Here is a 72,089-nt window from a genome sequence, read left to right on the forward strand (position 1 = left end):
GGGGTTTTCAACTTACTGCATCACTGTAAGGAGTTCTCAACCTACTGCATCACTGTAAGGGGTTTTCAACTTACTGCATCACTGTAAGGAGTTTTCAACTTACTGCATCACCGTAAGGAGTTCTCAACCTACTGCATCACTGTAAGGGGTTTTCAACTTACTGCATCACCGTAAGGAGTTCTCAACCTACTGCATCACTGTAAGGGGTTCTCAACCTACTGCATCACTGTAAGAAGTTCTCAACCTACTGCATCACTGTAAGAAGTTCTCAACCTACTGCATCACTGTAAGGAGTTCTCAACCTACTGCATCACTGTAAGGGATTTTCAACCTACTGCATCACTGTAAGGGGTTTTCAACCTACTGCATCACTGTAAGGAGTTCTCAACCTACTGCATCACTGTAAGGAGTTCTCAACCTACTGCATCACTGTAAGGGGGTTTTCAACCTACTGCATCACTGTAAGGAGTTCTCAACCTACTGCATCACTGGAAGGGGTTTTCAACCTACTGCATCACTGTAAGGGGTTGTCAACCTACTGCATCACTGGAAGGGGTTTTCAACCTCTGCATCACTGGAAGGAGTTGTCAACCTACTGCATCACTGCAAGGCGTTTCAACCTACTGCATCACTGTAAGGAGTTCTCAACCCTATGCTTCACTGGATTGGCCCTGTTCTCAACCTACTGAGTCACTGCAAGGGCCCTGTTCTCAACCTACTGCGTCACTGTAAGGGCCCTGTTCTAAGCCTACTGCTTCACTGTAAAGGCCCTGTTCTCAGCCTACTGCTTCACTGTAAAGGCCCTGTTCTCAGCCTACTGCGTCACTGTAAGGGCCCTGTTCTCAGCCTACTGCTTCACTGTAAAGGCCCTGTTCTCAGCCTACTGCTTCACTGTAAGGGCCCTGTTCTCAGCCTACTGCGTCACTGTAAGGGCCCTGCTCTCAACCTACTGCGTCACTGTAAGGGCCCTGTTCTAAGCCTACTGCTTCACTGTAAAGGCCCTGTTCTCAGCCTACTGCTTCACTGTAAAGGGCCTGTTCTCAGCCTACTGCGTCACTGTAACGGCCCTGTTCTCACCCTACTGCTTCACTGTAAAGGCCCTGTTCTCAGCCTACTGCTTCACTGTAAGGGCCCTGTTCTCAGCCTACTGCTTCACTGTAAGGGCCATGTTCTCAGCCTACTGCTTCACTGTAAGGGCCCTGTTCTCAGCCTACTGCTTCACTGTAAGGGCCCTGCTCTCAACCTACTGCTTCACTGTAAGGGCCCTGCTCTCAACCTACTGTGTCACTGTAAAGGCCCTGCTCTCAACTTACTGCGTCACTGTAAGGGCCCTGCTCTCAGCCTACTGTGTCACTGTAAGGGCCCTGTTCTCAACCTACTGCGTCACTGTAAGGCCCCTGTTCTCAACCTACTGCTTCACTGTAAGGGCCCTGTTCTCAACTTACTGCGTCACTGTAAGGGCCCTGCTCTCAACCTACTGCTTCACTGTAAGGGCCCTGCTCTCAACCTACTGCGTCACTGTAAGGGCCCTGCTCTCAACCTACTGCGTCACTGTAAGGGCCCTGCTCTCAGCCTACTGCTTCACTGTAAGGGCCCTGTTCTCAACCTACTGCGTCACTGTAAGGGCCCTGCTCTCAACCTACTGTGTCACTGACGATGCACACAGTATTCCGGATAGTAGCTCATATCCCTCTTAAGGTCTTATTCAGGATAGGCTGTTTACATGCACCTTTGATATCCCACTCATGAGTATCCCTGTAACCATGAATAAACAGACTTTTCCTCATTTAAATTCATATGGGTTAAATGGAATAGTAACTGAAATTTGGACACTGAGTGTAGGCCTATATCCTCTCACATGTAAAGTAATATAATATAATATAAGTCTTGTAGAATTTTGCATTTCTTTCAGTAAAATTATACAACAAATGGAGTGGAGAAATATAATTTCTTGAGAAAATGTGAATGTGCGTGTAATGTGTTATCTTTGACACTGTTAAGCAAGCGGGCAGTATTTCAACCACATAAAATAATACATCCAAGACTAGCTGACGTCTTATCAGAAATGTGTTTCGACGTTTTCATAGATTTTCATTTACTTAAAACCCGGTCAAACTGATGACATTTTGCACATCACCAATCTTTCCACTGTTTTGGAGTTTAATGAGTGTTTTCCCCCGGTCCCTAAAGGAAACAGACAACTTTACCCGTGTTAACTAGATTACTAACGCATTCTTTCTAACACTGTAAGACACTATTCTGGGGAGCACTACTTTATTTAGTCTTATGGGTCAACAAGTTACGGGCAGAAGAGAAGCTGCAGAGACAGCAAGGGTGGTTCGTTGCTCCAGTGCATTTCCGTTCACCTTCAGTCTCCTGGGCCAGACTACACTCAATAATTGGACCTACTGAAGTGATGAGTCTTCAATAAAGACTTAAAGGTTGAGACCGAGTCTGCGTCTCTCACATGGGTCGGCAGACCATTCCATAAAAATGGAGCTCTACAGGAGAAAGCCCTGCCTCCAGCTGTTTGCTTAGAAATTCTAGGGACAGTAAGGAGGCATGCGTCTTGTGACCGTAGCGTACGTGTAGGTATGTACGGCAGGTCTATTTACTAGATCAAGGTTTGGCTTTTTCAAGAGAGGCTTTATTGCTGCCACTTTTAGTGAGTTTGGTACACATCCACTTTTAGTGAGTTTGGTTCACATCCACTTTTAGTGAGTTTGGTTCACATCCACTTTTAGTGAGTTTGGTACACATCCACTTTTAGTGAGTTTGATACACATCCGGTGGATAGAGATCCATTTATTATGTTCAACATAGGAGGGCCAAGCACATGAAGCAGCTCTTTCAGTAGTTTAGTTGGAATAGGGTCCAGTATGCAGCTTGAAGGTTTAGAGGCCAAGAATATTTTCATAAATGTGTCAAGAGATATAATACTAAAAAACTTGAGTGTCTCCCTTGATCCTAGGTCCTGGCAGAGTTGTGCAGACTCAGGACAACTGAGCTTTGGAGGAATACGCAGATTTAAAGAGGAGTCCGTAATTTGCTTTCTAATGATCATGATCTTTTCCTCAAAGAAGTTCATGAATTTATCACTGCTGAAGTGAAAGCCATCCACTCTTGGGGAATGTTGCATTTTAGTTAGCAAAAATACATTTGGGATTGTTCTTATTTTCCTACAATTAAGTTGAAAAAATAGGATGATCGAGCAGCAGTGAGGGCTCTTCGATACTGCACGGTACTGTCTTTCCAAGCTAGTCGGAAGACTTCCAGTTTGGTGTGGTGCCATTTCCATTCCAATTTTCTGGAAGCTTGCTTCAGAGCTCGGGTATTTTCTGTATACCAGGGAGCAAGTTTCTTATGACAAATGTTTTTTGTTTTTAGGGGTGCGACTGCATCTAGGGTATTGCGCAAGGTTAAATTGAGTTCCTCAGTTAGGTGGTAAACTGATTTTTGTACTCTGACGTCCTTGGGTAGGTGGAGGGAGTCTGGAAGGGCATCTAGGAATCTCTGGGTTGTCTGAGAATTTATAGCACGACTTTTGATGATCCTTGGTTTGGATCTGAGCAGATTATTTGTTGCGATTGCAAACGTAATAAAATGGTGGTCCGATAGTCCAGGATTATGAGGAAAAACATTAAGATCCACAACATTTATTCCACGGGACAAAACTAGGTCCAGAGTATGACTGTGGCAGTGAGTAGGTCCAGAGACATGTTGGACCAAACCCACTGAGTCGATGATGGCTCCGAAAGCCATTTGGACTGGGTCTGTGGACTTTTCCATGTAAATATTAAAGTCACCAAAAATTAGAATATCATCTGCCATGACTACAAGGTCCGATAGGAATTCAGGGAACTAAGTGAGGAACGCTGTATATGGCCCAGGAGGCCTGTAAACAGTAGCTATAAAAAGTAATTGAGTAGGTTGCATAGATTTCATGACTAGAAGTTCAAATGACGAAAATGTCGGGGGTTTTTGGAAATTGAAATTTGCTATCGTAAATGTTAGCAACACCTCCACCTTTGCGGGACGCGCGGGGGATATGGTCACTCGTGTAACCAGGAAGTAAGGCCTCATTTAACACAGTAAATTCATCAGGCTTAAGCCATGTTTCAGTCAGGCCAATCACATCAAGATTATGATCAGTGATTGATTATTTAATTGCCTATAACTGCCTTGGAAGTGAGGGATCTAACATTAAGGAGCCCTATTTTGAGATGTGAGGTATCACAATCTCTTTCAATAAGGGCAGGAATGGAAGAGGTCTTTATTCCAGTGAGATTGCTAAGGCGAACACCGCCATGTTTAGTTTTACCCAACCTAGGTCGAGGCACAGACACGGTCTCAATGGGGATAGCTGAGCTGACTAAACTGACTGTGCTAGTGGCAGACTCCACTAAGCTGGCAGCCTGGCTAACAGCCTGCTGCTTGGCCTGTACCCTATCTCATTGTGGAGCTAGGGGAGTTAGAGCTCAGTCTATGTTCGTAGATAAGATGAGAGCACCCCTCACGCTAGGATGGAGTCCGTCACTCCTCAACAGGCCAGGCTTGGTCCTGTTTGTGGGTGTCCCAGAAAGAGGGCCAATTATCTACAAATTCTATCTTCTGGGAGAGGCAGAAAACAGTTTTCAACCAGCGATTGAGTTGTGAGACTCTGCTGTAGAGCTCATCACTCGTCACTCCCCCTAACCCAAGATGACTGACAAAAACATTTTCCTCAAAGTCTTAAAAAAAAAAAAGTGTACTGATGTTACTGTCCCCTCTACAACAAAAACGTTGTAAATACATGTAATTTTGTCCTTGAAGCATTTAAATGAAATACTGTAGAATTCTATTCATTCCTATAGACTGCTCCTACTGGGGAGTGACAATATGGCCGACCGGCGGCTTCAAAGCCTCTCAATGACCAATACATAGCATCAGCTATCCAGGGTTTACATACACCATTGGTTGGAGAGCCTTGCCCTACATAGTGCACTACTTTTGATGGGCCCTGGTCAAACGTAGTGCACTACAAACGTCTATACCATTAGGCACCATCATACTTTGACATGTTTAGCTGAAGAAGGATGCATTACTGCCTATTGCACTGACCTATTAGCACGATCTGCACTATCTGCACTGACCTATCAGCACTATCTGCACTGACCTATCAGCACTATCTGCACTGACCTATCAGCACTATCTGCACTGACCTATCAGCACTATCTGCACTGACCTATCAGCACTATCTGCACTGACCTATCAGCACTATCTGCACTGACCTATCAGCCCTATCTGCACTGACCTATCTGCACTATCTGCACTGACCTATCAGCCCTATCTGCACTGACCTATCAACCCTATCTGCACTGACCTATCAGCCCTATCTGCACTGACCTATCAGCACTATCTGACCTATCAGCACTATCAGCACTATCTGCACTGCACTATCAGCACTATCTGACCTATCAGCACTATCTGACCTATCAGCACTATCTGACTCATCAGCACTATCTGACCTATCAGCACTATCTGACCTATCAGCACTATCTGCACTGACCTATCAGCACTATCTGACCTATCAGCACTATCAGCACTATCTGCACTATCAGCACTATCAGCACTATCTGCACTATCAGCACTATCAGCACTATCAGCACTATCTGCACTGACCTATCAGCACTATCTATACTATCAACACTATCTGCACTATCAGCACTATCTGCACTATCAGCACTATCTGCACTATCTGCACTGACCTATCAGCACTATCAGCACTATCTGCACTATCAGCACTATCTGCAATATCAGCTCTATCTGCACTGACCTATCAGCACTATCTGCACTGACCTATCAGCACTATCTGCACTATCTGCACTATCAGCGCTATCTGCACTGACCTATCTGCACTATTTGCACTGACCTATCAGCACTATCTTCACTATCTGCACTGACCTATCAGCAATATCTGCACTATCTGCACTGACCTATCTGCACTGACCTATCTGCTCCAGAGAGCAAACCTCAGCACATTGTAGAGGGAAAAGGCTATTGGGGATGTTTTGATCAATTAATCAATGACCTTATCAATGACTGAGAGCAAGGGAAAGTACAGCGCCTTCAGAAAGTATTCTAACCCCTTAAGGGGTATAGTGTATAATAGGCCAGTGACACAACATCTCAATCTAATCTATTTTAAATGCAGGATGTAACAACAAATCGTGGGAAAAGTTAAGGGGTTGTGAATACTTTCGGAATGCACTGTACATTCTGACCTTATAAATGCATGAGATTACTTGATACATGCACCAGAGCAAGGCAACATACATTCTGCAAATCACTGCACACTTTATTTATAGTCTAATGTCATGGAAAAAGTTATCGCTATCCTACATTTTCTGTATATTGTAATGGTATATTAATAGTTGATTCTTCAAACAAAATACATTATCAGTCACTTGGGCTTTGTAGTTCTGCAAATGTACAAATAGGTGTGCGCATGTGGTCGTATGTTACGGTAAATTGACAAGCACTCTGCCAAAGACGCCTATCTTTTAATAGCACAACTCTCTCTGTTTTGTTACTTGTTTCTAGACTTTACTATACAATAAATTAATGGAATACAATTTTTTAACTATTTCAATAAAAAACATTAAACTCATTCGGCGAGGCTGCTAAAATCATATCAAACTGATGACGTGTCCACGGAGTCCTTCTGACTTCCGGGTCTACGTTAACGGTGTGCAGTAGAGACCACAGTCACCAAGAAAATGTACGTTTACCTCTCATTCTGTTCTATAATACACATTTAATATAGGACTATTATTTAGCAAAAAGCAGTGTGATGATAATTGTGTTTGTTTCCTCCATCAGGTCTAAAGTCACGTTTAAAATCACTCTGACGTCGGATCCCCGGCTACCCTACAAAGTGTAAGTGACAGATCAACATTAACGTTAGCTAAAAACATCAATGAATACGGATGCTTACCGTCACACCCATGCATGTAGCTTGTTTAACTAGCTGTGATCTTCATTATATTCGTCTGTAACTAGCTAAGTATTGAAGCTATCTAGCTACTAGTACTAGCTAATTGCAAGATGCTAGCTGGCTAGCTGTTAACTCTTGGAAGCATGTTGTTGCCATGAACCATAACACAGCTGTCACTGGCCAGCTAGTTAGCTAGCATGCCAATTCACTATGACAGTAGTAAGTTTTGCCGATGCTTTCGTTGTTGCCATTAGCATTGTCATTTGCTTAGTATCTGGGCACACAGTGAGCGAATAACATAAACCTCTCTTGCAATGACATTGCAGACATTTCCAAATAACGTTTAATCACAACATTGCTAACGAGCTAGCCTATGTGTTCCAGGCTTTCAGCCAGCCTACCATATGTCACCACTTATCTTGATGACCTGCTGTTTTTGCACTTTATGACATTTTGACGTCGTAGTTGAATAGTCAACACAGAACAGGACTCTGCAGTGCCACAGCAAATAGGCCTATGAAGCCTTTCCTTACTGATTACACGAGGGAGAGGAAAGGAAATATTGAAAGAGGGGGGGGGTTCGTTCCATGGGGAGCAGAGAGTTGGAGTGATATAAAATAGGACTGTATTTCTTGTTTCAGACTCAGTGTCCCAGAGAGCACGCCGTTTACAGCCGTGTTGAAGTTTGCAGCAGAGGAGGTGAGTTCATCTCATACTGGGTATTGCAACAAACAAAATACTAGTAGTTGGCTATAATACAACAAGTCAAGTGAAAGCATTTTTAAGGGGTCACAACCCACTTTACAAGATCTAGCCCCCCCAAAAAAGAGGAACAGAAGCACAGAGTATGGAGATGAGGTTTGAGTCTCTCCTCTCATGCATGTATGGAGATGAGGTTTGAGTCTCTCTTCAGTCTCCTCATGCATGTATGGAGATGAGGTTTGAGTCTCTCCTCTCGTGCATGTATGGATATGAGGGTTGAGTCTCTCTTCAGTCTCCTCATACATGTATGGATATGAGGGTTGAGTCTCTCCAGTCTCCTCATACATGTATGGCATAGCAATGATATAATACTAGAGTTGGCTACAGCACATAGGCTTTCCCTACAGTATGTATACGAGATGGCTAGAGTCCTCCTTTGTTGCATGGCAACTATCAAAGATCAGATAAAGCACCTATAGTAAGGATAAGGCTAGAGTCTCTCCTCTGTCTCCTCTCTTACATGTATGACATGGCAACAATACAGGATATACAATATAGATACCAGGCTTGAGCGTCTCCTCTCTGTTTAGCCTGGTCCCACCCTGCCTGCTTCAGTAGCTAGAACTGTCATTCCACATGCTATTAAGTCACTAAACAATTTATAGTAGATATTAAGCTGGGAGGGTACCATTGTTTGTCTTGCCGAATACCGATCAGAGTTCCTTGAATCAATGGATCCCTTCCCTTTTAATATTTAGATTTATGAATGCAACCTATTACAATAATCATCATCCAAATAATGGACAGAGTGAATGATGGGTAATGCTTTGAGAGTAGCAGTAATTCATTTGTATCTTTCCTACCCCTCCCTCTTCAACCCATTGTCCATTCCCAGCTACATAATGCATTTCTCTTTCTCTCCTCATTCTCCTGCTCATCTGTGATTGATTTAGATTGCCTGTGCTGCTCCGTGCTCGCTTAGCCATCCTTATCTCCCTGACTTCAGACTAGTGGCATCTCCTCTGTCTCTCTCTGTCTGTGTGACAGTAACAGGGGCATTCTTTTGAGTTATGTTCCTCTATAACCCCATAGGAAACTCATGAGGCTCATCATGATTCAAGCAGACATGAGTGATTGCTGTTTCTGCTGCTATATGTTTTGTCCTCTTTATGCAAAGTAGAATCCTCACAGAGACAATTACGTTCTTAGAATGCTGAGGCTGATTTTGACAGTAGACAGCAGAGTAGTTTTTTTTGCTCTCCTGCGAACGAAATCTCAATTATTAGTATTTTTGCCTTCAGGCTGTTTCTCATAGATAGCGGAATATTTCGTTAATGATTAGCTTTCCCTCCCTTCTCCCTTGATGACTTTTGTGCTGTGTGTGTGTGTGCGTGCCACCACCGTTTCCTTTTAGGAAAATGTAGGGCCGGACATTTGACCGGAAGCATTTTAATTGACCAGACATTTGAGAAATGTACCGTACCCATATGCATTAGGTGTGTAACCTGATTAGGGTGTCCACCCACTGTGATCAGAATGATAGAAATGACATCTAGATGAGGGTAATTCATCTTAACAGAACGTCGATCGGTGTGCAGTCCTTAACGAATTCCGATGAAACACACTTTCAAGATGTTTTAGAAAAACTATCAACATTTACTTTTCCACAGCCAACAAGATGAGTAACGAACAGCAAAACCACTAAACTTTGTCAGTCTACTTTTCCTCCATACTAGAAAGTTTACCTATTCTGTTTTGTCAGCGTGTCGTTCTGTGCGGGAAAAATAAATTGCAGATTCCAAACTGACTCTGGCACAGTTGTGGAATGAAAGATCCCAAATTCATTCAACCAGTACATTAAAAAAATTAACTTTCAAACGCAATGAAGCTGATGCAACAGATCAGAACGCTTAGCTTAAACATTTTATAAACGAGTATTTCTTCGCATTATAAGCACTGCACTGGCACTGGGCTACAACGCAAATGTGTGTTCCATAATGCAATTAGCCGGAAAACAGAGTTGTTAAAAGTACATTGCAAATGAGAGCTGTTTCATGTGACAGAGATGTACATATCCATTCCAAATTTAGAAAGAGGGGAGATATAAAGATGCATCAACTAGCACGGGTTGCTAATATGACTAGGGTTATCAACAACTAGCACGGGATGCTAATATGACTAGGATTATCAACAACTAGCACGGGATGCTAATAAGACTAGGATTATCATAAACTAGCATGGGATGCTAATATGACTAGGATTATCAACAACTAGCATGCGATGCTAGTATGACTAGGATTATCAACAACTAGCATGGGATGCTAATATGACTAGGATTATCATAAACTAGCATGGGATGCTAATATGACTAGGATTATCAACAACTAGCATGCGATGCTAATATGACTAGGATTATCAACAACTAGCATGCGATGCTAATAAGACTAGGATTATCATAAACTAGCATGCGATGCTAATATGACTAGGATAATCAACAACTAGCATGGGTTGCTAATATGACTAGGATTATCAACAACTAGCACGGGTTGCTAATATGACTAGGATTATCAACAACTAGCACGGGTTGCTAATATGACTAGGATTATCAACAACTAGCACGGGTTGCTAATATGACTAGGGTTATCAACAACTAGCATGGGTTGCTAATATGACAAGGATTATCATCAACTAGCATGGGTTGCTAATATGACTAGGATTATCAACAACTAGCACGGGTTGCTAATATGACTAGGATTATCAACAACTAGCATGGGTTGCTAATATGACTAGGATTATCAACAACTAGCACGGGTTGCTAATATGACTAGGATTATCAACAACTAGCATGGGTTGCTAATATGACTAGGATAATCAACAACTAGCATGGGTTGCAAATATGACTAGGATTATCAACAACTAGCATGGGATGCTAATATGACTAGGATTATCAACAACTAGCATGGGATGCTAATATGACTAGGATTGTGCCTTTGGCTACTGGACAATGAAAGAAAGTTGATTTTGAAAACCAATAGAACATGAGAGAAAAAGGCTACCAGTTTCAATAGCATTTGACCCTGCTGGTCATCTATGAACATTTGAACATCTTAGCCATGTTCTGTTATAATCTCCACCCGGCACAGCCAGAAGAGGACTGGCCACCCCTCATAGCCTGGTGCATAGCCTCGTGCTTCTACACCTGCATTGCTTGCTGTTTGGGGGTTTTAGGCTGGGTTTCTGTACAGCACTTTGAGATATCAGCTGATGTAAGAAGGGCTTTATAAATAAATTTGATTATGATTTGCATATGGAGGTCTTTATAAAATAATTGACTCCACGTTTATAGAAACAGATTTTTGTCTAGGCTACTTTGAAGCAAGGTAAGACGTGCCTCATAATATGAAGTGAAATGTTCAGGTTTCACACACAGTTTTCAAAATGCATACTGCTGCAAGCTCACATTGTACGGTGTGACACACTGATGCCTGCCTACCATTGCACTTGAATGGGAAGTGCAATTACCAGTTTAGAAGTAAAAATAGTAAAGAAAAAAAAATCAATCATGGCCATCAGAACTGTTTTAAACACTCAATTAAATTTTGAATTGTTGCACAATTATTCGGCTTACTGCTGGCATGCCAGCAGCAACAGGAACTGTAGAAGCAGCTCTCACACTGTCTGACATATTTTCATATTAAACTCTGTATCAGTAAGCTTTGCACTTCTATAAAGAAGAATCATAACAACTAACGAAAAATACACACACCAATTTATTCCCACTAAATGATGTAAATTAACCCGTAGACCGATATGAATGACCTGTCAAATGTATTTACATCGACTGGTATTTTCAGCAATAAATAGGCTATTTTTAAGCATTCTTTTTGCAATGGACTTGGTGCGTGCTTGTTTTATTTGCCAAAACGTTGCAGTCACTAGAAAACAAAACCCGAAGTGCCAAGTTAGGAGAACTCAATAGATTAGACATTCCTCTAAACAACTGGAACATTTCACAGTTTTTACATTTTATTAGGACAAATCCTTTAATCTCTACTGCAGTTACAGAGCATGAAGATAATCCTCCATCACTTCCTCTCTCTATCGAAGCTCAGCAGCCTCCCTGACAACTAGAGATGCGCTGGTTGACTCGTAACCCGCAGGACGGGCAGGTTATAACCGCAGGACGGGCAGGTTATAACCGCAGGACGGGCAGGTTATAACCGCAGGACGGGCAGGTTATAACCGCAGGACGGGCAGGTTATAACCGCAGGACGGGCAGGTTATAACCGCAGGACGGGCAGGTTGCAGGACGGGCAGGTTGCAGGACGGGCAGGTTGCAGGACGGGCAGGTTGCAGGACGGGCAGCTTATAACCGCAGGACTGGCAGCTTATAACCGCAGGACGGGCAGGTTGCAGGACGGGCAGGTTATAACCGCAGGACGGGCAGGTTATAACCGCAGGACGGGCAGGTTATAACCGCAGGACGGGCAGGTTATAACCGCAGGACGGGCAGGTTGCAGGACGGGCAGGTTATAACCGCAGGACGGGCAGGTTATAACCGCAGGACGGGCAGGTTATAACCGCAGGACGGGCAGGTTATAACCGCAGGAAGGGCAGGTTTACGGTTGAATAATGGGAAAATAACGCATAAAATATGTCAATGTATAATTCTTATGCAATTCATATCTATAGGCTACATTTGAGGTTTTTCTTTCATAATTTGTATCTGGTGTAGCGCTTTGCTTTAGCTCTAGGCCTAACTGTAGGCAACACATACACAGCAAATCATTTGGGAAATTTAGGCAGAACATTTTATGTCAATCCACTGAGGCAAAAAGGACAATTTCTGAGTTTTAATTCAGTAAGAGAAAAAAACATGTGAAAGGTAGAGTTGAAAATAAGACAAGGGAAGGGCCAGAACAGTAGTCTAACGTTTGGGTAAGATTTGGTGAAGTAGTACAAGTGGTTGATTGCAGTGCCGGCTCTATGTATAATGATTGTGAGGCGCTATACAAATTCCACAGTCACATGACGGGGGACTTCAAAATGGCACGTCAAGGGAACTGTACTGTTCTGATGCGTTAAATGTAATCGTAGCCTATCTGGACACTGACTGTAGATCTATAACCTCTTACATAGCCAATATACTATTAACTCCTGCTCTATACTATTAAGCATTTCTTGCAGTAAAATGATACACCAAATGTACATTTTGACTTAGGAACAGGAGCGGAGAACTGATTTCTTTCAGCATCTTGTGAGAATGACTGCGTGGTTAGGGACCGTCTGTAAAGGTGCTATCTTTACAGACAGTCCCTATCTTTATCAGCATCATAAAAGCTGATTAGTATTTCAACCACATAAAATATGCATCCAAGCCGAACTGAAATCATATCAAAAAAATGATCTGATCTCATTTGAACATTTTGCACGGATAATCTTTCCCATTTCTTTTTAGTTATTGCTTTTTATTCCCCCCCCCGGTCCCTAAACATCTTTGCTGTGTGAGAGAAGCAGAGATGAAAGAGAAAGCACATTTTACCAATGTCAACTAGATTGAAGCATTCATCCTATAGATTTATGACATTATTCTGGTGAGCAAGGATTTATTTAGTCTTCTAGGGCAACATATAATGACAGAAGAGAAGCTGCATGTATCTAATTATAGACAAGTTGACTAAATAAATAAATAAATAATAAATAGCCAAACAAAATGTGGGACATTATAAGCAATAACTTAATCTATAAAGTTCTGTCAAACAATCTTTACACCATCTCTGACTGTACAGCACATTTTCTATATTTACGGGTTAGAGTCGTGTGTGTGGGCCTCAGACTTTTACTTTATCATATATAGTCGGGCGGGTGAACAAACAGCTGACTCTCACATCACTACTGAGACACGCACGCACATACATACATACATACATACATACATACATACATACATACATACATACGCATACACAGTTGTGGCAGTGCATGTCTCTCTCTCCCTGTGAGCCCAACTCCTTTCTCTCCCTGTGAGCCCAACGCCCCTCTCTCCCTGTGAGCCCAACTCCTTTCTCTCCCTGTGAGCCTGTAAACCCAAGTCCCCTCTCACCTGGCTGTCCTTCCGGGGTCTTCACAGGGACCCGTAGACATTTCACACATTCGTTGTAGCCCTGAAATAGTTCACCTGATTCACCTTAGTCGTGGGGTTGAGGATGAGTTGACAAGTTGAATCAGGTGGGCTAGGTCTGGAATAGATCAAATGCATGGAAGGGCTGGGGGTCACAGAGGAGAGGTTTGAACACCCCTGGACTACTGAGAGGCAGGTGTATAGCCTGATCATTCTGTCTGTTTCCTCTCACAGTTCAAAGTACCAGCAGCCACCAGTGCCATCATTACTAACGGTGAGTCTGTTAAATTGTGTCAGTCTTACTAGAAACAGGTGAGTCTGTTACATTGTGTCAGGTCTTAATAGAAACAGGTGAGTCTGTTACATTGTGTCGGTGGGTCCCATAATGCCTGGTGAAAACCAAACACTGCATTCCACATTAAGGTCAAGCATGGTGGTGGTAGTGTGATGGTTTGGGGTCAGCATGGTGGTGGTAGTGTGATGGTTTGGGGTCAGCATGGTGGTGGTAGTGTGATGGTTAGGGGTCAGCATGGTGGTGGTAATGTGATGGTTTGGGGTCATCATGGTGGTGGTAGTGTGATGGTTTGGGGTCAGCATGGTGGTGGTAGTGTGATGGTTTGGGGTCAGCATGGTGGTGGTAGTGTGATGGTTTGGGGTCAGCATGGTGGTGGTAGTGTGATGGTTTGGGGTCAGCATGGTGGTGGTAGTATGATGGTTTGGGGTCAGCATGGTGGTGGTAGTGTGATGGTTTGGGGTCAGCATGGTGGTGGTGGTGGGATGGTTTGGGGTCAGCATGGTGGTGGTAGTGGGATGGTTTGGGGTCAGCATGGTGGTGGTAGTGGGATGGTTTGGGGTCAGCATGGTGATGGTTTGGGGTCAGCATGCTGGTGGTAGTGGGATGGTTTGGGGTCAGCATGGTGGTGGTAGTGTGATGGTTTGGGGTCAGCATGGTGGTGGTGGTGTGATGGTTTGGGGTCAGCATGGTGGTGGTGGTGTGATGGTTTGGGGTCAGCATGGTGGTGGTAGTGTGATGGTTTGGGGTCAGCATGGTGGTGGTAGTGGGATGGTTTGGGGTCAGCATGGTGGTGGTAGTGTGATGGTTTGGGGTCAGCATGGTGGTGGTTTGGGGTCAGCATGGTGGTGGTAGTGGGATGGTTTGGGGTCAGCATGGTGGTGGTAGTGTGATGGTTAGGGGTCAGCATGGTGGTGGTAGTGTGATGGTTTGGGGTCAGCATGGTGGTGGTAGTGTGATGGTTTGGGGTCAGCATGGTGGTGGTGGTGTGATGGTTAGGGGTCAGCATGGTGGTGGTAGTGTGATGGTTAGGGGTCAGCATGGTGGTGGTAATGTGATGGTTTGGGGTCATCATGGTGGTGGTAGTGTGATGGTTTGGGGTCAGCATGGTGGTGGTAGTGTGATGGTTTGGGGTCAGCGTGGTGGTGGTAGTGTGATGGTTTGGGGTCAGCATGGTGGTGGTAGTATGATGGTTTGGGGTCAGCATGGTGGTGGTGGTGTGATGGTTTGGGGTCAGCGTGGTAGTGTGATGGTTTGGGGTCAGCATGGTGGTGGTAGTGTGATGGTTTGGGGTCAGCATGGTGGTGGTAGTATGATGGTTTGGGGTCAGCATGGTGGTGGTGGTATGATGGTTTGGGGTCAGCATGGTGGTGGTGGTATGATGGTTTGGGGTCAGCATGGTGGTGGTGGTATGATGGTTTGGGGTCAGCATGGTGGTGGTAGTGGGATGGTTTGGGGTCAGCATGGTGGTGGTAGTGGGATGGTTTGGGGTCAGCATGGTGGTGGTAGTGTGATGGTTTGGGGGTCAGCGTGGTGGTGGTAGTGTGATGGTTTGGGGTCAGCATGGTGGTGGTAGTATGATGGTTTGGGGTCAGCATGGTGGTGGTGGTGTGATGGTTTGGGGTCAGCGTGGTAGTGTGATGGTTTGGGGTCAGCATGGTGGTGGTAGTGGGATGGTGGTGGTAGTGGGATGGTTTGGGGTCAGCATGGTGGTGGTTTGGGGTCAGCATGGTGGTGGTAGTGGGATGGTTTGGGGTCAGCATGGTGGTGGTAGTGTGATGGTTAGGGGTCAGCATGGTGGTGGTAGTGTGATGGTTTGGGGTCAGCATGGTGGTGGTAGTGTGATGGTTTGGGGTCAGCATGGTGGTGGTAGTGTGATGGTTTGGGGTCAGCATGGTGGTGGTAGTGTGATGGTTTGGGGTCAGCATGGTGGTGGTGGTGTGATGGTTTGGGGATGCTTTGCTGCCTCAGGACCTGGACAACTTGCCGTAATAGAACGAACCATGAATTCTGCTCTATTAGATAATTCTAGAGGAGAATGTCAGGCCATCCATCTGTGAGCTGAAGCTGAAACACAGCTGGGTCATGCAGCAAGACAATGATCTAAAACACACAATCAAGTCTACATGAAAATGGTTAAAAATACACAAATTTGAAGTTTTGGAATGGCCTAGTCAAAGTCCAGCCCGAATCCCAATTGAGATGTTGTGGCAGGACTTGAAACGATCAGTTCAGGCTTGAAAACCCACAATTGTCGCTGAGTTAAAACAGTTCTGCATTGAAGAGTGGGCCAAAATTCCTCCACAGCGACGTGAGAGACGGATTAACAACTACAGGAAGTGTTTGGTTGCAGTCATTACAGCTAAAGGTGACACAACCAGTTATTGAGTGTAAAGGGGCAATAATTTTTTCACACAGGGGCATTGGATGTTTGTAAACTCAGGTTCCCTTTATCTAAAATGTGGTTTTGGTTGAAGATCTGATAACGTTCAGTATCAATAATATACAAAAGTAGAGAAAATCAGGAAAGGGGGGGGAAATGCTTTTTCACGGCTCTATCTGTAAAATCTCTCTTACATAAAAGGTCCTTGTAAAAGATGTCCGTCTATGTAGCATATACAGTTAAATGTTGTTGTTTTTGTGTTGCCTAGTGCAGCAGCGTTACCATGTGAACATTTGTGTCAGTCTTACTCATCAGACCCCCTCTCTCAACCACTCTTTTGCATGTTTTATTTATTCATGTTTTGGTGTTAACATTCATGTATTGCTATTTATGCTAATCCCTTTTTTCTCTGTGCTCATGACAGACGGTATCGGCATCAACCCAGCTCAGACAGCAGGTGAGTCTTCTGTCTTCTCGTCCACACTGATGACAACAATAACTTGATTTATAAAACAATTTGTTTTCCAAGGTGGGATTAAAATGGTTTTAATTGATTTTTTTTTGTCAACAATCTACACATAATACTTTAATGTCAAAGTGGAAGAAAAATCCGAAGTTTTTTTAATAAAAGATTTATGAAAAATACAACACTAATAAATTTTAATTAGATAAGTATTCAACCCCCTGAGTTAATACATGTTAGAATCACCTTTGGCAGCGATTACAGCTGAGTCTTTCTGGGTAAGTCTCTAAGAGCTTTGCACACCTGGATTGTACAATATAATTTTTTAAATTCTTCAAGCGCTGTCAAGTTGGTTGTTTTAAATGTTTTATTTAACTTTTATTTAGACAGGGAGTCAATGCTGAGACCAAGGTGTCTTTATTTAGACAGGGAGTCAATGACGAGACCAAGGTGTCTTTATTTAGACAGGGAGTCAATGACGAGACCAGGGTGTCTTTATTTAGACAGGGAGTCAATGCTGAGAACAAGGTGTCTTTATTTAGACAGGGAGTCAATGACGAGACCAAGGTGTCTTTATTTAGACAGGGAGTCAATGCTGAGACCAAGGTGTCTTTATTTAGACAGGGAGTCAATGCTGAGACCAAGGTGTCTTTTCCAGATGAGCCCTATGAAGCACCACAATACACATCAAAATACAATAAAGACATTCATACACACATTTAAATGTTAAATGTTATTTTACACAATACACGGAAAGCAAAACAGACACATTCTTCAGTAAAAAGTTTCCCCTAACAACCGTCTGAAATGCCCTTAGAGTCACCAATTCCTCCAATTTTAAAGTGCGTTGGAGACGCAAGGCGCAAAGAAACGAGAGGCTTATCTACCTAACTTTCTAGACACCGAAGGCGTCACCAGAGTTAACCAACCCGGTGAGTCGGAAGCTTGTGGAGCAGGGCTTTGTAAACAAAAAAAGAGTGTAATGATGTGACTTCAGAGGTGCAGTCAACCTTTTTGTAAAGAATACAATGATGAGTAATTAAAGTTTTTCTACACCTGCATTGCTTGCTGTTTGGGGGTTTTAGGCTGGGTTTCTGTACAGCACTTTGTGACATCAGCTGATGTAAGAAGGGCTTTATAAATACAATTGATTGGTTGATTTCCTGTGATGAAGCAAAAGGTGCTATGAAAAATGGCATCCAGGGGTTTAAGAGTAGAAGCAGCTGCACCTGGGTATATAGTATCACCATAATTGAGAACAGGTAGAAAGGTTGACTGCGCAATCTGCTTCCTGCTGACGAGAGAGACAAGATCTGCTTCTGTAAAAAAAAAAAAAAAAAAGTTTAAATCTTAGTTTCTTAACAAGTCGTATGTTCTTTTTTTTTTTTTTTTTTACGATAAATCATTGTCATTCCAAATACCAAGGTGTAAGTATTCAGGGAATCGTTCGATTTATAGAACTATCCGATAAGTGAAGATGTCATCAATGTGAGACATGTTTTAAATCAGTAAGGGCTTCCTGCACAACTGCAAAATCGGACTATTTTCTTGTGACAGCCAGGTCAGCAGTTGGGGAAATTGCGTACATAGTAATATCATTTACATATTGATTAATTATTTATACAGGTTGACCGATAGCATTAATGCAAATAGTGAAATGAACAAGTCCTAGTATCGTCCCCTGCAGAACACCTTTTATTTACTTCAAGAAATGTGGACTTAACCCCATCTATCACGATGGCCTGAGTTCTGTCACTAAGTTAATCGTGAAACCATGAACAAGTGTCAGTGCTCAGACCTATCGATAAAACAGCATGATCAACGGTATCAAAAGTTTTGGACAAACAAAGCAGCACATTTCATTTTAATGTCTAAAGGATTGACAAGATCATTAACAACTAAAGTGGTTGTTGTAATAGTGCTATGCCCAGGACTAAACCCTGATTGGATGTCCAGGCCTAAACCCTGATTGGATGCCCAGGACTAAACCCTGATTGGATGTCCAGGCCTAAACCCTGATTGGATGCCCAGGACTAAACCCTGATTGGATGTCCAGGCCTAAACCCTGATTGGATGTCCAGACCTAAACCCTGATTTGGTTTAGATTCATTTCTCAGATTTAGAAAATAAAATAGCAAAGTTGTACATTTTACCAGGATTCAAGAATCTTTGATGGACCAGGAAGCCTTGAAATGGGTCGATAGTGATTTAAGATCACTACTATCCCCGTCCTTATGGATCGGCAGCACAAGACCTGATTTCCATACTTTTGGAATATTTCCTGATAACAATATTAAATAAAACATTTAAAAAAGTGGGTTATTGAGCCAACCATGGTGGGCGCTGAACAGCAAGATCCAATTGGTCGGCCCCTCTGGATTTGTTGTTGTCTATTGCTAGCAAAGCGTCATGGGCTTATTTTTCTGTAAATAGCCTAAAATAAAAGCTTTGATTTATAATTTCTCTTGTCAATCAGCAAGTTTTCCCCATCAGCATCCGGCCCAGTGTCATTGTGAACAGGCTTAGAAGTTATTTGAAAGAGAGCCCGCTGAAATAAAATAAATAATAATAAAAAATATAATAATAATTAAATGCGTCAGTGATGGCATTTTTCCCCCCTGTAATGAGGCCTGTGTCGGAATGAATTTGTTGTGGCAGAGAGGAAGAAGTAGAACACATTTAAAAAAATATATATTCTAGAATTTAGCCGGGTTCTCATTACAATCCGAGAGAGTTTACGTAATAATCTGATTTAGCCTTTCTGATTTTGGTTTCACACAATTTCACTCAGTTGCTTCAAAGCTTGCCAGTCCGGGAGTAAGCCTGTCTTCCTGGCCTTGAGCATCATCTCTTTTTAGAGATTGTACCAGGCATTCATTGGACAATAGCATTGAAGACATCTTCAAAATGGCTAAAAGCTAAATCATGTTCAGGGATAGCTGAGATACAATCAAGGTCACTAAACTAAAAGATCATGTAAAGAAGAAAAAAAAAGCCTGTTCACTGATGTTTTTAAAGTTCCTCTTTGTGGTGACACAAAGCTTAGAATTTTGTATTCTCACATAAACAGCTGGGCAATGGTCCATAATATCTTGGGCGAAGACACCAGTAGAAATACGTTTCAATAGTGTATTTGTTTTAAAATATGATCAATCAGTTGGCTTTGAGGAAGTAAGCGCCAAATGTTCAGATGCGTCAACTCACGTCCTTTTTAAAGTAACATGGAGTCTCCAACTCAAACGAGGTTCAATAGGCAGTTGCAGGCCCTGTCTGATGGTTGATATGGCTATAAGACTGCCCCATTTGGTCTATCCCTAGTAGTAATAGAGGAAGGAAAATAAATTTAAATTATACTGAACAAAAAAACTATTTCAAAGGTTTTACTGAGATACAGTTCATATAAGGACATCCCAGTCAATTTAAATTAATTAATTAGGCCCTAATCTTGATTTTACATGACTGGCAATACAGATATAAATATTATGGGCACAGATACCTTTAAAAAAAATATATATATATAATAATAATAATAATAGTTGGGTCCATATCTGGTGTGACCAGAATTTGCCTCATGCAGCGTGAGACATCTCCTTCGCATAGAGTTGATCAGGCTGTTGATTGTGGAATGTTGTCCCATTCCTTTATAACAGCTGTGTGAAGTTGAAAGATATTGGCGGGAACTGGAACACGCTGTCGTACACGTCGATCCAGAGCATCCCAAACATGCTCAACGGGTGACATGTCTGGTCAGTATGCAGGCCATTGAAGAACTGGGACATTTTCAGCTTCAAGGAAATGTTTACAAATCCTTGCGACCTCAGCCGTGAATTATCATACTGAAACATGATGTCGCTGGATGAATGGCATGACAATGGGCCTCAGACTCTCGTCACGGTATCTCTGTGCATTTCACAGTATCTCTGGATCTCGTCACAGTATCTCTGTGCATTCAAAATGCCATTGATAAAATGCAACTGGGTTTGTTGTCCATAGCTTACAGTATGGATAGCCCTTACACCTATATGTTTTGATAAGGTTTATATCAACTAAAGTGGCCAAGTAACTTCTTAAAATTGAAGTACATTAATCCACTTTACAATCGGTGTAGAGCCTAACTGGCGGCATGTGAGTTTCAAGTTTGGGGAAGATGCTTTCATCAAAATACACTTTTATAAGAAAGCGTTACATGTATAATTGCATTTGTGGTCACTTTTTGGAATAGTATTTTCTCGCTAATTGATTGCATTTTGAAACATTAATCTGCCGTGTGCCCATTGCTGTGTTTATTTGGAAAAAATGGTTTATCAACTTTTGAAGCTAAGCGTTCTGATCTGTTGCATCAGCCATATTGCTTTTTAAACGTTTTTTTTTTGGATTCGAATAGTTGTATTCATTTGTGCTCTATCGCATCCCACAACTGTCCCAGACTATGTTTTGAATATTTATTGATTTTGTACTAGGCAGGGATAGTAGATTGACATTGGCTAGTGCTTTTGCATTTCATTAGGCCTACACATCTTGTTGGATGACGAAAAGTAAATGTGGACAGTTCTAACTTCTTCAATATGAGCCTCGGAATTCCATAACAGGGACGCGATGTGTCCGTCTTCACTTTTAGCCTACTACTTAGCGGAGATGCTTGTGAGAAGGACCCGATCACGTGACAGACATTGGCTATTAAGATATCTGTGAGAGCCATGTGAGTGAGAGGTGCTTCAGAGCGCGCCAGCCGGTAGAAGGGAATTATGAATATTATATTTAGCCGAAGGGTACAACAGCTACGTTGGCCTCAAAAGGCTTTATTTAGGGGCATTATGGGGGTTTGCCACCAGGAAATTTGAGGCCTGGTGAGAATATAATTAAGTGCTTGTCAAATAGTGAATGAGAGACTGATGAAGTGTGTGCAGCCTGCACAAGAAACAGAGCGGAGCTCATGCCTTTCATGAGACTTTTTTCAAATCATCATTAGAGCATTTGTATAACGACTAAATATTCATAACTCTAAATTTAAGCATATAGGAGGACCTGTTTTTTTTTATTAACCGCTCAATACAGAATAGTTGCATGTTTGCACTTCCTTGGAAATCGTTTGGAGGAAATATCCTTTCTATTTTATTCAGCTATGTTCAATTGTATTATTCATACTATAAAATAATACAAAATAATGCCACGGAATTCTAAGCAAATCCTGTCTGCTAAATTAACTAGTGTAGCCCACAGCCATTTGGCATAGCCAGATCATGGCCTAACATAAGGACAACTCAGAGTATGTTATTATGTTCTTCTGAAATAGACTACATTTTTTTACATATCTTCACATTTTCTGCAGTTTTACTTTAGTGCTTTATTGCAAACAGGAAGCATGTTTTGGAATATTTTGTATTCTGTACGGGCTTCCTTCTTTTCACTCTGTAATTTAGGTTAGTATTGTGGAGTAACTACAATGTTGTTGATCCATCCAGTTTTCTCCTATCACAGCCATTAAACTATGTAACTGTTTTCAAGTCACCATTGGCCTCATGTTGAAATCCCTGAGTGGTTTCCTTTCTCTCTGGCAACTGAGTTAGGAAGGACGCCTGTATCATTGTAGCGACTGGGTGTATTGATACACCATCCAAAGTGTAATAAATAACTTCACCGTGTTCAATGTTTTTTATTTTATTTTTTACCCATCTACCAATAGGTGCCCTTCTTTGCGAGCCATTGGGAAACCTCCCTGGTCTTTGTGGTTGAATCTGTCTTTGAAATTCACTGCTCGACTGAGGGACCTTATAATAATCTGTATGTGTGGGGTACAGAGATGAGGTAGTCATTCAAAAATCATGTTAAACACTATTATTCTCCTGAAACTTATTTAGGCTTGCCATAAAAAGGGGTTGAATACTTTTCTCAATACATTTCAGGAAAACAATTTTTTTCTCAATGTCTAAAAAACATAATTCTACTTTGACATAATGGGGTATTGTGTGTAGACCAGTGATTTAAACAATCTAAATAACACAACAGAATTTGGAAAAAGTCAATGGGTGTGAATACTTTCTGAAGCCACTGTATGATACTAATTCACATACCCAGATAATCAACAACTACCGTGGGTAGATACCTTATGTTGGTACCAAGGCTTTATGTCAATATCAAATGTTATTATTTTACATGCGGCGAATACAGCAAGTGTCGACCTTACCGTGAAAGGCTTACTTACTTACAAGCCCTTTACCAACAATGCAGTTTTAAGAAAATAAATTTAGTTGAGGGATACAGGTTAGTCTGGGTAATATGTACATGTAGGTAGGGGTAAAGTGACTATGCATAGATAATAAACCGCGAGTAGCAGCAGTGTAAAAACAAATGTGGTGGGGGGTCAATGCAAATAGTTCGGACTGTGGTTGATACCTTCTGTAGATACCAGATCATTCTTTTAAAAGAGGACTGTGGTTGATTCCATCTGTTGATACCAGGTCATTATGTAAATATTGGACTGTGGTGGGTACCGTTGCCTGTAGGAATGAGAGTCCCATTTGCAATCTGCATTCCAAATGGCACCCTATTCCCTGTCGTGTACTGGTTCTGATCTGGGCCAATAGGGCGCTCTGGTCAAAAACGGTGCACTATATAGGGACTAGTGCATGTTGTTTGGGACGCAACGATAGTGACTAAAGAGGGATCAGATAATGACAGAATAGACCCAACGTAAGCTTGTATGTTAAATGTGGTTTATTATATTTCTTCATGTATATTGATGTGATGCTCCAAGGAGGCATACTAACACGTTATTTTGAAGTCCAGTCTTACCCTAACCACACTGGCTGGTTTGAGACTTCCTTAGGAGTCTTAAACCAGATACTCTTGCGTCCCAAATGACGACACACTATTCCCTATATGGTGCACTACTTTTGATCAGAGCCCTATGAGCAGTGATCAGAAGTAGTGCACTATATAGGGAATAGGGTGCTATTTTTGGACACAATGTTGTCATAATAATGAATAGGGTGTTGTTTTAGATGCAACCCATTTCTGGTTGTATTATTCTCTATGCTAATATTTTTCTAATCTCAAATCTCATTCATCTCTGCTTTGTTTTTATAGAGTACCACAGTATTAGTCAAAATACCCATAAAACATAGCGGTCAAACAGAGGAATCTTTTTTTCCACCATACATTTTTTTTCCATATGGGATTTTAGAAACACTTAAAAGAAGGGCTTGGTTTCGTGTAGGCTTACCCTGACGTGATGTTTTGATAACCGTGTAAGTCTCTCTAGGACTAGGTGACTTTTATCAATATATTCACCTGTATTTACCCCCCCCCCAAACATGTAATACTAATTAGCTGCTAATGTGGCTATCATAAAGACCTACAAATGCCCTGATGATCTGGATGAGACTGCCGAATCGTGGCCTTAGGTAATAATCTCGATTTTAACGATCTAATGTTACCTATGGACGATACATTGGAGATAATAAGACAAGTACTGGAAACAATTAAAAACTATGACAAGTCTGGGAAACCAGGCCTGGTAGTCATAGCTGACTTTGAAAAGGCTTTTAACCCCTTGTGTTCATGTTTTTTGTTATTCAAACCAATGTTCACGGGTCTGATGGACCCACAACATTATTGGGTTTTTAAAAACAATACAGCCATAACAATTTACATAAAAATACGTAATACTTAGATGTTGACTTAGATCAATTACATGTAATATAGACAGCATACATGGTTAATATAGACAGTATACATGGTTAATATAGACAGTATACATGGTTAATATAGACAGAATACATGGTTAATATAGACAGTCTACATGGTTAATATAGACAGTATACATGGTTAATATAGACAGCATGGTTAATATAGACAGTATATATGATTAATATAGACAGCATGGTTAATATAGACAGTATACATGGTTAATATAGACACTGTACATGGTTAATATAGACACTATACAGTTGAAGTCAGAAGTGTACATACACTTAGGTTGGAGTCATTAAAACTTGTTTTTCAACCACTACACACATTTCTTGTTAACAAACTATAGTTTTGGCAAGTCGGTTAGGACATCTACTTTGTGCATGACACGTGTCATTTTTCCAACAATTGTTTTCAGACAGATTATTTCACTTATAATTCACTGTCACAATTCCAGTGGGTCAGAAGTTTATATACACAAAGTTCACTGTGCCTTTTAAACAGCTTGGAAAATTCCAGAAAATGATGTCATGCTTTAGAAGCTTCTGATAGGTTAATTGACAACATTTGAGTCAATTGAAGGTGTACCTGTGGATATATTTCAAGGCCTACCTTCAAACTCAGTGCCTCACATGGGAAAATCAAAAGAAATCAGCCAAGACCTCAGAAAAAAATAGTAGATTTCCACCAGTCTGGTTCATCCTTGGGAGCAATTTCCAAATGCCTGAAGGTACCACGTTCATCTGTACAAACAATAGTACACAAGTATAAACACCATGGGACCGCGCATCCGTTATACCGCTCAAGAGGAGACACATTGTCTCCTAGAGATGAACGTACTTTGGTGCGAAAATTGCAAATCAATCCCAGAACAACAGCAAAGGACCTTGTTAAGATGCTGGAGGAAATGGCTACAAAAGTATCTATATCCACAGTAAAACGAGTCCTATATCGACATAACCTGAAAGGCCGCTCAGCAAGGAAGAAGCCACTGCTCCATAAAAAATCCAGACTACGGCTTTGTCCCCCTGTGCAACTGATCATACTTTTTGGAGAAATGTACTCTGGTCTGATGAAACAAAAATAGAACTGTTTGGCCATAATGACCATCGTTTTGTTTGGAGGAAAAAGGGGGAGGCTTGCAAGCCGAAGAACGCCATCCCAACTGAAGCACGTGTTGTGGGGGTGATTTGCTGCAGGAGGGACTGGTGCACTTCACAAAATGGCATCATGAGGCAGGAAAATTGTGGATATATTGAAGCAACATCTCAAGACATCAGTCAGGAAGTTAAAGCTTGGTCGCAAATGGGTCTTCCAAATGGACAATGACCCCAAGCATACTTCCAAAGTTGTGGCAAAATGGCTTAAGGACAACAAAGTCAAGGTATTGGAGTGGCCATCACAATGGCCTGACCTCAATCCTATAGAACATTTGTGGGCAGAACTGAAAATGCGTGTGCGAGCAAGGTGGCCTACAAACCTGACTCAGTTACACCAGCTCTGTCAGGAAGAATTGGCCAAAATTCACCCAACTTATTGTGGGAAGCTTGTGGAAGGTTACCCAAACTGCTTGACCCAAGTTAAACAATTTAAAGGCAATGCTACCAAATACTAATTGAGTTTATGTAAGCTTCTGACCCACTGAGAATGTGATGGCTGAAATAAATAATTCTCTCTACTATTATTCTGACATTTCACATTCTTAAAATAAAGTGGTGATCCTAGCTGACCTACGAGGGAATTTTTACTAGAATTAAATGTCAGGAATTGTGAAAGCCAGATACACTTGAACTCAGTTTAAGGTGTATGTAAACTTCCGACTTCAACTGTACGTGGTTAATATAGACAGCATACGTGGTTAATATAGACAGCATGGTTAATATAGACAGTATACATGTTTAATATAGGCAGCATACGTGGTTAATGTTTACTGTGATTTTTGTAAACAAATCAATTAAAGTCAAGACATGGATGGATTTAAATCATGTTTATCTTGATCAAATATCAATGAAACAAGGTTTTCATCACTTTGATGTTTCTTGCTTTGAACTGAACACATTTTACATACAGTATTCTATCTAAATGATAAATGAGCCTCCATTGAACACAAATTAAGGCCGGTCACACACACCACATGAGGGACAGAGTTTTACTGTGTGTGTTGCAAATGTATTTCTTGGGTTCACACACACATCGTTGTGCTTCTTCTTGGTGCTACTGGCTGCAATCTAGAATGATGAAAACACTTAGTTCATGAATTTTACTAACATCTCACTCACGTATATAGTTACAACAGGCCAAGGTAGGAGAGTCAGACACATGCAACAACATCACTCACACTTACTTCCTGTATTGGACTTGTTGGTTCTGTGGGTCAGGCGGATGGGAGTCCAGCATCCTCCTCCTGAATCCTCCTCACGATGGCTGCAGAAGCTGGGGTCCTTGGGATATGTTGCCTCCTCTGGATTTGAGGTCTTACCAATGCCTTGCCCAGCTCCTGGAGAAAGAGCCGTCTCCTTTGGAGCGTCCCTCTGTTCCAATCTGGGTCCAACGCCATCCAGATGACAAACGCGTTGAACGCCGAGATGTCCAAGATGTTGAAGAATATCACAAGTGGCCAGCGTAGGGTTCTTCTTTTGAAGCTGTAGCCAGTCACCAGCTTGTCTAAATTGTCCACCCCTACTTTTGTGGCATTGTAATCCATTATGGTTTCCGTTTTTTGATGTTCCTTACCACAGATTCTCCCATCCCTGAGCAGCGTACTCACGAGTACCACATTTGTGCTATTCTTTGGCACGTAGGACACTAGGGACGTGTTGGCCGTGAACACAAACTTAGAGGAATTGATTGGCCTGTTCCGTGTATTCAACAGCTGAGGTGGGAGCTCTGGCTTGTTTTTTCTTACTGTTTCTACCATCGTCAGCTTCCTCTTGATGAGCTCCTGTCCCCGCTTGTGCAAAGTAAAAAAGTTATCACGCGATGTTGTGGTCACGGAGTCTCTGTGTCACGTTCAGAACAACTCGCATCCCTTGGTTCTTCTCAGGGGCTCCTCCATCTGACTTCCCCGTATACACTTGTTGCTTCATCATATGGTGGAACTTGCATCACAGACAGCCCAGATCTTGTTTACATATTTTGTGGGTTTAGACGGTATGTACTGCCTGAAGGGTCAGCGGCCCCTAAATGTCATAAGCTGCTCATCAACAGTAACGTTGGGCCCAGGGTTGTAAAAACAGGGGAAGGCGGTCCACCCACTTGTCCCACACTGACCTGATTGCAGCTAGCTTGTCTCTCTGCACTGTCCTGATTGCAGCTAGCTTGTCTCTCTGCACTGACCTGATAGCAGCTAGCTTGTCTCTCTACACTGACCTGATTACAGCTAGCTTGTCTCTCTGCACTGACCTGATTGCAGCTAGCTTGTCTCTGCACTGTCCTGATTGCAGCTAGCTTGTCTCTCTGCACTGTCCTGATTGCAGCTAGCTTGTCTCTCTGCACTGACCTGATTGCAGCTAGCTTGTCTCTCTGCACTGACCTGATTGCAGCTAGCTTGTCTCTCTGCACTGACCTGATTGCAGCTAGCTTGTCTCTCTGCACTGACCTGATTGCAGCTAGCTTGTCTCTCTGCACTGACCTGATTGCAGCTAGCTTGTCTCTCTGCACTGACCTGATTGCAGCTAGCTTGTCTCTCTGCACTGACCTGATAGCAGCTAGCTTGTCTCTCTGCACTGACCTGATTGCAGCTATTGTCTCTCTGCACTGACCTGATTACAGCTAGCTTGTCTCTCTGCACTGACCTGATTGCAGCTAGCTTGTCTCTCTGCACTGACCTGATTGCAGCTAGCTTGTCTCTCTGCACTGACCTGATTGCAGCTAGCTTGTCTCTCTGCCGCCGAGCTGGTCTGGTGTCTCGGTTATCGAAGCGGATAATCCTGGAAATAATGTGGAAGTTTTCCAGAGACGTTGTTACATGGAAAAGTTCTCTTTCAGTTTCTGCATCCCAAAGGGATTCTGTGGACTCCCCATTGGATCTGGGATAAGGATGAGAACCCCAAAGTATGCATGTAAATGAGTTTGGTTCATCTCCTTCCATCTCTTCAAAAACACTTCTTCCCTCCAAATTAGTGCAGTCCAGAATGGTTTTCTGGATGGTGTCTGGGATGAACAGTTGAAAAGGAGACTTTATTTCCTGCAAATGAGTAACCACCATCTGCATTGGGCCCGGTTGCATCCTTATCACATTGGCAGCCATACCGGGTGGCGCATTCCTTGGGCAAGAAGACCATTCAATTTCACAATTTTTTGACATCCATATTTCTCCTTCTGCAGGCTGCTGATGAGCTGGTTGCTGACAGGCTGGTCCTGGGCCTGCTTCTGACTGGCTGGTCCTAGATCTGGCTGAGGGTCAATCTTACCTTCTTCCAACTCACTGTCAGACTCCGAATTGACAGAGACATGATCCTCATATTTGGAAATTCTTTATCTTCCAAAGTGGAAAACGCTCCTTCCACACTAGCTTCTGTCTCTGCATTTTTTTTTCTAAGGCCCTCTGAGCAGAGATTATTTTTGTCATACTGATTGATTGTGGTAAGGAGCCACACATGCAAAGCTATTTATTTGTTATCCCTCCCCCAATTTGCACCTGGTTGGGGTAGAGTGTAAAAAAAATGCAGTATTTTCCCACAATGTATTGTAATAACATTGTGCAGGTTCCCGCAAGACATTGAGTAGTTCCACACACTACAAAGGGTGAAGAGTGCGAGAAAAGTTGGAGACAGACAGGTTCTTGGTGCTATGTTGAAACAGCAGGCCCAGGGAGGAGGAAGACCGAGTGAAGGCACACAGTAAACATTTGTTATATTTTTACTTGTTTACACCTACACACTTTTCCACGCTTTTATTAACCGGGTCCAGTGGACCCGAACACCACATATGTAATATTAATGTGTAGGGGGTGCACAGGGTGCTCTCAATGAAAATGTGTTATTTTACATGTTCTTCAGAAAATGAGCCAAGGCCAATTAGTCTTCGTGAATATTTAGAAATGGGTCCCACAGACCCGAACATCACACAAGGGTTAATACAGTACGACTGGAATTTATATAAAAATGTCTGGAATATTTAAATTTTGTAGAATCTCTTATATAATGGGTTAAAGTTATGTAAAGTAACCCTGTAAAATATTAAATAATAGCTAAATCTCAGAAAGTATTAAACTGTCGAGGAGTAAAAAAGGTTGTCCATTATCGGCATATCTGTTTTATAATGGCCATCGAAATGTTAGCTATTAAAATCAGATCCAACAATTTTCAAAGGGCTTAAAAATCAAGGTGTATGCTGATGATTCATATTTTCTTTTAAATCCACAATGTGGATCCCTCCACAGCCTCATAGAGGATCGAGATAATTGTTCTAACCTCTCTGGATTACAACCAAATTATGAGAAGTGTACTATGTTACGTATTGGACCACAAAACAATACAACTTTTACATCGTCGTGTAGTTTGGAAGAGGCAAGTGGAAGGGGGAGAAAGTACGGAACTTGTGTGTCGGCCCTGCAATAAAGACCAAAAAAAAGTATACAAGTTTCATTTAAGGACCAAAAAAATGGATAGCCGTGTCTAATAGATCGCAAAATAGTTGGAAAGAGATTTTCAATGTACCAATTCCATGGCACAAAACGACTACTTTTTCAATTTAAATTATTATACAAAATTCTTGCTACCAATATAATGTTATGTATATGGGGGATACAACCATCCCAGCTCTGCAGATTTTGCAGAATCATTAGATCATGTGTTTTGGTACTGTCCAGATGTGTCTTGGTTTTGATCGCAGGTTCAGGAATTGCTGAAGAATTGCAACATTTTATCTGGAGGTAACTCTGCAAATGGCACTGCTGGGTGATTTGAAAGTCTTAGTCAATCAATCAATTGATACTCTTAGCTAAATGTGTATATTTTTCATTTAGAGTCTTTAGAAACTGAGAATAGAAAGGTTCAGAACTTTTGTGAAACATCAATCAGCACAATTGAAAAATATTAGCAAATAGAAATCAAAACTGGATGGTGTTCAGAGACGGGAGAGGTTGAATGTAGCTGGAGGGAGGTATTTAAAACAAGATAACGAATGTGAAGTATACTGTCTGTAAAATGGATATACGTTCAGAACTTTTGTGAAACAGCAAATTTGGAAAATATGGCAAGTTGAAATCAACTATTTAAAAAATAATTATATAAAAATTCAGTGACTTTGGACGACCTTATTCTAAAATTCATTAAATTGTATTGTTCCCTCAATCTACACACAATACCCCATAATGACAAAGCAAAAACTGTTTTTTATAAACTTTTACTAATTTATTACAAAGAAAAAAATGAAATCATATTTACATAAGTATTCAGACCCTTTACTCAGTACTTTGTTTCAAGCACCTTTGGCATCGATTTCAGCATCGCGTTTTCTTAGGTATGACACTACAAGCTTGGCACCTGTATTTGGGGAGTTTCTCTCATTCTTCTCTGCAGATCCTCTCAAGCTCTGTCAGGTTGGATGGGGAGCGTTGCAGCACAGCTATTGTCAGGTTTCTCCAGAGATGTTCGATCGGGTTTAAGTCCGGGCTCTGGCTGGGACTCTCAAGGACATTCAGAGACTTGTCCCGAAGCCACTGCTGCATTGCCTTGGCTGTGTGCTTAGGGTCGTTGTCCTGTTGGAAGGTGAACCTTCGCCCCAGTCTGAGGTCCTGAGCGCTCTGGAGCAGGTTTTCATCAAGGATCTACTTTGCTCCGTTCACCTTTCCCTCGATCATGACTAGTCTCCCAGTCCCTGCCGCTGAAAAACATCCCACAGCATGATGCTAACACCACCATACTTCATCGTAGGGATGGTGCCAGGTTTCCTCCAGACGTGACGCTTGGAATTCCTGCCAAAGTGGTCTATCTTAGTTTCATCAGACCAGAGAATCTTGTTTCTCATGGTCTGAGAGTCTTTAGGTGTCTTTTGGTAAACTCCAAATGAGCTGTCATGTGCCTTTTACTGAGGAGTAGCTTCCGTCTGACCACTCTACCATAAAGGCCTGATTTGGTGGAGTGCTGCAGAGATGGTTACCCTTCTGGAAGGTTCTCCCATTTTTACAGAGGAATGTCAGTGACCATCAGGTTCTTGGTCACCTCCCTGACCATGGCCCTTTAATGCTGCAGACATGTTTTCGTACCCATCCCTAGATCTGTGTCTCGACACAATCCTGTCTGGGAGCTCTACGGACAATTTCTTCAATTCCTGGTTTTTACTCTGACATGCATTGTCAACTGTGGGACTTTTATATAGACAGGTCTGTGCCTTTCCAAATCATGTCCAAGCAATTGAATTTGCCACAGGTGGACTCCAAGTGGTTGAAATGTCTCAAGGATGATCAATGGAAGCAGGATGTATCTGAGCTCAAATTTCAAGTCTCATAGCAAAGGGTCTGAAAAACTTATGTAAAATAAGTTTTTTTTTTTTAATACCGTTGCAACAATTTCTAAAAACATGTTCACAATAAAATATGTTATGTAGCAGGCTCAAGGGGGTGGGGTTTCCACGTCACCAAGTTCAATAACAAATAGAATGCACATGGAGTTCATTAGGGATTTCTTTCCCGCTCTTCATAACAGGTCAGCACCTCAGGCGTAAATGTCAGTTGGCTTTTTCTTTGCAACTCTGCTCAACAATGCAGAGACAATGCTGCTCGGCTATGAAAAGCCAACTGACATTTACGCCTGAGGTGCTGACCTGTTGCACCCTCTACAACCACTGTGATTATTATTATTTTTTATCCCTGCTGGTCATCTATGAACGTTTGAACATCATCAGCCTGGTTCCTCTCTATGTTTCTTCCTAGCTTCCTGCCTTTTCTATGGAGTTTTTCCTAGCCACCGTGTTTCTACATCTGCATTGTTTGCTGTTTGGGGGGTTTTAGGCTGGGTTTCTGTACATCACTTTGTGACATCGGCCAATGTATAAAAAAGAAAGGGCTTTATGAATGAATTTGATTTGATTTAGAATAGCATAGGCTATTCAGCTTGCTAGCATTGACCTCCAGGTAGTGTTGTGGGACAGTAGAGAGTGGTGTGTATTAAAGATGTTTCTTCGAATGTGTTACTTTTCAGGAATGGCTCTATAAATAGCTTTTCTTCTCCATTCCTTTGTGAAGGCTGTGTTTTTTTAATATATATTTTTTTATATGTGTTTTAATAATGTAGTTGTGAGCAGGCAGTCATTTGAACTAAACTCACCTTCGGGTCCATAAAAAGTGCTGGGCTATATAAAACCCATGTATTATAGATAGTAAACTGCACTTACAGTAGCCTAGAGCAGCCACGCCTGGCTTTCTTCACATTGCACTACTTGTACATGAAGACGTGAGAAAGCAGGCAGTTGAATACATGTCATACTATACAAATGCTATCCATACAGTAGAGTACGTACTCTTGGCTTCTTTACTCTGTCCTTCAAGCCCTGTAACCACCATGCCCTGTAACCACCATGCCCTGTAAACACCATGCCCTGTAACCACCGTGCCCTGTAAACACCGTGCCCTGTAACCACCGTGCCCTGTAATCACCGTGCCCTGTAACCACCATGCCCTGTAATCACCGTGCCCTGTAACCACCATGCCCTGTAAACACCGTGCCCTGTAAACACCATTCCCTGTAAACACCATGCCCTGTAATCACCGTGCCCTGTAACCACCATGCCCTGTAATCACCGTGCCCTGTAACCACCATGCCCTGTAAACACCATGCCCTGTAACCACCGTGCCCTGTAACCACCATTCCCTGTAAACACCATTCCCTGTAAACACCATGCCCTGTAACCACCATGCCCTGTAAACACCATGCCCTGTAACCACCGTGCCCTGTAAACACCGTGCCCTGTAACCACCGTGCCCTGTAATCACCGTGCCCTGTAACCACCATGCCCTGTAATCACCGTGCCCTGTAACCACCATGCCCTGTAAACACCATGCCCTGTAACCACCGTGCCCTGTAAACACCGTGCCCTGTAACCACCGTGCCCTGTAATCACCGTGCCCTGTAATCACCATGCCCTGTAATCACCGTGCCCTGTAACCACCATGCCCTGTAAACACCGTGCCCTGTAAACACCATTCCCTGTAAACACCATGCCCTGTAATCACCGTGCCCTGTAACCACCATGCCCTGTAATCACCGTGCCCTGTAACCACCATGCCCTGTAAACACCATGCCCTGTAACCACCGTGCCCTGTAACCACCGTGCCCTGTAAACACCATTCCCTGTAAACACCATTCCCTGTAAACACCATGCCCTGTAACCACCATGCCCTGTAAACACCATGCCCTGTAACCACCGTGCCCTGTAAACACCGTGCCCTGTAACCACCGTGCCCTGTAATCACCGTGCCCTGTAACCACCATGCCCTGTAAACACTGTGCCCTGTAAACACCATTCCCTGTAAACACCATGCCCTGTAATCACCGTGCCCTGTAACCACCGTGCCCTGTAATCACCGTGCCCTGTAACCACCATGCCCTGTAAACACTGTGCCCTGTAACCACCGTGCCCTGTAACCACCGTGCCCTGTAAACACCATTCCCTGTAAACACCGTGCCCTGTAACCACCGTGCCCTGTAAACACCGTGCCCTGTAAACACCGTGCCCTGTAAACACCGTGCCCTGTAACCACCGTGCCCTGTAATCACCGTGCCCTGTAACCACCGTGCCCTGTAAACACCGTGCCCTGTAACCACCGTGCCCTGTAAACACCGTGCCCTGTAAACACCGTGCCCTGTAATCACCGTGCCCTGTAACCACCGTGCCCTGTAAACACCATTCCCTGTAAACACCGTGCCCTGGAAACACCGTGCCCTGGAAACACCGTGCCCTGGAAACACCGTGCCCTGGAAACACCGTGCCCTGGAAACACCGCGCCCTGTAAACACCATTCCCTGTAAACACCGTGCCCTGTAAACACCATTCCCTGTAAACACTATGCCCTGTAAACACTATGCCCTGTAAACACCGTGCCCTGTAAACACCGTGCCCTGTAACCACCGTGCCCTGTAAACACCGTGCCCTGTAACCACCGTGCCCTGTAACCACCGTGCCCTGTAAACACCGTGCCCTGTAAACACCATGCCCTGTAAACACCATGCCCTGTAAACACCATGCCCTGTAAACACCGTGCCCTGTAAACACCGTGCCCTGTAAACACCGTTCCCTGTAAACACCGTGCCCTGTAAACACCGTGCCCTGTAAACACCGTGCCCTGTAAACACCATGCCCTGTAAACACCATTCCCTGTAAACACCGTGCCCTGTAAACACCGTGCCCTGTAAACACCGTGCCCTGTAAACACCGTGCCCTGTAAACACCGTGCCCTGTAAACACCGTGCCCTGTAAACACCGTGCCCTGTAAACACTATGCCCTGTAAACACTATGCCCTGTAAACACCATGCCCTGTAAACACCATTCCCTGTAAACACTATGCCCTGTAAACACTATGCCCTGTAAACACTATGCCCTGTAAACACTATGCCCTGTAAACACTATGCCCTGTAAACACTATGCCCTGTAAACACCATGCCCTGTAAACACCATGCCCTGTAAACACCATGCCCTGTAAACACCATGCCCTGTAAACACCATGCCCTGTAAACACCATGCCCTGTAAACACCATGCCCTGTAAACACTATGCCCTGTAAACACTATGCCCTGTAAACACTATGCCCTGTAAACACTATGCCCTGTAAACACCATGCCCTGTAAACACCATGCCCTGTAAACACCATGCCCTGTAAACACCATGCCCTGTAATCACCGTCTGATGTAACCACCATCTGCTCTACTCACCATCTGCTGTAATCACCGTGCACTCCCCCTTAAGTCTTCCGTATTGTTATGCTAATGTATTGCCTCAGAGGGAATTATTTCCTCTTAGCTAGTTGTTAGTAGTATAGGTTAACCTATCTGTCAGTACTTGAACACTAGTCTCTGGGAGGTTTTGAGATGTTACTACTTGATATATTTTACATTTGCTGTGTTTAGTAGCTCAATCTGTCAGTTGGTCTTATTTATCTCCTGTCTGTGGACTGGTGATGTGAGTTTATACGGCGCTAGAGAAATGCCTAGGAAAGACTGACAAGGTAAATACTGCAGTATCAAGTATCAACTGTTTTCAGGTGGAGGGGGGAAACTGTTTATGGAGAACGGTTTGTTTTATTCTATTCTCTGACGTTATTGACGATTTCTAATGTTGTTGTTTTCCAGGGAACGTGTTCCTGAAGCACGGTTCAGAGCTGCGCATCATTCCCAGAGACAGAGTGGGAGGAAGGGGAGTAGGAACAGACCCATCTTCCTCATCCTCCTCCTTGAAGACCCAATGACTCAGACACACACCGGCTGAATCATGTTTCACTTCTGACCTGCGGAACACTCAGTGTGTGTGTGTGTGTGAGTGTCAGTGTGTTTGTGTATATATTTTCTAGACCTGAAATTACTACACACACACACACACACACACACACACACACACACACACACACACACACCTACACAAAGACACACTGCAGCAGCAAGCTTAATTTTGTCTATACTGTCTGCACTATCCAAATGCAGCGTCACCCCAGGCTGCCCATGGATATCCTCACACTGAAGTAATTGATTACACACAGACACACACACACACACTCTGGCGGCTTCAAGAGAAGGACTCGGCGGAAGCTTAGCAGACAATGTGCTTTGAGTTTGTGAACAGTTGAGGTTTTGTGTACCTATTTTAGTTGTAATGGTAAATGGCTAATATATCTGCCTCCTTTTTTGTCCAACATCTGCAGGCATATTTAGGTATGTATGTGCTTGCTTTTTGAAGAGGACTGCATTAATGTGGGTTTGCACTACACATTCAAATTATTTAGCTTATTCAGCATGCCTTCAGAGAGCATGGTTTAATAAATCATGCTTGTTCAAAGAAGCTGTCTGTGTTTTACATCTGAGGTTGTCTTGTCTAGCATCCTTTTCTAGAGACAAATACTGTCCAAGCAAGGATCCATAACTTACAATGCAGATCTTTCTGGAATATATATTAATGTAGGTAGCTTTAATATATTACATTTCCCATTCTAGCAGAGATCATTTTGTAATGCCATTATTTCAAGTCTGGTTTGGGGCGTTAAGGAAAACCCATTGATGGTTTTTCAATATTCGCTGGACTTGGGATTTTCTGTCTGTACCCTCAGAATTGACTTGCCAGGTTAAATAAAGGTTCAATATAAAATATATATATTTTTTAAAGAATAAACTGTATCGTGATGATCTGAACATGGAGCTCTGCTGCCATCTGTCTGATTCCAACAGTACTGCTGCTTGTCCATTTAATAAGTACAGTAGGCAACACTGGCATGTAGTATAGCAGAGCCTAACGCTTAAAATATCTTTAGGCCAGTAACTGAACGGTCTCTGGTTCGAATCCCCGAGGAAAGGTACTTAACCCTAATTGCTACTCTAACTAGCTCTGGATAAGAGCATCAGCTAAAATGACTCAAAACGGGGAAAAAAACATACATGAAAATCAACTAAGGTCTCAAAAATTCCTCTGGTTGGAAGATTCCCGGTTTGAAGATTCCCAGAATCAGGAGGGAATAAGCAGGAAATCCAGAATCCTCCAAACAGGATTTCTGGAATACACTACACACTGTGATGTAATGCACTGGGTCCCATCAACCAAATACTGAACTAGTGCATCACGTCAACCTGCAACTAACATCCTCAGGCTCAATTACTGCCAGAGAGAGAGGAGGGGAGAGGGAGGGGGCTCGTGGACGAGATTAACCTGCAACTGATACACAGTAGGAACTGATGGTGAAAATGAAGATTCCTAATCAGACTAATGCCAAGGTGTTAGAAAGAGCTACTGTATCATAGGCCCTGCAATAGACTAGCGTCCTGTCCAGGGGGTGTACTGTACATCAAGCTGCCTCACACTACAGAAACAGGAGATAGACTAGTGTCCTGTCCAGGGGGTGTACTGTACATCAAGCTGCCTCACACTACAGAAACAGGAGATAGACTAGTGTCCTGTCCAGGGGGTGTACTGTACATCAAGCTGCCTCACACTACAGAAACAGGAGATAGACTAGTGTCCTGTCCAGGGGGTGTACTTGTACATCAAGCTGCCTCACACTACAGAAACAGGAGATAGGCTCCTGTCCTATGGGCCGTTCTGGCTCGGACAAGACTACTTACTATATCAGTCAGTTTTTTAGCTTACAAAGTGACGTTACCACCATGTTGACTTCCCCCAACCGCCTAGTATGTTCATTCAGGCTTTAGGTCACATCAGAAGGATGAAATGTACATGTATTTGAACAGAGCCACATAAACAATAGACCACACACACAGAGAAACAGTCCACATGTTTTCCCTATCTTGATAACATCAGGTTTACTCATAACTCTTCAGTGTCAGACCTCGGTCATTCGTTTTCCTGAGGTTCCTCTCACAGAAATGAAATGTGCCCTCTTGGTGGTGGGAAGATGGGAGCGAAAGAGAGGGCCCAATAAAGGGAGATGGAAGGAGACAGCGAGAACACACAGCGGTGGGTAAACAAAGAGAGCTCATTTGTTTTTCACTCTCCATTAGCCAGAGAACGCAGCCGAGGAGGAATCCAGTGTGTTCCATCCACCATCGCTAATGGCTCTCTGGATTTGTGTTAATCAATGTGTTCTCCAGTCATTTACCAACCAGTCATATCTGAGAGGAAAAAGGCCATTAGGGACAAAGTGTGGCAGACTGTGTCCCCCATGGCACCCTATTCCCTATGTAGTACCCATATGTCACCCTATTCCCTATGTAGTACCCATATGTCACCCTATTCCCTATGTAGTACCCATATGTCACCCTATTCCCTATGTAGTACCCATATGGCACCCTATTCCCTATGTAGTAGCCATATGGCACCCTATTCCCTATGTAGTACCCATATGGCACCCTATTCCCTATGTAGTAGCTATATGTCACCCTATTCCCTATGTAGTACCCATATTGCACCCTATTCCCTATGTAGTAGCCATATGTCACCCTATTCCCTATGTAGCACCCTATTCCCTATGTAGTACCCATATTGACCCTATTCCCTATGTAGTACCCATATGGCACCCTATTCCCTATGTAGTACCCATATTGCACCCTATTCCCTATGTAGTACCCATATTGCACCCTATTCCCTATGTAGTACCCATATTGACCCTATTCCCTATGTAGTACCCATATGGCACCCTATTCCCTATGTAGTACCCATATTGCACCCTATTCCCTATGTAGTACCCATATTGCACCCTATTCCCTATGTAGTACCCATATGGCACCCTATTCCCTATGTAGTACCCATATGGCACCCTATTCCCTATGTAGTACACTACTTTTGACCAGAACCCAATTGGGATGTAGCATAATAATGTGGCTGAGTGACTGTTTCTGCCTGACATCCTCTGTTGCATTAGTCCGTGTCTGTGTTCCTGAACCCTAAAGCCTTCAATTAGGTTTGGCAAGAAATGAGAGAAGATAATATTCCATACCAAACCAAAGGTTGGCGTAAGATGCAGTATTAAAGCACTGATCGGATTCCTTACAAGGACATCATTTTTTCCACTTTACAGTGTGCATGCAGCATGGACTTTTAGATCAAAAGGAAGTCAACCGATAGATACATGTACTCTGCTGGAGTTGATTGTTAATTCAAAAACCACACAGAAAAGCAGGGAGTTGCTTAAAAAAAAACTAAAGTCGATTGACGCACCCGTGCGTCACACGGTGACGTAATTTTGATTATTGAATATCTCCCGGTGGGTTAATGTCAGAGACGTACTGTTTGTTGTAGTGGCTGCAGCTCAATCTCCTCTTTCCGCCGACATAACGTTTGCGCCTATTTCATAACATGGGGCTTGTGAAAGCGGCCTTTTTCTACACATGCGAGGATCCGGACGAGAAAATCGTCACGAAATCGTCTTGTAAAACCCAAACTGTCCTCAGTAGTTACCACAGACACAACATCATAACCCACACCTATTTCTTAAATTCGTATTCTTAAAATGTTTTAAACGTCACCTTAACCCTTACCTTAAAAACACTGCTAACCTTATTCATAACCTTAAATTAAGACCAAAAAAAGCTATTTTTACAATATAGCCAATTTTGACTTGTGATTGGGGTAACTAGTGGAAACCAACCCAAACTATGTGATCTACAAACTAATAAGTCTCCACCATCGAAAGACAAGACTCCCACGAACACGACAGCGGTGGTTGTTGAGCTCAACGACATCTACAAGCTGTACAGCAGTCGTCTGAACTCTCTCTCGTGGACGTCCATATTTGGAAGAGGTCATCTCACAAAACCAGGGGGGGGGGGGTGTTATATTTAACATGGGTCTCTTTTTCTCTTTTTTGAGTTAGAGGAAAACAAACTTCAAAGCCTTGTTCATTAGGATTTATTTTTTGATTGTCAATTCGTCTGGGACTCTACAAAGTTTCAAAAGCTTTCCACAGAGCTGCCCATATTAGGAATATGTTCTTAATGTTAACGGTGCTAAACACGGTGACCAGTCTAAGATACAACAACACCGGCATCAAGTCACATTATGCCGGTTTGCAGAGAGAGATGTTTAATTCTCAATGGAATCCAGCCCAAGTGGATTCCCACAGCAGATTGAAAGATTAATAAATGATACTCTCTACTGGAACAACCATTTCAGTAATGGGTGCAATAAATCCGACTCGTAAATTGAATTAGCTTAGAAAAATGTAATGCTATTTATCTTTGAGTAGCACAAGATACATGTATTGATTTATTTATCAATCAAAAACACAGATATTACAACAAATAATTCAAAATATGTAACTGCAATAGAGCATGTTGGGAAATAAACTCAGCAAAAAAAGAAACTTCCTCTCACTGTCAACTGCGTTTATTTTCAGCAAACTTAACACGTGTAAATATTTGTATGAACATAACAAGATTCAACAACTGAGACATAAACTGAACAAGTTCCACAGACATGTGACTAACAGAAATGGAATAATGTGTCCCTGAACAAAGGGGGGGTTGAAATCAAAAGTAACAGTCAGTAACATTAATAAGTACTGCAGTGCATCTCCTCCTCATGGACTGCACCAGATTTGCCAGTTCTTTCTGTGAGATGTTACCCCACTCTTCCAACAAGGCACATGCAAGTTCCCGGACATTTCTGGGGGGAATGGCCCTGGCCCACATCCTCCGATCCAACAGGTCCCAGACGTGTTCAATGGGATTGAGATCCGGGCTCTTCGCTGGCCATGGCAGAACACTGACATTCCTGTCTTGCAGGAAGTCACGCACAGAACAAGCAGTATGGCATTGTCATGCTGGAGGGTCATGTCAGGATGAGCCTTCAGGAAGGGTACCACATGAGGGAGGAGGATGTCTTCCCTGTAACGCACAGCGTGGAGATTGCCTGCAGTGACAACAAGCTCATTTCGATGATGCTGTGACACACTGCCCCAGACCATGACGGACCCACACCCTCCAAATCAATCCCGCTCCAGAGTACAGGCCTCGGTGTAACGCTCATTCCTTTGACGATAAACGCGATTCCGACCATCACCCCTGGTGAGGCAAAACCTTGACTTGTCAGTAAAGAGCACTTTTTGCCAGTCCTGTCTGGTCCAGCGACGGTTTGTGCCCATTGTTGCCGGTGATGTCTGGTGAGGACGGTTTGTGCGACGTTGTTGCCGGTGATGTCTGGTGAGGACCTGCCTTACAACAGACCTACAAACCCTCAGTCCAGCCTCTCTCTGCCTATTGCGGACAGTCTGAGCACTGATGGAGGGATTGTGCGTTCCTGGTGTAACTCGGGCAGTTGTTGTTGCCATCCTGTACCTGTCCCGCAGGTGTGATGTTCGGATGTACCGATCCTGTGCAGATGTTGTTACACGTGGTCTGCCACTGCGAGAACGATCAGCTGTCCTTCCTGTCTCCCTTAATTGCCTACCGTCTGTAAGCTGTATTGTCTTAACGACCGTTCCACAGGTGCATGTTCATTAATTGTTTATGGTTGAACAAGCATGGAGCTTTGAAGTTATTTGGATTTTTACGAATTATCTTTATTATCTGCGGGGACTTGCTTCCATTCAGCCACAGGAGCATTAGTGAGGTTGGGCACTGATGTTGGGCAATTAGGCCTGGCTCGCAGTCAGCGTTCCAATTCATCCATGTGTTCGATGGAGTTGAGGTCAGGGCTCTGTGCAGGCCAGTCAAGTTCTTCCACACCGATCTCGACAAACTATTTCTGTATCGACCTAGCTTTGTACACCGGGGCATTGTCATGCTGAAACAGGAAAGGGCCTTCCCCAAACTGTTGCCGCAAAGTTGGAAGCGCAGAATCATCTAGAATGTCATTGTTTGCTGGAGCGTTAAGATTACCCTTCACTGGAGGTAAGCTCAAACCATGACAAACAGCCCCATACCATTATTCCTCCTCCACCAAACTTTACAGTTGGCACTATGCATTCAGGCATCTTCCGTGAATCTGTTGGAGCGGTAGGCAAATTGCAGTGGCTTCAGTGTGCCTGGCATGCTGGCTTTGATGTGGGCCATGACCAGCCTATCAAAGCACTTCATGATGACCGGGGTGAGTGCGACAGGGCGCTGGGATGATGGCGGTCTCCTTGAAGCAGCATGGGTACCACAGCCTGAGACAGGTACAGGTTTAAGATGTCAGAGAAGACGCCCGCCAGCTGGACAGCACACACTCTGAGGACGCTGTGATGCCATCTGGACCAGCTGCTGTGTGAGTATACACTCAATTTGAGAGTTTCCCTCACGTCAGCCTCAGAGAGAAAAAGCAGATGGTCGTCCAGAGTAGCAAGAGTTTTCCTGGATGGCTCTGTATTGTCTGCCTCGAAGAGAGCATACAATGTTTTAAGATCACCTGGGAGGGAGGCTTTGGTTGGTGCCACACAGCTGGATTTGCCTTTGTAGCCCGTGATAGTTTGTAGTCCTGGCCACATGCATCACGAATCTGAGTCGTAGAACATCAATTCAAGTTTGAGTCTGTATTATATTTTTGTGTCACTAAGGGATTTGTTGAGCTTGTACCTGCTTGGCTTGTATGTGTCGCACACCACCGAGTGATCAGGGTTCATTCTGTTGACATTGAATGCTGCAGAACGGGCTCTCAGCATTGTACAGCTTTTTCTGTTCATCCAGGGTATGACCGGATTGTTATTGTGGGTACAACATCATCAACGCATTTCTTAATGATTGCCTGTGACTGACAATCTATATTCCTCAATGTTGATGGAAGAGTCTTCGGTGGATGAATAGAATGTGTGAAAACTGTCTAAGCAGCATTTAGTGTGCCTCCTATGTCCAGCTTCTCTGTGTTGCTGGCTCCCTCGAGTTGCTGCTTGTAGGCGGGGAGTAGGAACAGAAAGTGGGGTCTTGGGATGAGTTTGGATGTTTGTATCCAGCACGTTGCTCCCTCTTGTCGATACATGTTAGTGATATTTTGGAAATGTACTTTATAAACTTGTCAAACTGAGTAGAGAATCAATCTTCAGGATGTTGTTATCATATATATCCAATAACGTTTCAACCGGAGCATTCCTTCGTGTCTGTATAAGTTATGGAACGCAAGACGATATCATGTGGAATGCGCGTGACCAGGAACTGGCAATCTGCCAGACCACTGACTCATTCCCCTCTCATCTGGCCCCACAACACAGTATAAACTTAATTCAACGTTCTACCGACTGTTGACATCTAGTGGAAGGCGTAGGAAGTGCAAACAAATCCATATCTTCCTGGGATTTGAATAGGCGATGAGTTGAAAAACAACCAGCCTCAGAATTTCCACTTCCTGTTTGGAAGTTTGCCTGCCATACGAGTTCTGTTATACTCACAGACATAATTCAAACAGTTTTAGAAACGTCAGAGTGTTTTCTATCCAATAGTAATAATACTATACATATATTAGCATCTGGGACAGAGTAGGATGCAGTTCACTATGGGCACGCTATTCATCCAAAGTGAAAATGCTGCCCCCTATCCCTAAAAAGTTAACAGCAGAGAAAACCCCCTAAATGATACTCTTTCAACTTTAAATTTGATGACTTTTCCTAGAGTGACCCCATTATTAGAAAAAGTCAAACATCGCCTTTGTTCATATTTCCATGAAAGCTGTACACCACCAGGGTACAAAGATTGTCTTTGGGTCATTTTTGACCTGGCAGTTATAAAATCATTTACACACCACAAAAAAACACAAAGACACACACACACACATACGCACGCACTCATGCACACCACACACACACACACACACACACACACACACACACACACACACACACACACACACACACACACACACACACACACACACACACACACACACACACACACACACACACAAAAGGAGAAATTGAGATTATGTGTGCTACTGATTGATCTCAGCCAGCAGCTCCTGAAGAGGAAGAACACCATGGTTGACACAGTTAGAAAGAACAAGCCTGAGCTCCCCCCTGCACTCCTCTCAACAAGGGGGACAGAGGCCTTCTCATCAAAGTTTGCCCTCACCCCCACCACCACTCTAGTTTCTTTCCTCCCAAAGAGGAACAAGAATGTGGTCCTTCTGAGCACACTGCACAAAACGGCTGACAGGAAGACAGGAAGCCAGCCATCATCCTGGACTACAACCACAGCAAAGGAGGCGTGGACAACCTGGACAAGGTGATGGGAACTTACAGCTGCAGGAGGATAACTGCCCGCTGACCCCTGGTCATCTTCCATAACATCATTGATGTGTCCTCATACAATGCCTTTGTGATATGGAACAAGATCAACCCTACCTGGATGCCTGATAAGTGGAACAAGAGGAGGGACCCCACACATTCAAATAAGGGAGCGCCTCCCCCACACAGCAGCCTCTGCAGCGCTTGTGAAAGCTGTTCAGGGGGCTGAATCTTGTCCTGATCCACCTGAGGCTGCAGCTGGGGAAGGCAAGAGGAGGAGATGCAAATTCCCCTCAAAGAAGGACTGTAAAACAAATACTATGTGCTGCACATGTGAGAAATGCATCTGTAAAGTCCATGCACACACACTTGCATACGGTCCTACATGTGCTAATTAGAGTTGATTGATTTATGTTCCTCACGTTTTTGTTTTGTATCTATTATCTTATTTTATTCTTATTTATTGTTGTTGTTTATACACCTTGTTGGTGGGGGCAATGGTTCAACAAATGGGAGAAGACTAGTATTTGTCACATCCTGATTTGTTTCAACTGTCCTTGTGCTTGTTTCCACCCCATCCAGGTGTCATCCATCTTCTCCATTATCCCCTGGGTATTTAAACCTGTGTTTTCTGTCTGTCTGTGCCAGTTCGTCTTGTATGTTCCAAGTCAACCAGCGTGTTTTTTTCCCTGTGCTCCTGCCTTTTCAATTCTATTTTGCTAGTACTCCCAGTTTTGACCCTTGCCTGTTTTCTGGACTCTGTACCCACCTGCCTGACCATTCTGCCTGCCCTGACCTCGAGCCTACCTGCCATACTGTACCTCCTGGACTCTGAACTGGTTCTGACCTTTTACCTGTCCATGATTATTCTCTTGCCTACCCTTCTCACTGAGTCTGTACATAGTCAAGGATTTTCTTAATTTAGGGTTACTCACAGTTTTTGGGGTATTCTTCCACTGTGTACACAAAGAAATTCCAATTTGCTCAGTTTTATGGTTGAATCTTTACAATGTGTCATACACCAAACACAAATATAAACGCAACATGCAACAATTTCAAAGATTAACATTTTAATCTATGGATTGCACATGACTGGGAATACAGATATGCATTTCAGTATCACACCAGATGCATCTGTTGATCACAGATAGATACATTAAAAAAAATATAGAGGCATGGATCAGAAAACAAGTCAGTATTTGGTGTGACCACCATTTGCATCATGCAGCTCGACACATCTCCTTCGAATAGAGTTGATCAGGTTGTTGATTGTGGCCTGTGGAAAGTTGTCCCACTTCTCTTCAAATGGCTGTGCGAAGTTTGCATACTGCATATTGGCGGGAACTGGAACATGCTGTTGTACATGTCGATCCAGAGCATCCCAAACATGCTCAATAGGTGACATGTCTGGTGAGTATGCAGGCCATGGAAGAACTGGGACATTTTCAACTTCTAGGAATTGTGTACAGATCCCTGCGACATTATCATGCTGAAACATGAGGTGATGTTGGCGGATAAATGGCACGACAATGGGCCTCAGGATCTCATCGCGGTATCTTTATGCATTCAAATTGCCATCGATAAAATGCAATTGTGTTTGTTGTCCGTAGCTTATGCCTGCCCATACCATAACCCCACCGCCACCATGGGGCACTCTGTTCACAACGTTGACATCAGCAAACCACTCACCCACACAACGCCAGACACGTGGTCTGCGGTTGTGAAGAAGACAGATGCGGACGTCCTGGGTTGGCGTGGTTACACGTGGTCTGCGGTTGGACGTACTGCCAAATTCTCTAAAACGATGATGGAGGTGGATTATGGTAGAGAAATTAACATTCAGTTCTCTGGCAACAGCTATGATGGACATTCCTGCAGTCAGCATGCCAATTGCGTGCACCCTCAAAACTTGAGACATCTTTATGGCATTGTGTTTTGTGATCAAACTGCACATTTTAGAGTGGTCTTTTATTGTCCCCAGCACAAGGTGCACCTGTGTAATGATCATGCATGGCAACTGGAATTTTTTGTCTTACTGAGATTTACTGTCAGGGCCCAGATCTGACAGAATCTGTGCAGAAGATGTAGGTGCTGCTTTGTTGTCTCTGTCTCTGTCCAATGGTTCTCATATCATGTATTTGAATGTCATCCAGCACAAAGTCAACTCTTCCAGATCCATCACTCATGTGGACATGGTCCAACTGAGCTTTGTGTGTGTGTGTGTGTGTGTGTGTGTGTGTGTGTGTGTGTGTGTGTGTGTGTGTGTGTGTGTGTGTGTGTGTGTGTGTGTGTAGACCCTGACTCTGGGTGAGGGGACGTACACCCCATGTCCAGCTTCACAGACCCCCAGTTCAGCCAGCCCCTCAACAGTTCAGTCAGCCCCTCAACAGTTCAGCCAGCCCCTCAACAGTTCAGTCAGCCCCTCAACAGTTCAGTCAGCCCCTCAACAGTTCAGCCAGCCCCTCAACAGTTCAGCCAGCCCCTCAACAGTTCAATCAGCCCCTCAACAGTTCAGCCAGCCCCTCAACAGTTCAGTCAGCCCCTCAACAGTTCAGCCAGCCCCTCAACAGTTCAGCCAGCCCCTCAACAGTTCAGTCAGCCCCTCAACAGTTCAGCCAGCCCCTCAACAGTTCGGCCAGCCCCTCAACAGTTCAGCCAGCCCCTCAACAGTTCGGCCAGCCCCTCAACAGTTCGGCCAGCCCCTCAACAGTTCAGCCAGCCCCTCAACAGTTCAGCCAGCCCCTCAACAGTTCAGTCAGCCCCTCAACAGTTCGGCCAGCCCCTCAACAGTTCAGTCAGCCCCTCAACAGTTCAGCCAGCCCCTCAACAGTTCAGCCAGCCCCTCAACAGTTCAGCCAGCCCCTCAACAGTTCAGTCAGCCCCTCAACAGTTCAGCCAGCCCGTCAACAGTTCAGTCAGCCCCTCAACAGTTCAGCCAGCCCCTCAACAGTTCAGTCAGCCCCTCAACAGTTCAGCCAGCCCCTCAACAGTTCAGCCAGCCCCTCAACATATCAGTCAGCCCCTCAACAGTTCAGCCAGCCCGTCAACAGACCACGTTTTTCTAAAACAGGCTATAGGCTACATGTGCACCACCAAGTCAGAACAGTAGGCTAAATTATGAGGGGGGGAAATAGTGAAATGCTTGTGTTTCTCACTCCAACTGTGCAGTAATATCTAACAAGTAATATCTAACAATTTCACAACAATATACACAATACACACAAATATAAAGTAAAGGAATGGAATTAAGAATGTATAAATATTTGGACGAGCAACGTCAGAGTGGCATAGACTAAGATACAGAGGAATAGGATACAATACAGTATATACATATGAGATGAGTAATGCAAAATATGTAAATATTATTAAAGTGACTAGCGTTCCATTATTAAAGTGGCCAGTGATTTCAAGTCTATATATATATATAGGGCAGCAGCCTCTAATGTGCTAGTGATGGCTATTTAACAGTCTGATGGCTTTGAGATAGAAGCTGTTTTTTAGTCTCGCAGTCCCAGCTTTGATGCACCTGTACTGACCTCGCCTTCTGGATGGTAGCAGGGTGAACAGACAGTGGCTCGGGTGGTTGCTGTCTTTGATGATCTTTTTGGCCTTCCTGTGACATTGGGTGCTGTGATGTCCTGGAGGGCAGAAAGTTTGCCCAAAGAGATGCGTTGGTTACCGTACCAGGCGGTGATACAGCCCGACAGGATGCTCTCAATTGTGCATCTGTTGCGCCTTCTTCACCACACTATCTAACATATGCCACTTCACGTGATCAAAACAATCTTGAAGCGTGGATTCCGATTGGTCAGACCAGCTTTGAATAGTCCTTAGCACAGGTACTAAGGAATAGTCCTTAGCACAGGTAGTTTCTGCCTATAGGAAGGAAGGAGCAAAATGGAGTCGTGATCAGATTTGCCGAAGAGAGAGTGGGGGAGGGTCTTGTAGGACGTCCCGGAAGTTGGAGTAGCAGTGGTCGAGTGTTTTTAGTAGTGCGAGTACTACAGTCAATGTGTTGATAGAACTTCGGTAACGTTTTCCTCAAATTCGCTTTGTTAAAATCCCCAGCCACAATACATTTGCCCTCAGGATATGTGGTTTCCAGTTTACATAAAGTCCAGTGTAGTTCTTTGAGGGCCGTCGTGGTATCGGCTTGAGGGGGAATATACACGGCTGTGACTATAACCGAAGAGAATTCTCTTAGGAGGTAATACGGTCGGCATTTGATTGTGAGGTTTTCTAGGTCGGGTGAACAAAAGGACTTGACTTCCTGTATGTTATCACAATCACACCATGAGTAGTTAATCATGAAACATACACTACAGCCTTTCTTCCTTCCTTTCTTCTTCCTGGAGATGTCTTTATTCCTGTCTGTGCGATGTACTGAGAACCCAGCTGGCTGTATGGACGAGGACAGTATATCCCGAGAGAGCCATGTTTCTGTGAAACAGAGTATGTTACAATCCCTGATGTCTCTCTGGAAGGAAATCCTTGCCCTGAGCTCATCAACTTAATTTTTTAAATATATTTTTTTATGTTTAAAGCATACAATATAACTTGAAGCTGCTCAAGAACTACATCACATTAGTCATCTAACAGACACCCATCCAGAGCGACACACAGAAACAACCACGGTCAATGCCCTGAGAGCCATGTTTTAATTGTTAACACACGTGCACACTATTTGCTTACCGCAAAATTACTTAAAAATGAATACCTTACTGTACTTGTAGAGACAGACAGACAGACTACAAAGAGATACCAAATTAATACATACGAAACGTAACATATCATACTAATTGGAGTGTCCTGGATTTACATTTACTATGTCACGTCTACCCCTGAGACCAGGTTGCTTAAATTGAAGTGTTACACACAGACTACAGAGAGATACCAAATGAATGCAAACAAAACGTAAAATAGCATACTAATTGGAGTGTCCTACATTTACATTTACTATGTTATGTCTAGTCTATGAGACCAGGTTGGTTAAATTAAAGTGTTACACATTGAATTTGTTTTCTTTTCTTTATTTAACACGGACAATGCACATTAAGATTTCTGTAAATGTGCCAGACATTTTAAATTATGATTTGAGAATATAGAATATAGAACGTTTTGAGGTTAAATTAAGTTCATAAATATTGAACCTATTATGTTATAATGATACCAAATCAATATTGTTGAATAAAGACCAATCTGATGTGTGTCATGGAGTGTTTCACCGGACGTGATACTCTTAATGATCGGCTATGAAAAGCCAACTGACATTTACTCCTGAGGTGCTGACTTGCTGCACCCTCGACAACCACTGTGATTATTATTATTTGACCATGCTGGTCATTTATGAACATTTGAACATCTTGGCCATGTTCTGTTATAATCTCCACCCGGCACAGCCAGAAGAGGACTGGCCACCCCTCATAGCCTAGTTCCTCTCTAGGTTTCTTCCTAGGTTTTGGCCTTTCTAGGGAGTTTTAACTAGCCACCGTGCTTCTACACCTGCATTGCTTGCTGTTTGGGGTTTTAGGCTGGGTTTCTGTACAGCACTTTTAGATATCAGCTGATGTAAGAAGGGCTATATAAATGCATTTGATTTGATTTGATTGGATGATTTACTGTCTACTTGAATAAAGACTAATCTGATGTGTTGTGGAGTGTTTTACTGCCTACTTGAATGAAGGGGGGTTATTTGGTGTTGTTTTTGTGCATAGTTAGACATTTTATTATTTTCCAATAGGGATCTGTCCACACTCACTGTTGTTGGTATGCTGCGTCCTGTCCATAAGATGAAGTATATTTGTCATTAGGGTGAACTGTCCCTTTAAACTTCATCACACTGGGCCACACCCACCACCATTCTGATTGACTGTAATTTGGCTTATTCAGGAGGGCACACGTTACAAACTGTCCAAATGAAATGTATTGCGCAACGAGATAGTTAGACGACTCAAATTGGATATAATCCATTTTAGCATGGACACTGTAATTGTGAGCTTCCACCATTTTAAAGTAGTCAACTGGGTGGGGATTCCCATGAGTCGGGAGCAATCCCCAATATTAGCTTAACACTTTTCAAACCCCCAAATATAATAAAATGGACTACTTTAAAATGGAGATAGCCTCAATGGCGCTGCCCATGCTATCACAGATACCTGTGGGGGGCTCTTTCTGATTGGGTGGACCTGGCTCCCAAGTGGGTGAGCCTATGCCCTCCCAGGTCCACCCATGGCAGCACCCCTGCCCAGTCATGTGAAATCCATACATGAGGCCAAGATTAATGTATTTCAAATGACTGATTTTCTTCTATGAACTGTAACGCAATAAGATCTTTGAAATTGTTGCATGTTGCGTTTATATTTTAGTTCAATATATGTTTGTACTGTCAGTCTATCCAGGGTGGTAACCATAGAAACCAGAGTTGTTGCTTTGATCACGTTGAAAGTAAACTGATTTTGGTAGAGGTATAATTCATCTCCGCAAACCTCTGGTGAAATTCAATAGATATGAAACACACACACACACAAAGATAATGACCAGTAGGTGGTGGTAATTGCTCATTTGTATACTGATTAAATATATTTTTTTATTTGCCATGTTTAGGTATTAAACATACAAGTATAAAAATAGACCAAACATTTTCATACACAAGATAAACTTCTACCCGAGAGGAATGTTAGGGGAATAAACGCTTTTCAACAGCATATGTGTTCTTTTATAGACTATTGTGGCAGTACTATAGATGTTACAGGAGCAAAGGGGAGCACAGAGACGCTAGGGCAGGGCTAGGCAACCCTGGTCCTGGAGGGCTGCAGGCACTTCATGTGTTTCATTTAACCCACCTGGAAGAACACCAGGTGTATTGAATTTAGGCTCACTGGACTGATTTAATTAGCTCAGTTGGTCAGACGAGGTGTCTAGTTGGGACAAAATGCTGCAGTACAGTACCTGCGTCTCTCCAGGAACGGGGTTGGTTACCTACCCCTGTGCGAGGGAATGGGATATTCAAATCCTACCCTACGAGGTCCGGAGCATGACGATTTTCTGTTCTACCTGATAATTAGTTGCACCCACCTGGTGGCCCAGGTTTAGATACGTTCCTGATTAGAGGGGGAGAATGAAAAATAGCAGGTCTAGAGATGATTGTGAGGGTTCTAGGGGAGTCCAACACAAATTAAACAGCAGGTTCAGAGATTCATTTGAGGGTTCTAGGGGTCCCACACAAGTTAAAGGATAGAAGGTCTGATGAGCAATGGTACATTTCTTAGTGACCATTAAATAGGAATATATTTAATAGATAAAACCAGAATCAGTTGCCAGAGATGGATATAAGGTAGGCCAGCCAGATCTTAATAATAGACTACTGAAACAATCCAATGATGTTCACATTTTATAACTAAATATAGTTTATATGTACAGTGTACATCTTATTATTCAGTGTTGCAGTGTGTCACAGATGTGTGGGATGTTTAAGGAATATGTGTGAAGTTTTGAGTTAGATGCCATGCATGGAAATGTAATTATTTTGTTTGTCCTGTAGTTGGTTTAACTCCGCACCCATCCTGAGCTGAGCAGAGGGTTTTTTTCTTCCATTTTTGACATTCACAGAAGTAAAATCAAACCACTTGACTACTAGGCTTGAATCAGTTTGGTAGGACATTGTGGTAGGGGTTGTGTGTTGGTAGCAGGGAGTGACATAGCTAGTGCCTAAGTCATGTGACGTGAAGATAGCCCTGGTTTAAAACAAAAGACAATTGAAAATAGACATTTCCAGTCCATCCTGTGTTCTGTATTTCTGTTCCTCTAGGGTTCTACAATGATTGGTTCCACCTTCCCTCCATGTTCTGCTGTGGTTTCTTCTGTTGCTGCCTCGTTGGCCACACGATTGTTCTGGTACACAAAGACAGAGAGAGATGGGCTGTGTGTTTGTGTGTGCACTGAGAAAAGGGGTTGAGATGTGTAACCAATGGAATCTTTTGGTTGCCAGCAAACTGAAATGTTCTTGCTACACCACCAAAAGTTGTGACAGAGATAGGCCACAGATTTAATGACAAGAATACATTTCTTGCACTTTGCTAAAAGTTGGCCAGAATCAAGTCAATAATTGTCTGATAACGTAAAAATAGAAGTGCTTAGGGACACTTGATGTAAAGTTAAGTCTTAATAAATTATTCATATCTCTTTTCTCACTGTCATTGTAAATAATCATTTGCCCTTAACTGATTTGCCTAATTAAATAAAGGTAAAATAAATACATCATAATCTACACACAATACTCCATAATGACAAAGTGATATTTTGGGGGGGGGGGGGGGGGGAATTTAGCAAATGTATTACATTAAATCCAGAAATATCTCATTTACAGTATTCACGCCCCTGAGTCAATAATGGAGATGCACCTTTGCCAGCGATTTCAGCTGTTAATTTTTCTGGGTAAATCTCTAATACTTGTAGTTACTCCACAATACTAACCTAATTGAGAGAGTGAAAAATAGAGAAGCTTCAACAGAATAAAAATATTCCAAAACATACATCCTGTTTGCCACAAGGCACTAAAGTAATACTTCAAAAAATGTGGCAAAGCAAATAACTTTTGGTCCTGAATACAAAGTATTATGTTTGGGTCAAATTTGGTATAGATCGTTGACACAAAAAAAGTTTTGTGTCAATCTATTTTTATCCCACTTTGTAACACAACATTTTTTGAAAAAAGTCAAGAGGTGTGAATACTTTCTGAAGGCATTGTATATCCACACACTCTCAAAAATAAGGCTACAGTGTTGTTCCCTGGGGTACAAAAAACTAAAAGGTACAGTACACATTTGGTACTGTACCTTGGGAGGTACACATAGGTACTCACATGGTACTGTGTAGATAATCTAGTATAATGTAAAAATATTCTACCCAATATTTTGAATATAAAGTACAATCATCACTGCACTTTGAAATGTAGGTGGGGTCAATGTACCAGTTGGGCTCATTAGCATCTTTGGGGGAGTGATCTAATAAGATGCATATTTATGCCCACCGTCAGTGGAAGTGTTGTACCAGTCTAAGTGGTTGGCCGGTTATGTTGTTAAGGTAGAGCACCTCTTTTGACACTGTTAGTTTTGCAATCTTTCTAAGAACGTGTTACAATAAAGAGCCACATTCTGCATTTCATAGGAAATGAATGGAAGTTAATTATCTGAAAGTTGATGTGAATTTTGCGTTACCTAACTGGCAACTGGCTTTCAGTGGGTTATGGCCAGTAACTGCTAATACTGCACTGGCAACTAACTGCCAGCAACTTACTGGCAACCAGATGTCAGTAAATTATTGTAAAATGTATTACAGGAACTGCCAGTAACTTACTGTACACCTTCAATGAACTTTTCTGATTACAAGATAACGGATAAAATTATTTGACAGATAGTAAGCATTCTTTGTAGTCGGTACCTTTTAGGATACATGTACACTATACCCTAGCTGTACCCATATTCTTGAGAGTGTAAATACATGTTATTTAAAAAAATAAAATATATTTTTTTAAATTTTACCCACTTTTTCTCCCCAATTTCGTGGTGTCTAATTGTTAGTAGTAACTATCTTGTCTCATCGCTACAACTCCCGTACGGGCTCGGGAGAGATGAAAGTCGAAAGCCATGCGTCCTCCGAAACATAACCCAACCAAGCCGCACTGCTTCTTAACACAGCGCGCCTCCAACCCGGAAGCCAGCCGCACCAATGTGTCGGAGGAAACACCGTGCACCTGGCCCCCTTGGTTAGCGTGCACTGCGCCCGGCCCGCCACAGGAGTCGCTGGTGCGCGATGAGACAAGGATATCCCTACCGGCCAAACTCTCCCTAACCCGGACAACGCTAGGCCAATTGTGCATCGCCCCACGGACCTCCCGGTCGCGGCCGGCTGCGACAGAGCCTGGGCGCGAACCCAGAGTCTCTTGTGGCACAGCTAAATACATGTTCTTGATATAAATATGTATCTGGTGGCATTGCAGAAACATTAACACCCTCCTGACCAAGAGGTTGCAAATTCAAATGTCCAGAGCGTATTTCCACACCTGACGTCGAAGCACTGACCCTTTCACTTTGGTTTGTCAGATAATCGCACAATTATTGATTGGATTTTGGGCAACTTTTAACAAATTGCAGAAATGTATTCTTGCCAATAAATATGTGGCTAATCTTTATCAATGCCACAGACCTGATGGTGCAGCAGGGAATTCAGGTCACTGGTAACCAAGTTCAAATCCCAATAGAGATTTAGTCCCAAGTGTGCTCAGAATACATAATTTTACAAGTTTATACAGGTAGCCTAGTGGTTAGAGCATTGGGCTGGTAACCGAAAGGTTGCTAGATCGAATCCCTGAGCTGACAAGATCAACATCAGTTGTTCTGCCCCTGAACAAGGCAGTTAAGCCCACTGTTCCTAGGCTGTCATTGTAAATAAGCGTTTGTTTTTAACTTACTTGCCTAGTTAAATAAAGGTAAAAAAATACATAAAATATTTTTTAAACAATGACAAATCAGCAGCGTAATGTCATGTTACGACATAACACCGTCATGCAACTATACAAATACAGTTCAGTTTAAAAAAAGACCATATAAGTTGTTACTGAATATTTACTGCAACTCAGTAGCTGGTAACAAATTACAGATAATTTTTAACAGTGTGTACCATAAGCGCATCTGAAGAATCCTATAAGTGTAACTGTAGAACCTGTAATTGGTTCTACCTGGAACCAGAGGGGTTTTCATGAGAGGGTTCTGCGTAGAACCCAAAAGGGCTCCGCCCTACAGGGATCGAAACAAGAACCCACGTGGGTATACAGCAGCATGCTGTCCCTTACAGCAGTAATACTTTAATAATAAAATACAGTAACTTTGTGTATATTAACTGTATGTTCACTGTAACCAGTTGGCAGGATATGTTTAACAGTGTAATGAAGAACCCTCTTGTTCCTGGTAGAACCATCCTCAATTCAACAAATGGTTATACAAATAGTTATTCAAAGAACCACTGTAAAAAGGTTCTTCACAGCCCAAGGAAGGCTTCCCATACAGGCACAAAACGAAAAACGAGTAACCTTTGTGTGTGTGCATTGAAACTCACCCAGTATGTTAATTTGAGTTCTGGTGTGTTCTCCTGATTTAAATTCCATGGCCACTTGACATGCATTCTCCTGAGTGCATAACAACACATAACAAAACCTTACAGGCAATTGTATCAACCCAACCTCCTGAAATACGATCGCCCACGTCAAACTTTAAAACAGCCAAATAAACAGGAATAAAGACATATTTACTATATGTAACCAGGGGGTAAATTACAAAGCAACTTTACACGGGCACTTAAAACATAAAGTCTGAAGTTTCATCTATGTGTCTGACCTGTAGGTTAGCGCTAGGACTGCGAGGAGACCCATTCCAACAGCACCAGCCCCCAGCAACACAGACAGGCCACCTTAAGTGAAACATAAAGTGAAACATAAACCATTACCTGGTCATCTCTGTTTCCAGTACGTGTCCTTGCTTAGGTATCCCACTTGTCCCTGTCTTTATTACCTGTCCCTAGCTTCCTCTGACTTGTCCCTAGCCTCCTCCTACCTGTGGAGGTGTGTCTTCCTGTTCCTAGTGTCATGACATGGCCCTTTCTGGGTATAGATCTCACACACACACACACACACACACACACACACACACACACACACACACACACACACACACACACACACACACACACACACACACACACACACACACACACACACACACACACACACACACACACACACACACACACACACACACACACACACACACACACACACACACACACACACACACACACCCAGGTTCTGTTATCTCAGGTCGTAAATTCCTGGCGGAGACTCTCTGCCCCTGGCCATGCAGAAAGAGAGACACAGAGAGAACAAAGGATTTCACATGGCGAACTCCTAAATCCCCAAAATGGGAATTTGAAGCTCCCTGTCCGTGGACACTTAAGGGACAGGTATGACGAGTGTGTTTCATTTGGTGACCTTAGAGAGGACAGAAAACACACATAACTATATCTCTGAATGTGTACATTTCTCAGTTATTGGGTTTCCATCTAATTCTTGTGTAAAATTAATGAGTAAAGATGAAACTATTTGTGAAATGATGTTCCTTTAAAGTTTAACTAAGTTATTGGCCAGCCCCCGTGAGCACAGACATGATCTGGCGTCATAGAACCGCCGTTTCAAACGTTACGAATAAAACCCCATCCTGAGGAAATCCTCTTCAGACCACTAAAACCTCAGTGGAAGCCAAGGTTGTAATGGTTGTTAAATTCCTAACCATACAACGTAGAGCATTGGCTACACAGCAGGAAATGGTTTAACTCTGAGACTATCGATCCCGACAGAATAAGAGCAAATCTTAGGTACTAATTACTAGTCTGCAGCTAGGATTGCGAATACCGACAACCGACGAAACATCTATTCTATGAGAACATTTCTGAATGGTACTCTGAAGTATCCATCCTAAACACGAAATATTTTGTTCTTCAGGGAAGCAGAGGGAGAGCGACGCTGATGAACTGACTCTCCGCAGACAGACGATTCCAACAGAAATCACGACGACACACTGGGCGTAAATATATATTGATTGCAATTATTCCCGAATGAGTGAGCGTTCATGTGCAAAGGATTAGCATTTCAAATAATATAATTATAAACTGTGTAGTGATCCCTCTGGTGTTTCCTGCCTGTTCTCAGTAGATACCCACTTCCCTTTGTCCACCAAGCCATCATATCGGTTTAGCCCACTAGGGAACCTCCCCTATAATTTCCTTGTAACCATAGCTACTGTTGTTTGTTTATGAATTTCTGTGATTATTTCTGTGTATGGATGATTTATAGAAAAGGCTGGGTTCGTGCAGATAACCAACAATTTACGGCGTTTGGAATGAGACTAACGTGAGGTAAAGAATAATTCATAAATTAGAATACTAATTTATCAGATATTAAAATTTCTGAAAAGTTATATTAGGAAAATTATAACTTAGTTAGTCACGTACAAATAATTACAGAGAATTGATTTGATAAAATAGCAGTCTTCACTTTTAATGATGCCAAAGACACGACACTAGCCTCCTCTTCCTACCTGTGGAGGTGTGTCTTCCTGTCCCTAGCCTCCTCTTACCTCTGGAGGTGTGTCTTACCTGTCCTTAGCCTCCTCCTACCTCTGGAGGTGTGTCTTACCTGTCCTTAGCCTCCTCCTACCTCTGGAGGTGTGTCTTACCTGTCCTTAGCCTCCTCTTACCTGTAGAGGTGTGTCTTACCTGTCCTTAGCCTCCTCTTACCTGTAGAGGTGTGTCTTTCCTGTCCCTAGCCTCTTACTACCTGTAGAGGTGTGTCTTTCCTGTCCCTAGCCTCTTACTACCTGTGGAGGTGTGTCTTACCTGTCCTTAGCCTCCTCTTACCTGTAGAGGTGTGTCTTACCTGTCCTTAGCCTCCTCTTACCTGTAGAGGTGTGTCTTTCCTGTCCCTAGCCTCTTACTACCTGTGGAGGTTTGTGTTACCTGTCCGTAGCTGCTTCCTACCTGTGGAGGTGTGTCTTACCTTAATTGTAACGGTTTAGCAGATTATAAAAAAAGAAGATCAGTCTTTACGTGGCTAAAAGAAAAGTAATATAACATATACTGTTTACAGCAAAATCAATCTACATCCTTACATGAAGTTCCGTGGAAAAAGGGATGGGGTGGTGAAATAATTTTCTGTCATGGACAGAGGAACTCAAAAAGGTGTGATGATATTAATTAACAAAAATCTTGATCTGATTGTGCAAATAGTCAGGAATGATTCTCAAGGTGGATCCTTTTGAATATGAAAGTGAACGAACAAGAGATTTGGCTCATTAATCTATATGGTCCAAATCAGGATGATCCACACTTCTTCTAAATATTTATACCAATTTATTGAACTTACTGGCAACAAATGATCAAATCATTATGGTAGGAGACTATAACACAGTGTTAAGTACCTCAATGGACTGTAGAGGTAATCACTCTACAAACTATCATCACCGTGCCCTCAAGGAATTCACAAATATTATGGACACATTAGAAATAGTGGATATTTGGAGTCTAAAAAAACCCGACCTAGTGAGATATACATGGAGGAGACTTAATCAAGCTAGTTGTCACGCCCTGACCATAGAGAGCCCTCGGTTCTCTATGGTGTTTAGGTCAGAGTGTGACTAGGGGTGGGGTTAACTAGTGTTTAGATTTCTAGGGTTGTATGGTTCCCAATTGGGATTGGGATATTGATTGTTTGTTAGTGTGTTTGGGCACTACGTCCTCACGGTCTTTGTAGGTTTTATTTTGTTTTGTTAGTTTCACTTAAATAAATATGTGGAACTATACTGACGCTGCGCCTTGGTCCGCTCATTTCCAAGACCGTGACACTAGTCGTCTTGACTACTTTCTTGTCTCTTTCTCTCTTGCATCAAAGGTTCAAAAAGGTTTTAATAGGAGACAGAATGTGATCGGATCATCATCTAATTGCCCTTCACATAATTCTTATTCAATTTCCACGTGGACGGGGATATTGGAAATGTAATCAAAGTATACCGGAGGACAACTTAGTTTTAACTAAGACAAAATCATTTATAACTGAATTTTTCCAGTATAATATCTGTTCAGCAAATCCCCTTATTGTTTGGGATACCTTTTAAATGTACCTTCAGAGGTCATTCAGTTCAATATTCATCAGTAAAGAAAAAGCAGTTTCTGTCTAAAGAGACAAGACTAACAAGGGAAATCCATGAACTAATAGTACAGGTAGATAGCAATAAAAACGATACTACAGAAATACAACATAAGTTACAGGAAAAACTAAAAGAACTGGGGGAAATTATTCAGGAACAATCGAATGTAATCTATTACAAAAATAAAGTTAATTGGATGGAATATGGAGAAAAATTCACCAGATTCTTCCTGAATCTCCAACACAGGAACGCTAACAAAAATAAATTGGAGAAACTCGTTACTGAAGACGGAGTCATCTATGATTCTCCAAATTATATTTTAAAAGAGGAAGCTAATTATGTTAGGCAGATGTTCTCTTTTCCGTCCCATCCTCTCCCACTGAATGAAGATTACGATAAGGAATTCTAATCAAAACTATAAGAAATAGAAAATTAACAAATGTACAGAAGATAAGTGCGAAGGCCAAATTACAGAGAATTTTTTTTTTAGGCTATTAAATCCTTTCAGTCTGGAAAAACCCCAGGGCTTGATGGCATACCGGTAGAGGTATATCAAGCCTTTTTTGATATACTGAAAGCTCCATTGTTAGATTGTTTTAACTACTCCTGTAGAAATGGTAGTCTGTCAACAGGAAGGTCTGATTTCTCTATTATTCAAAGACCCAGATGTTAAATATAAAGACCCAGTCTATTTAAAACACTGGAGGCCTCTTACACTTCAATGTTGTGATGCAAAAATACTAGCGAAATGCATCGCACTTTTACCAGGTATTGTTCAGCCTGATCAGACAGGTTTTTTACATGGACGATACATTGGAGATAATAACCACTACTAGAAGTAATAGAACATCATGAAACATATAAGAAGTCAGGCCTGGTATTTATAGCGGATTTTGAAAAGGCATTTGATAAATTAAGACTACATTTCGGTGATTCTCTTATAATTATTTATAATTTAATTAATAATAATAATTTAGCTTAATTTATTATTTGCATTTATTATAATTAAGTTGACCTACACTTAGTTTGAAGTCATTAAAACTTGTTTTTCAACCACTCCACACATTTCTTGTTAACAAACCAAATGTTTTGGCAAGTCGGTTAGGACATCTATTTCACTTGTTATTCACTGTGTCACAATTCCAGTGGGTCAGAAGTTTACATCTACTAAGTTGACTGTGCCTTTAAACAGCTTGGAAAATTCCAGAAAATTATGTCATTGCTTTAGAAGCTTCTGATTAGCTAATTGACCTCATTTGAGTCAATTGGAGGTGTACTTGTGGATGTATTTCAAGGCCTACCTTCAAACTCAGTGCCTCTTTGCTTGACATCATGGGAAAATCAAAAGAAATCAGCCAAGACCTCACAAAAAATGTTTAGACCTCCACAAGTCTGGTTCATCCTTGGGAGCAATTCCAAATGCCTGAAGGTACCCCGCTCATCTGTACAAACAATAGTACACAAGTATATACACCATGGGACCACGCAGCCATCATGCCGCTCACGAAGGAGACACGTTCGGTCTCCTAGAGATTAATGTACTTTGGTGCGAAAAGTGCAAATCAATCCCAGAACAACAGCAAAGGACCTTGTGAAGATTCTGGAAGAAACAGGTACAAAAGTATCTATATCCATAGTAAAACGAGTTCTATATCGACATAACCTGAAAGGCCACTCAGCAAGGAGGAAGCCACTGCTCCAAAACCGCCATAAAAAAGTCAGACTACGGTTTGCAACTGCACATGAGGACAAAGATCGTAAAGAAATGTCCTCTGGTCTGATGAAACAAAAATAGAACTGTTTGGCCGTAATGACCATTATTATGTTTGGAGGAAAAAGGGGGAGGCTTGCAAGTCGTGGAACACCATCCCAACCGTAAAGCACGGGGGTGGCAGCATCATGTTGTGGGATTGCTTTGCTGCAGGAGGGACTGGTGCACTTCACAAAATAGTTGGCATCATGAGGCAGGACAATTGTGTGGATAATTTGAATCTCAAGACATCAGTCAGGAAGTTAAAGCTTGGTTGCAAATGTGTCTTCCAAATGGACAATGACCCCAAGCATACTTCCAAAGCTGTGGCAAAATGGCTAAAGAACAACAAAGTCAAGCTATTGGAGTGGCAATCACAAAGCCCTGACCTCAATCCTATAGAAAATGTGTGGCCAGAACTGAAAAAGCGTGTGTGAGCAAGGAGGCCTACAAACCTGAATTCACCCAACTTATTGTGGGAGGCTTGTGGAAGGCTACCCAATTTAAAGGCAATGCTACCAAATACTAATTCAGTGTATGTTAACTTCTGACCCACTGGGAATGTGATGAAATAAATAAAAGCTAAAATAAATGATTGTCTCTACTATTATTCTGACATTTCACATTCTTAAAATAAAATGGTGATCCTAACTCACCTAAGACAGGGAATTTTTACTAGGATTAAATGTCAGGAATTGTGAAAAAATGAGTTTAAATGTATTTAAGTGTATGTAAACGTCCGACTTCAACTGTATGTGGGAGTGGAGTTGCTGTGTGGGAGATAGAATGATGGTCAAAGATACAAGTCAAAAATAAAGTCAAAATAAAACATAATAAAAAGTACATTTGAATGACACTGAGGGGCAGTGTTTTTACAACTAATGCCTGTTTGCCTGAAGCTGATGCCATGCAGATGTTTGTACACATGCATATACACACACTCTCATTCAAATAAACACATACAAGAACACACACATACATGTAATAGTGTCAGACATGCACACTAACATATACAGTTGACATTGCTGTTATGATTTTAGTTGTCCTTGATGTCCTTTGTTTTTTATTTTATTTATTTATTTATTTATTTTACTTCTGTCTTTAACTTTTTTCTCTTTAGTTCATTCTCTTGGTTGTTGGTTTTTATATTTATTTTTCTTCTTGGGAGGGACTGTGGGAGTGGTTGAGGGACAGTTCAAATAGTTGAGGGACAGCTATTGGGGAACTGTGGGGGGGTCTTGGAGGGTTCGGGTTCACGTTTTTTGGCCTGGTGGGAGATCTGTCAACGTGCCTTTGAGCAGGGCATTGACCCTGGATGCATCTGTGTCGCTCGTAATGGGAGTCTGTTGGATGACTGGTGTGGTGTAGTTGTTGAGCGTCTTCACTGCAAGTATATTGTATGTGTTGGGTATTCAAATTTTTTAAAATAAAAAATATACAAATAAATAAAATAATGTTAAGTGATCAAATGCGGCTAAGACAAGTAAATTATGTTCGTTTCTGAGCTTTAACTATTATTAATCAGTAGTTATAATAGAGACATGAGGGGTGCCATAATGAAGCTTGGGAGGGGCTGAGTGCAGGGAAAACGATCACATTTAGCAGTACTGATAAGGGGAGGAACCGTTGAAGGCTCAAATCACTCAGCTCCCTGCTCAGCAATAATGATGCAGTGTTTAGCGATAAGGAGGAGATGTATGTATGTATACTACCACTGGTGAAACCATGTTTTTTCTCTAATATTGAACGGATGGGCAGAATAAACTTGGTTTAAAGCTTTCATAGTGTCCGTTGACTTTGTACTAACAGGATCAAACACGGCTACGACAACTGAACCGTGTTAAAGGATGTAACACGGCTAAGAAACCTTAACCATGTTAAGGTTTCAAACGTGGCTAAGACAACTTAACCACGTTAAGGGATCCAACGTGGCTAAGACAACTGAATCGTTAAGGGATCAAACACAGTTGTTTAATATTTAACCCAATCTAACATTGACTGTGGGTTCTGTATGTCTCATATAATTTGATACTCACATTTTTTGTAAGTTTGCTCTTGTACTCTTGGACATCTATGCTTTGTACTCACCATCCGAGTCTGCACTTTGGTCTATCTCATTGTCTGCCTCTTCCACCCCATCAATGAAGAGGACACCTGGAACAAAGATAATCACTATTAGGACTGGGAAGAGGGTTAGTCAGAGATAGTTAATTCTTTTTAGATGCGGGAGAGGGTTAGTAAAAATGTACGTGAAATTAAGAATACCACCATCATTTCTGAAATGAGGTCACTTAATTTAAATGGTGTGAAATCATCAACGGAATTGCATCTCTATGTAGAAACTCTGTGCACAATTCAATTGACAGGAAGTTTTACATAAGTATTCCTACACCGTGTAGAAGCACCTTCGGCAGCAATTACAGCTGTGAGTCATAGTGAGGAAGTCTCTTTCCACACCTCGATTGTAGAACATTTACCTTTTATTCTTTTCAAGACTCTTTAAGCTCTGTCAAATTGGTTGTTGATCCTTGCCAGACATCCTTCTTCAGGTCTTGCCATAGATTTTCAAGTAACTCTGCCGCTCAGGAACATTCACTGTCTTATTGGTAAGCCCGCTCAAGTGTAGATTTGGTCTTCTGTTTTTGGTTATCGCCCTGCTAAAAGGTGAATTAATATCCCAGTGTCTGGTGGAAAGCAGACTGAAACAGGTGCTTCTCTAGGATTTCACATGTGCTTAGTTCCATTCTGTTTCTTATTTTTATCCTGAAGTTACTTGCTTGGCCACATGTTTTGCAATAATAGTTTAGTGTCTTTTTTAAACTGTTTGTCTCATGGTGAAATCCTTGAGCGGTTTTCTTCCTCTCCGGCAACTGAGTTAGGAAGGACGAAGGTATCATTGTAGTGCCTCTGTGATTTGATACACCATCCAGTGTAATTAATAACTTCACCATTCTTCATAGGATATTCAACATTTTTTACCCATCTGCCAATACATACCCTTCTTTGCAAGGAATTGGGAAAACCTCATGGTGTATGTGGTTGAATCTGTGTTTGAGATTCACTGCTTGACTAAGGGACCTCAGATAATTGTATATCACAGAAAAAAAACATGTTTTAATCTCCATAGGGTGGGCATGCCCATTGACCCCCCCTAGAAGGGTGCTGACCCTGGAACTCATTGATCTGACACCCCCCAAAAAAATTATTCAAAGTTACACCCTTTCACTTGTCAGTGCTGTCTGACAAACAGTAACTTCTATCTCGAACGATCCATTCCCATCCCGACACTGAACTAGCCACACTTCCACTCTGTATCAATCAAACTCTATTTACACAACACATTTCTTACTTTTTTTTTATCAAACAATGAAAGGTAGAAAGATAAAGACACAATATGTTTCTACACAAATATAAATTAAGATAGACAAGAATAACATTTAAATAGCAAAACAATGGTACAATAACAGAGGACATGAGAGAGTAATGCAGCAATATAATAAATAAAAGGTGATAAAATAAAGAAGAAATATAGAATGGGGTCATATAAATGAAGTAGATAATATTGTTAATACAACTGTAACCTTTTTAAGATATCAAATGCGTCTTAGACAAGTTAACCATGTTAAGGTATCAAAGACAGCTAAGAAACCTAAACAATGTTAAGGGATCCAACGAGGATAAGACAACTTAACCATGTTAAGATATCAAAGACAGCTAAGAAACCTAAACAATGTTAAGGGATCCAACGAGGATAAGACAAGTTAACCATGTTAAGGTATCAAAGACAGCTAAGAAACCTAAACAATGTTAAGGGATCCAACGAGGATAAGACAAGTTAACCATGTTAAGATATCAAAGACAGCTAAGAAACCTAAACAATGTTAAGGGATCCAACGAGGATAAGACAAGTTAACCATGTTAAGGTATCAAAGACAGCTAAGAAACCTAAACAATGTTAAGGGATCCAACGAGGATAAGACAAGTTAACCATGTTAAGGTATCAAAGACAGCTAAGAAACCTAAACAATGTTAAGGGATCCAACGAGGATAAGACAAGTTAACCATGTTAAGGTATCAAAGACAGCTAAGAAACCTAAACAATGTTAAGGGATCCAACGAGGATAAGACAAGTTAACCATGTTAAGATATCAAAGACAGCTAAGAAACCTAAACAATGTTAAGGGATCCAACGAGGATAAGACAAGTTAACCATGTTAAGGTATCAAAGACAGCTAAGAAACCTAAACAATGTTAAGGGATCCAACGAGGATAAGACAAGTTAACCATGTTAAGATATCAAAGACAGCTAAGAAACCTAAACAATGTTAAGGGATCCAACGAGGATAAGACAAGTTAACCATGCTAAGATATCAAAGACAGCTAAGAAACCTAAACAATGTTAAGGGATCCAACGAGGATAAGACAAGTTAACCATGTTAAGATATCAAAGACAGCTAAGAAACCTAAACAATGTTAAGGGATCCAACGAGGATAAGACAAGTTAACCATGTTAAGATATCAAAGACAGCTAAGAAACCTAAACAATGTTAAGGGATCCAACGAGGATAAGACAAGTTAACCATGTTAAGATATCAAAGACAGCTAAGAAACCTAAACAATGTTAAGGGATCCAACGAGGATAAGACAAGTTAACCATGTTAAGGTATCAAAGACAGCTAAGAAACCTAAACAATGTTAAGGGATCCAACGAGGATAAGACAACTTAACCATGTTAAGATATCAAAGACAGCTAAGAAACCTAAACAATGTTAAGGGATCCAACGAGGATAAGACAACTTAACCATGTTAAGATATCAAAGACAGCTAAGAAACCTAAACAATGTTAAGGGATCCAACGAGGATAAGACAAGTTAACCATGTTAAGGTATCAAAGACAGCTAAGAAACCTAAACAATGTTAAGGGATCCAACGAGGATAAGACAACTTAACCATGTTAAGGTATCAAAGACAGCTAAGAAACCTAAACAATGTTAAGGGATCCAACGAGGATAAGACAACTTAACCATGTTAAGATATCAAAGACAGCTAAGAAACCTAAACAATGTTAAGGGATCCAACGAGGATAAGACAAGTTAACCATGTTAAGGTATCAAAGACAGCTAAGAAACCTAAACAATGTTAAGGGATCCAACGAGGATAAGACAACTTAACCATGTTAAGGTATCAAAGACAGCTAAGAAACCTGTAGTATCCTTAAAGGCTTCTTGGAATTACGACTCATGAGACTTACGTACGGTTTAGTATTTAATTGTAACTTAGATTTACATTATCTTATGCACCTGGCTTAAACTACCTGAAGCTTTCTTAGTCATGGTAATATAGGCAGACATAGGAAATAGCTACGGATAGCGGGAAGCAAACCCCCGTCTTGAGTCAATACTGCCATCTATTGGTAAACATAAATATACCAGGTTACTACATTCCCCCCCTTTAAAGCTAATAATCCAATTTAATTCCTTTCTGAGCTATGCTATATTCTTATTTACATTTTTTCAAAAATGATCTCCTTTAGGATCTGAAAAAGTCTGGCGGACGTCTCTCTCTAATAGAGCGTCTCAGAGGTGGCGTAGCTGGTGCCACCAGATCTTCACCCCTTGATGGTGAAACAAAGTCCTTTTGTGGAGACTTCACAGGAGGAGGTCGTCCCGGACTGGTGGTCTCAGGAAGTTGAGCATTGTTGGTCTTAGGTGGTTTGTCGAACTGCAACTCTGGGGAACGTTCCAATGTCCTGTCCTGCTCGTTTAAGAATTGATCCAGATCTCCGGATGGAACTGGAATTCGAGCTCGGATCTGATCCACGTGTCTCCTTAGTGTTTGTCCACTTCCGATGATCACAGTATAAGATACTGGTCCTGAGCAATCCTCAATGGTATCTGGAATCCATTTAGGACCAAACCCATAGTTTCTTGTATAGACATCATCTCCAGTTGAGAAACTTCTGAGTTTGGCTCGGGTATCATGATTCCATTTTTGATTCCATTGCTTTTGTTGTATTTTCATTTTCAGGTCTGGTCTGATGAGATCCAAGGTTGACCTTAACCTCCTTGACATCAACATTTCTGCAGGTGACAACCCAGTCGTAGCTTGAGGAGTAATCCTGTAGCTAAACAAGAATCTTGACACCTTTGTTTCAATGCTGGGCCCTTGCATCTTCCTCATCTTCCTTTGAGGAGGATGGAGGACGCCGGTCTCCGGCTGAAGAGGGGCAAGTGTACACTGTTAGCTGATGAAGTGCAGTACCTGGGTCACAAGGTGGATGCCAAGGGGTTACACACTGTCAAAGCTAAAGTGAGGGCTGTTGTGGAAGCTCTGTATTCCGAATATGACAGCCAGTCCTTCCTTGTCCAGCTGAGAGTACTTTTTCTCCTGGTTTATCTGGGCTCAACAGGTTTCTCATTAAGCTGTACGTCTGTGCACCGACAACGCTTATGAGTATGGATTTCTGTTTAGCGGCATCAGTTATTTCATTAGCAGCAAAGAAATGTTCCATTATTTCACAGTACTCCTCCCATTCCTGATTTTTAGGATCAAATGGTGCTAGCGAGCCTATTGTTGCCAAAGCCATCTTTTCCGATTGTTTCTCCCCTCACACAGTCAATAATTTGTCCTACCCGTATCCAGGGAATCAATCCTTCAGAATCTTCCACCGGTCACTTGAGTCTCACCTCCCGCGTCGCACGCCAAACACTCCGTTAACTTCGTGGCAAAAAAATCCAACGCAGTTCTCCATAGTTATCCTCATCGCCAAATATGTAGTATCCTTAAAGGCTTCTTAGAGTTATGACTCATGAGACTTACGTACGGTTTAGTATTTAATTGTAACTTAGATTTACATTATCTTATGCACCTGGCTTAAACTACCTGAAGCTTTCTTAATCATGGTAATATAGGCAGACATAGGAAATAGCTACGGATAGCGGGAAGCAAACCCCCGTCTTGAGTCAATACTGCCATCTATTGGTAAACATAAATATACCAGGTTTCTTACTACAAAACCTAAACAATGTTAAGGGATCCAACGAGGATAAGACAAGTTAACCATGTTAAGGTATCAAAGACAGCTAAGAAACCTAAACAATGTTAAGGGATCCAACGAGGATAAGACAACTTAACCATGTTAAGATATCAAAGACAGCTAAGAAACCTAAACAATGTTAAGGAATCCAACGAGGATAAGACAACTTAACCATGTTAAGATATCAAAGACAGCTAAGAAACCTAAACAATGTTAAGGGATCCAACGAGGATAAGACAACTTAACCATGTTAAGGTATCAAAGACAGCTAAGAAACCTAAACAATGTTAAGGGATCCAACGAGGATAAGACAACTTAACCATGTTAAGGTATCAAAGACAGCTAAGAAACCTAAACAATGTTAAGGGATCCAACGAGGATAAGACAACTTAACCATGTTAAGCTATCAAAGACAGCTAAGAAACCTAAACAATGTTAAGGTATCAAATGTGGCTAATACAACTGAATCGTTAAGGGATCAAACACAGTTGTATAATATTTAACCCAATCTAACATTGACTGTTGGTTCTGTATGTCTCATATAATTTCATACTCACATTTTTTGTAAGTTTGCTCTTGTACTTTTGGACATCTATGCTTTGTACTCACCATCCGAGTCTGCACTTTGGTCTATCTCATTGTCTGCCTCTTCCACCCCATCAATGAAGAGGTCACCTAGAACAAAGATAACCACTATTAGGACTGGGAAGAGGGTTAGTCAGAAATAGTTAATTCTTTTTAGATGCGGGAGAGGGTTAGTAAAAATGTACGTGAAATTAAGAATACCACCATCATTTCTGAGATGAGGTCACTTAATGTAAATGGTGTGAAATCATCAACGGAATTGCATCTCTATGTAGAAACTCTGTGCACAATTCAATTGACAGGAAGTTTTACATAAGTATTCCTACACCGTGTAGAAGCACCTTCGGCAGCAATTACAGCTGTGAGTCATAGTGAGGAAGTCTCTTTCCACACCTCGATTGTAGAACATTTACCTTTTATTCTTTTCAAGACTCTTTAAGCTCTGTCAAATTGGTTGTTGATCCTTGCCAGACAACCTTCTTCAGGTCTTGCCATAGAATTCCAAGTATCTCTGCCACTCAGGAAAATTCACTGTCTGCTTGGTAAGCCCACTCAAGTGTAGATTTGGTCTTGTGTTTAAGGTTATTGTCCTGCTGAAAGGTGAATTAATATCCCAGTGTCTGGTGGAAAGCAGACCGAAACAGGTGTTTCTATAGGATTTGCCTGTGCTTAGTTCCATTCTGTTTCTTATTTTTATCCTGAAGTTACTTGCTTGGCCACATGTTTTGCAATAATAGTTTAGTGTCTTGTTTTAAACTGTTTGTCTCATGGTGAAATCCTTGACCGGTTTCCTTCCTCTCCGGCAACTGAGTTAGGAAGGACGAAGGTATCATTTTAGTGCCTCTGTGATTTGATACACCATCCAGTGTAATTAATAACTTCACCATTCTTCATAGGATATTCAATTTTTTTTACCCATCTGCCAATACGTACCCTTCTTTGCAAGGAATTGGGAAAACCTCATGGTGTATGTGGTTGAATCTGTGTTTGAGATTCACTGCTTGACTAAGGGACCTCAGATAATTGTATATCACAGAAAAAAAACATGTTTTAATCTCCATAGGGTGGGCATGCCCATTGACCCCCCCTAGAAGGGTGCTGACCCTGGAACTCATTGATCTGATCTTAAGGGATCCAACGAGGATAAGACAACTTAACCATGTTAAGATATCAAACATAGCTAAGACAACTTAGCTATGTTAAGGTATCAAATGTGGCTAAGACAAGTAAACCATGTTAAGGTATCAAACGTGGCTAAGATAACTGAATCGTTAAGGGATCAAACACAGTTGTTTAATATTTAACCCAATCTAACATTGACTGTGGGTTCTGTATGTCTCATATAATTTGATACTCACATTTTTTGTAAGTTTGCTCTTGTACTCTTGGACATCTATGCTTTGTACTCACCATCCGAGTCTGCACTATGATCTAGATCATTGTATGCCTCTTCCACCCCATCAATGAAGAGGACACCTGGAACAAAGATAACCACTATTAGGACTGGGAAGAGGGTTAGTTCTAATGAAGAACCACCATCATATCTGAAATGAGGTAACTTAACTGGTGTCATATCATCAACAGAATTGCATCCCTGTTTAGAAACTCTGTGTACAATTATACTGACAGGAATTTTTACCTGCTTTTACATTGAACTAAAACGTGTTCATCTTCGTGACATACAAGGGTAGTATTTTATCCACTGTTACTTCTGTTCGGTTTGTCCTTTATTTAAAGGGGAGATCAAGCTGATCCTAACTGTTTTAGGCCTATTTCTATTTTGCCCTGTTCATCAAAAGTGTTGGAAAAACGTGTCAATAGTCAACTGACTGGCTTTCTTGATGTCTATAGTATTCTCTCTGGTATGAGATTTGGTTTCCGTTCAGGTTATGGATGTGTCACTGCAACCTTAAAGGTCCTCAATGATGTCACCATTGCCTTTTTTTTGTATTTGTATTTGCCCCAAACATAACACTTTGTACTGAGGACAAAAAATATTAAATATCTGTACCCTTCTTTGTGAGGCATTGAAAACCTCCCTGGTGTTTGTGGTTGAATCTATGTTTGAAATTTACTGCTCGACTGAGGGACCTTAAAGATAATTGGGGTACAGAGATGAGGTAGTCATTCAAAAAGTATGTTTGCCTTGCTTGTTAAAGTGTGAAAAAAATAAGCAAAGTATATCAAAGAAGGGACCAAGCACAGGCTATACCTTGCAGCAGCCAAAACAGGAAGACGAGTCTCTCTACTCCTCTCATCTGTGTACTTGGGGAGAAAAACACACAAACACACACATGAATACAACATCTCACAATTTTACTGTTTCTTTTAATCGCTTTGGTACTATATGGTGAATTTTCATAACTCTCCGTACAAAACTCCAAACTGATATCACTTCTAATGCAGGCAGTCTTACATTCAACACCTTTCATTTTGCATTGTTTGTCCTCACATTTTAGTTTGACATGTTTTGTGCCATCGGGAAAAGTATCAACCCTTGAATCAGTTCGGAAATCAACTTTAGAGGTTTGTTAGACTGCCTTAAAATAGTTTCAATCTTTGAAGGTTCTTGCTTATCCAGTGTTTGCTGCATAGAGTAAATAAACAGGGTTCGTACAAAGAGTGGCAAGTCAAATTCAAGGACTTTCAACTACTATTTCAAGGACTAATATGTATTTTCAAGGACCGTCAATTTGTAGTAGTTAGTAGTTATGCAATTGTTTCTAGTTGCCACCAGATGGCAGTATATCGCCACAACGTCATGAAGAAAAGCAACAGTATTCATCACTACCTTACAAGTTCTACTCAATAATACGTTGTTTCACTAGATATTTACTACATTTACATGAATGGTAACTTAAGTCAGTACTGATGACACATGAATAGTAACTTAACTCAGTACTGATGATACATGAATAGTAACTTAAGTTAGTACTGATGACACATGAATAGTAACTTAACTCAGTACTGATGACACATGAATAGTAACTTAAGTCAGTACTGATGATACATGAATAGTAACTTGAGTCAGTACTGATGACACATGAATAGTAACTTAAGTTAGTAGTGATGCTGTAATTTGACTAGTGATGAACAGAGATTGGGGACATGCCTAATGGTGAACAGATATTTCCTAGTCACATTACTACACAATTCCAGCTTAATGACTGTTTGAATTGGGCATTTGGGAATCTACTACTTAATAGTTACGAAAAGCGTCTTGCTTTTGCCTGGCAGCTTTAGTGTCGCAGGTCGGGAGAAGGGCGGGTGGGCTGTGTGAGGAAAACGGCATGTGAACGGCCACCAGAACCCGCTTAGTAATTTGAAATATCACGGGCGCCCCAAGAATGAGGTGATTGGCAAAAATGATCTGGAAGTTGTTGCAGGGAAACAGACACACAATGTAGAAGTGGCAGCATGCAGCGTGTATCTTTCCCCCTTCATGCTCTTCAGGGACGATTCACACATGATTGCAATGCTATACTGAACAAAAATATAAGACGCAACATGTAAAGTGTTGTTCCCATGTTTCATGAGCTGAAATAAAAGATCCCAG

General features: G+C 42.1%; 2 protein-coding genes across 6 annotated transcripts in view; one reads left to right on the forward strand and one right to left on the reverse strand.

Annotated features, from left to right (window-relative positions):
* The first annotated feature begins 6,483 nt into the window (after window positions 1-6,483).
* Window positions 6,484-36,614, forward strand: ufm1 (ubiquitin-fold modifier 1). The gene is made up of 6 exons (XM_071364933.1): window positions 6,484-6,760; window positions 6,862-6,918; window positions 7,618-7,675; window positions 14,034-14,073; window positions 16,899-16,931; window positions 35,915-36,614. Coding segments are annotated over exons 1-6 (306 nt in total). The 5' UTR covers window positions 6,484-6,758; the 3' UTR covers window positions 36,031-36,614.
* A 14,347-nt stretch (window positions 36,615-50,961) lies between these two features.
* The window catches only part of LOC139552848 (putative surface protein SACOL0050), a 25,571-nt gene continuing 4,443 nt past the window's right edge, over window positions 50,962-72,089 (reverse strand). For 2 of the 5 annotated variants that reach the window (XM_071364936.1, XM_071364935.1), the window contains 7 exons: window positions 70,746-70,798; window positions 69,944-70,009; window positions 68,558-68,623; window positions 63,001-63,066; window positions 55,803-55,875; window positions 55,525-55,594; window positions 50,962-52,302 (listed from right to left, as the gene is read on the reverse strand). In XM_071364936.1, coding sequence (XP_071221037.1) covers window positions 52,216-52,302; window positions 55,525-55,594; window positions 55,803-55,875; window positions 63,001-63,066; window positions 68,558-68,623; window positions 69,944-70,009; window positions 70,746-70,791 — 474 coding nt within the window. In that variant the 5' untranslated portion in view covers window positions 70,792-70,798 and the 3' untranslated portion in view covers window positions 50,962-52,215. The remainder of the gene's footprint in view (window positions 52,303-55,524; window positions 55,595-55,802; window positions 55,876-63,000; window positions 63,067-68,557; window positions 68,624-69,943; window positions 70,010-70,745; window positions 70,799-72,089) is intronic. The other 3 variants (XM_071364939.1, XM_071364937.1, XM_071364938.1) reach the window with 2 other exon arrangements.

Source organism: Salvelinus alpinus, chromosome 24 (assembly GCF_045679555.1).
Source record: "Salvelinus alpinus chromosome 24, SLU_Salpinus.1, whole genome shotgun sequence".
Classification (NCBI taxonomy): domain Eukaryota; kingdom Metazoa; phylum Chordata; class Actinopteri; order Salmoniformes; family Salmonidae; genus Salvelinus; species Salvelinus alpinus.

What these genes read in the sequence shown, in the direction of transcription:
- ufm1 (XM_071364933.1), top strand. An exon ending in CCCCGGCTACCCTACAAAGT is followed by an intron (nt 6,919 to 7,617) that starts GTAAGTGACAGA and finishes TTCTTGTTTCAG; the next exon opens with ACTCAGTGTCCCAGAGAGCA. An exon ending in TGAAGTTTGCAGCAGAGGAG is followed by an intron (nt 7,676 to 14,033) that starts GTGAGTTCATCT and finishes TTCCTCTCACAG; the next exon opens with TTCAAAGTACCAGCAGCCAC.